A 72089-nucleotide genomic window follows, 5' to 3' on the forward strand; every position below is an offset into this window, starting at 1 on the left:
AAAATCCAATGCTCGTACTGGTAATGCTTCAAAAATCCAGTGCTCGTGCTAGTAATCTTTCAAAACCCAGTGCTCATACTGGTAATCATTCAAAATTCAGTGCTCATGCTGGTAATCTTTCAAAACTCAGTGCTCATGCAGGTAATCATTCGAAATCCAGTGCTCGTACTGGTAATCATTCAAAATCCAGTGCTCGTGCTGGTAATCATTCGAAATCCAGTGCTCGTACTGGTAATTTTTTAAAATCTGGTGCTTGTGCTGGTACTTTTTCAAAATCTTGTATTTATTGGTCAAACTATTCCAAAATTCATCAAGCCTCATACCAATTCTGTCAACCTGACCTTTGGGTCAATTAGTTATTGTCGAATTGACTTTTGGGTCAATAATTTTGTTAATTGGTTCTTCGGGTCACTCAAGTCTATCAATCATACCTTCAGGTCAGCAATTTTGTTAGTCAGACCTCCGGTCATCAATTTTTGTTAAGCAAAACCTTTTGGGTTATCAAATTCTATCAAAGTAATCATTATTTTTCGACCTTTGGGTTGCATCTAGCAATCATGGTCTTTCAAGATTCGACCTTTGTGTCAAACTCGTCTGCCAATTAGCTCAAAATCAATTATTGATCTTTTCTCTTGCGAGGGACCCTTTTTCCAGGGAACTCATTCTTTTCGCATGTCTTTATTGTTCGTTCGTTGAACTCCTTTTTAGGGAGAGTTTGAAGGGACTCGTGCTTCATGAACAGTTTGCAAAACAATCTTTATTGTCACACAAAGAACCCTTTTTTCAAGAAGAGTTTCAATAGAAGCTCGTCCTCCTTATAACCCTAAATGTCTTTTGTTAGGCCATCCCATCATCGAGAACCCTTTTTTCAGGAAGAGTGTGATAGACTCGCTCTTCTATGATATCCTTTCCAACCTTTGTTATTGACCCATTTCTATAAAAGAAGCCTAGAGATAGGGAGTTTTGATGAAAACTTTATTTCTCTTCGAAAGTTTGTTTTGCAAACACCTCCTCTTCAGGGAAGAGAGGAGTATCTTTTATTACCCGTTCAGATAAGGGTCAAGCCTGAGTCTCTCCTTTGGGGAAAGGAGAAGAGAATCTAGCCAAGGATGTGTCAATTAGACCTCAAGCGATTTTTTTCACCAAGGATTCCAAGAATGTTTTGCCAATTTATCATGAAAGATAGTTTTGATCTCAAAATTTTTATTGCACAAAAGTTTAGTAACTAAAATATGAGAACTAGAATACAAGAACTGAAAATCTATGGCTAATAGGGAGTGAGGTTAGCTCTTCATGCTGAAAACATTAGAACTAAACTCAATATGGTTCATCTTGCACACTACCATCCCATGATCTAATTGGTGTTTCTAGCCTTGTTCTATACACATTTTGGTTTAGATTTTTGGCTGCCATCTGAATGCTTTGAGGCAACTCGTCATGGGCCTTTACATTTCCCATTCTCTGATTGGGCCCTTCCATACTCCACGACCAGTAACAAATATCGGTCTTAGGCACAGATGAGAGGGTGGTGTGTGTTCTCCCCAGAACACAAATTCGCGTGTTCCTGTGTGTACGGAGGAATATCTTGGGACCCGCAATAATTCATATGCCAATGTTGCCCATGATGACTTTATAATAAAATAACATATAAAAAAGGTAGATATGCTTTTAACGAAAATGTCCTCCCGTAAGATAGATATGTGTTTGATGAAAATGTCTTCTCACCCCAGTAAATATATTTGCACGTTTCACTTTTGTTTTTAGCTTGTGTTACAACACATGGTCGCCTTCTCGTTCCCGCTTGATGAGTTGTGGAGCTTGATTCATAGTTTTTTCCCTTACAGAAGGGGGGGGGGGTATGTTTGAGACTCGGTTTCTTATGGATCAGACCATACTTGTTTAGGTTTAAGGTTGTTGTCATTGCCTTGTATAAATTCTTTCTTTTCTTTCTCTCTTATAACTGTTAAAAAGAGCAATAAAATTTCTCTTTGGGAGGTCATAGTTTTTTTTACTCTCTCACTGTTGAAAAGAGCGATTTACAGTAGAAATCATATAAGAGCGTAGCGATTTATAGTAGAAATCAAATTAGAGAGTAGCAATTTACAGTAGAAATCAGATCAAAGAGTAACGATTTATAGTAGAAATCAAATCAGAGAGTAGTGATTTATAGTAGAAATCAGATCAGAGAGTAGCGATTTACAGTAGAAATCAAATCAGAGAGTAGCGATTTATAGTAGAAATCAGAGAGTGACAATTTACAGTAGAAATCAGATCAGAGAGTAGCGATTTACAGTAGAAATCAGAGAGTAGCGATTTACAATCAAAATCAAATCAGAGAGTAGCGATTTACAGTAAAACTCAAATCAGAGAGTAGCAATTTATAGTAGAAATCAAATTAGAGAGTAGCGATTTACAATAGAAATTAGATAAGAGAGTAGCGATTTACAGTAGAAATTAGATCAGAGAGTAACAATTTACCGTAGAAATCTGATTTGTAGTGTAAATCGCTACTCTCTGATTTGATTTCTATTATAAATTGCTACTCTCTGATTTGATTTCTACTGTAAATCGCTACTCTCTGATATGATTTCTACTGTAAATCGCTATTCTCTGATTTAATTTCTACTGTAAATCGCTATTCTCTGATTTAATTTATACTGTAAATCGCTACTCTCTGATTTGATTTCTACTGTAAATCGCTACTCTCTGATATGATTTCTACTGTAAATCGCTATTCTCTGATTTAATTTCTACTGTAAATCGCTACTCTCTGATCTGATTTTTACTGTAAATTGTTACTCTCTGATTTGATTTATACTGTAAATCGTTACTCTCTTATCTGATTTCTATTATAAATCACTACTCTCTTATCTAATTTCTATTGTAAATCACTACTCTCTGATTTGATTTCTATTGTAAATCGCTACTCGCTTATTTGATTTCTATTGTAAATCGCTATTCTCTGATCTGATTTCTACTGTAAATCGCTACTCACTTATCTGATTTCTACTATAAATTGTTACTCTCTGATCTGATTTCTACTATAAATTGTTACTCTCTGATCTGATTTCTACTATAAATCGCTACTCCCTTATCCGATTTCTATTGTAAATCGCTACTCTACTCAATTCAACGTTTCCACCATTATCTTTGCTGTAAATCACTATTCTCTGTCTACTCAGTTCGATGCTTGCACCCTGGTATCATGATGAACAATAGACAGAATATTGATTTCTCTGGTAGTTCAACTATTTCTCATGAATAGACGACGACAAAGGGTTCTCCGACGATAATAGACGACAGCGACAACAAAGGGTAATCTGACGGCAGTAGACGACGGCAAAGGGTGCTCCAGCGACAGCAGACGACGACAAAGGGTGCTCCGATGGCAGCAGATGATGGCAAAGAGTGTGTTGTCAATCAAAACTCTTGTTACAGCAGATGATGCATTGTCAAAAGGCGATCTAAAACATTTGGGGCGACATATTGCGAGGAGCTCCTGTTAAAGCCGAGGAGTTTACTCCTTAGGGTGAAAACGATGATGATTTTAACCCTTTCTGATGGGAGGGCTTTTTTGTCCTTTACTTGAAACATCGTTTATGGTGCTAATAGCGGGAAAGGGTACTTAAGTCTTTGCAAATGCACCAGACTCTGATGCTAAGTGATGCCGACACACACGGGGAAATGAGCCCCATGTGCTTACATATGTGGCGCTCATTTGGACCCGAGAACATGCACCAGCGTGTCCGGGGGGCAACATATAACCTGCTTCGGGCACAGATAGGGGTTGTTTGAACCCTCCTGTCTTTACTCCAATCACCAACAGAAAAATGTTTTGTTCAAGGTCTTGGTGACTCCCTCTAAATCACAGTTGAGGCTCGACCTTACCCATGACAAACCTGTAATGGTCTTTTTTCAGCACCAAAGCTCGAGATCGCTCGATAGACATTGTTCGGTTGTAGACTAACTTCAGTGTAAATCTGCAGCATATGCTCATCATCTGCAAACTTCCTCAATAACAACAAATTCTTGCGCATACTAATGTCTCCAATTGCAGCAGTGAGTTGCCTTTGCACACAAGTGAATGTCGTGACTTGCAGTCTGTTATCAACATAAAATTCTGTCATATGTGCACTCTAACAAGGGAACACTAGATATTGTTTGTTGAACCTTCAATTCTTCTCCACTCAAAGGAAATAGATTAGCTAGCTACCCTTTCATCCTAGGGAACACTAGATATTGTTTGTAGAAGTGTGCATTAGCTGTTGCAGCGTCGATGATCTGATTTTCTGTTTCCCCAAAAAGGGTGGATGCAACGGCACTCTTGAACTGCAGATGAAAATGGCACTGTAAGGCATACTCCACTGAGGGCTTGTTGTAGCAGTTTACTCTCAGATGGAGTATGCATCATTGCTGGGGAAACGCAACGTTGAGCGAGGGCAATAGCAGGAACTTATTGTTTTGGTGTGCAACTGCAATTGCATGCTGCAGGCAGCGATGCACTTGTATGCAGCGCACAACTGATGGACTACATGTGGTTGTCAGATATGCATGTCGCCTCTTGTTGGGAATCGCTCTGACCAATAGGGTTAGCAAAGAATGAGTCAAGATTGGCATCTTCGAGAATCTGATCCATTCTCGCACATTCATCATGAATGGATCCTTGCACGTCCTTCCAATCATCACGCTCCTCGAGAAATCCACCACCTTCGTTAGTAGATTGTAACTGTTGGCGAGCACTTGGAGCTGCTACACCAAGTTCGCAATTTGTTGAAGGCTAGTCTTGAACCTAGCCATGTGAATACCATCAAATTTGGTGATGGCCCTCCCACTAAGCCATGACTAGTGGTTGGTCTTGGCTTCTCTTAGGTGGCATGAGGTTCTCTCAAGTTGGCTCTGATACCATTTGATGTGTGCCTGAGCCCTGGGTTCGGATTTAGGATCAAGCTGAGGTTGACTCGGGTAAAAGCAGGGTCAAGATCTATCTAATTCTGATAGAGTTTGAGAGAAAAATCAGATCTCTCAAACTACTGCACAAAAATTTATCAAATTTTAGGACACAGTTAGGTACACGTGGAAGGAGGTCCGATTAAATTTTTAGAGCCAAACTCCACTAGGTTCAAGAGATATGAGTTGAGGAACAGGCCGCAGGATTTTGGTTTTGAGTGGGTCAAGACTGGATTTTGACTCAGACAGGTTCGAATAAAAAATCTGATTCTCTCTACTGGTTTGGTTAAAAATTCTGGTTTTTAGGGTAGGTTGAGGACAAGTAGGGTTAAAATTTCAGCCCTAGATTCCCAATGATTTAAGATTTTTGACTGACACGAGTTTGATAGAAATCTGTTGTTAACAGCAAGTAAATTCTAGCCGGGTTAGAAAGCTACTTGCGTCAAGTGGGTTCAGATGTGGGTTTGGGCTAAGGTAACAATTAGGCCAACTTACTGAGACATAGGGGTCTCAGAGAGGGGCTTCTAAAGAAGGTTGGATTGACTGGTTGAGGTCGGTTCCACCAAGGATTGGCTCGGGTTGGCAGGGATCGTTGATTCTTCAAGGGCTACATCTTGGGCAGCAGCAGCCTAAGCTCCAATGGAGTTCACACGGCCTACTAGAGGTAGGCTCTCTAGTGACTTAGAGAACCTTGGGAGAAAAAAAGAAAGAGAGAGAGTGACTAGGATCACTAGAGAGACAATGAGAGAGAGAGGGAGAAACTAATTTGCGAGAAAGAGATTTAAGGAATTTTCAGATTTTCATTGCGGAATTACAAGACCTATATATAGGTCTATTTACAACCCTCCACAAATAACAAGCTAAAATGACATAAAACCTTCTATGACCAAAACTAAAAATCGCTAAAACTAGAACCCATTTTGACTTGGCCAGAATTAGCCAAGCTTCTTTTAGGCTCCTTATTAAACCAACTTCACGCCCTTCTAGTATCCAAAAATAGGAAGTCATCCCCTAGACCCACCTGGTCTTGGATTGGGTTGGAGGATCCGGTCTAGAAAGATCTGCATCATTAATCAACGCTGAAACTCTGGATTAAATGCCAAAGACTCCCTATAAATCAACTCCTTCATCTGCTCCTCCAGCATCCCATGTTGTTCAAAATTGAAAAGAAAGGGTTCAGAGCAAACTGGTTCATCCCCCAAATCATGCAATGTTGCCAGGTATGGATGAGCAATTGCTTCTTCAACTGAAAGTACAGATTAGAATTTTCAAGATATGATTACTAATTACACACATTCACAAATATCTAAATGATGAAAACGGGAGGCATTGAACTTCTTTCTCTCATCGTTCCTTTTCGGGCCAAGGGTTGCCCCATGTGGGTTTCGAACCATGGTCGTCTCACATTAGTCACAAACAACAGTTGCCACTACCTAAGAAGACGGAATAGGGATGTAAACGGTTCAGATTTAGATCAAATTTGACCAAATGCCATATTCAACTAATCCCTAGTTGGCTAAATGAGTTCTAATTTGAATTCGGATTCTGATAGTGAAAAGTTCATTCCAGATCAGCTTTTTTTTTACATGTGAACAGGTTTGAATACCCATCAAATTCAAATATTTGTCAGATTTGGTAGACCATATCTGCATCCGATTAGAATTGGATATGGTTTTGTCCTACCAAATGCAACTAAAAGGAATCGGATTCAGTCAGATATTTGGATAAAATCAGTTTCATTGACATCCCTAAGGCGGTGCGGTTCTGGGCAACTTCCTCATCCACACCAAGAGACAACCAGCATTATGCGAGTCCATGACCATGTACTTGAAAAATAGCATCAAGGACTAGCAGTTCTTCAGAAACACTTAGCTGGCCTGTAGATATGCAGAAGTTGTGTTGACGGGCAGGAATCAGAGATCAGTGAAGTGATCTAGGCAATAATCTAGCCAATGACCCACTGTGTGGAGGGCCCAACCTGGCTGCATACCCAATGAGATTGGCTTGATCACCCGCTAAGCAAGATCATTTAGCAGATCTCCAGATCCCATTTCAGTAAGTTTGGTGCACATAAGTAAACATCTGACTATCTGGGGATCATACAACCAAGCAGCTAGCAGTTGATTCTGAGGATAGCTAGTTAGCTAATCGATCTAATAGTGATATAATGACACAAGTACCTGTTATTAGTTGGGCAGGATTAAAAGTTAACATTCTCTCCACAAGATCGATTGCAGCAGGATGGACATGAGGAAACATTCTTGCAAATGATTGGGGAGGCTGTGGTGGAAGCTTTAGAAGATATCATCGCGCATCTTCACTCCGAACAAATCCAATTTCTGCCTCTGTAGGAGTTCCAAGTAGCTGCAAGACAGCCACACAAGTAAATACAGTAGTCTGGTTGAGAAGAAGGTATACCAGCTTTCAGAATCTGATCAACCGGTTCACAGATTTAATTTCTCGTGAAGGGCTCGCTTGAAGTCCAGAAGATAACACAGCATTGCATTACAGAGGACATAGTAATTGTCCAAAACAAGAATCGGTTTTAATGTCCCATGTTTGGATTTAGGTCTCATACATAACTCTAACATTGTGTTTGCATGGCAAGACAAATTCTACGAGGGTAGACCAGCGTGGCATTTGTCCTGAACTGGACACTCGCACCCCTAGGGGTGCGACTGGTATGTCCTGTGCAGATGAACACCATGCCTGCATATGAAACGCGGGACAACGCCAGTGGCGGAGCCAGAGGTGGGCATGGGTGGGCGGTTGCCCACCCCAGAATCAGTGGCGGAGCCACATAGTGGCCAGGGTAGGCAGGCACGTGCCCACCCTGACCTGAAAAATCCCCCAATATGGGGGGTTCATGGCAAGTAGTGCCCACCCTAACCAGACTACCTGACCTCTTTTACATCGTTTCCCCAACTCTTCTCTCTCTCAGGGCACGATTATAAAGAAAGACCATTATTTTCTCGCTATCCATTCTCAATGAAACCCCTTTTTCCCCTTCTAATTTTCAAAAATTCTGGTTGTTGGTGCCTAATTTTGGTTCTTCTAGGGTTTTCCTTTTATCATTATGCATAGATCAGTTCTTATCGTAATTGCAGAATCAACAACTTGAGTTAATTTGCTAGGGTTATGGTTTCCTGTGATGGTTGTGATAAAAATTATCCTGAAAATAGAAAAAAGGACTTTAAGGGTTCCTGTGAAATGTGCCTCTTGTGACATGATACCGATTTAAGAACCTGATAGGGCACAAGTATGAAATCGTGAGGAAACTGCAAGAAAGGAAGCATAAATGTGGAATGAGTGGAGATGGAGTGAATGTTGTTTCAGCTCTAAAGAAGGCAAATATTGGAATTGCCGTTGTTGATGCTACTGATGGAGCTAGGAGTGCATCTAACATTTTCCCCATAGAACCTGAATCAGTTTTGAATCAGCATAATGCATGATGTTTGTTAGGGTCTAGGTTTTTTATTTAGTTTATTTTTAAATAACATAAATGTTTAATTTAGGTTTTAAAGTTTTTTCTGTTTTTTTAATAAGCATTAGCCATTAAATGAATACTTTATTTTGGTTGGAATATTAGATTTTTTTTAATGAGCATAAATCTATGAATTTTTTAGGAATTAGGGTGTTTATTTGGATATTTTCAAATGATGTAAATGTTTAATTACGGTTTTTGAGTTTTTCGTGTTCTTTTCTCTTTTCAATTATCATTAAACATGATTTCATTAATGAATGTTTGATTTTGGTTATCGGTTGTATTTTTGTGTTATTTTGGTTTTTCATATGACATGATTATTTAATTAGGTATTTTTGTCAATCTTTTTTTTCAATCAACATTAAACAAGATTTCATGAATGCAAGCTTGGTTTTGGTTAGAATTTTAGTTTTTTTTTTTCAATTAGCCTATTTATGAATGATGTTTATTAGGATTTAGGGTTTTGACTTAGTTTCTTACCATGTGTTTGTGCCCACCCTAGTTTAGGTTCCTAGCTCCGCCACTGGACAACGCCCGGGCAAGGACCAGTCAGTCCCCGCACGGGTGTGTCCCGCGTATCAAACGCACGATAATGGTAAAAATGTGTTCCTTGGCATAAGAAGTTAAGACCACTCAGCCGGTAATGGGATGTCCAAACCATAGTGGTTGTTTCTCTCCGTTAAGGAAAAAAAATTACTTTCAGGATAAACAAATTCGACCTGGATGCCTTTGAACATTGTGTGTTGTAACTATGACCTTACCTCTGTAAGCAAGCGCAATTGATGCATCTGATCTCTTCCTGGAAATAGTGGTTGTCTATTCACTAACTCCATGAAAATACATCCCACAGACCAAACGTCAATGGCTGCAGTATACTCTGATGAGTTGAGCAGCAGCTCGGGCGCTCTGTACCATCTCGTAACTACATACTCATGAAGTCATTCTCTGCTGAAGGGCGGGCGAGCCCGAAATCGCAAATCTTCAGGTTGCCGTTTGCATTCACCAACAGATTACTTGGCTTCAAGTCTCTGTGAAGAACGTTTGCTGAATGGATGTACTTGAGCCCGCGAAGTATCTGGTACAAGAGGTACTGCATGCAGCACAAGTTGATAGTGAAGAACAATTCAGTTTTTTCAGAGAAAACTATTTGATTAACAATCACAGAATGCAAAACTAGTGGGGAGATCAATTACCTGAAAATGCTCCTCGGATAAAACTTGATTTGAACGAATTATATGATGAAGATCTGAGTCCATGAGCTCAGATGCAATATAAACATCGTTAAATGCTTCGGGCTGAGGTGGTGGGATCACATCCATGATGCCTATGACCTGTTCCACAGAACAGTTTGACATTATTTTGAGATCTAAATATTTCCTTCCTGGACATGAAGAAAATGTTAAAAGCTGAAAGGTAAGCTTACTGAAGAAAAGGATCAGGTCCCCCTTATTTCTGAGAGAGGATCAGGTTCAAGGGCCTTGGTCGGTCACACCCGAAACCCAACAAAAAATGGTGGTTTCCACTAGATGGGTCCTACAAGTTTTTTTTATGCCATCGTCTTTCTGGATGAATGGCATCAGTCGTTTGAAAATGAAATTCGTGCTAAGCGTGAAACACGCTGGTAGCTTTTGCCTAGACAGTTTTTTTCTGTCCAAGGCTCCATGGATCTGATCTGATCTCCTTAATTTCTAGAACCGACAACAAACAATAGGAACTTAATATCTTACAATGTGGATCAACTAAAAACAGCAAAGACTCTTAGTTCCCCATTCCCTCTACATTTTATCTAGTTTGTGTTGGCGTATTGACACAAATTAAAACTGGAATACAAAATAAGCACATACCAGTAGGCATCATGGTTGATGCGATGTGCGAGTGCTCGGCATTCTCCTCAGCTTATCGACGCCCATGATGAGCCCAAACCTTGAAGTCGATGGTGAGCAGGACCTTGAACCCAATGTGCAATAGGCTATAGGCTACGTTTATGATTGTTCTCATCATACAGTCCACTCCTTCATTTCTAATGAAAGATAAGGGGTGTTTGCATAATGTGAGCTCTTCACATTCACGTAACCTCCATCCCACTAAACACTCATTTAGTGCCCACTAACAGCCCCACTAACCCACTCATAGTGTCAAACCAAATTACACTATAGGTTGAACCCAAACCCAAATGTCCAACATTTTTTTGCTTGACCCATTCATATTAAAAGGGTATCAAATCAAGGTTTATATCGTTATCTCGACTTAATTTTTTATGTGGGTTCAGATGTTATCATATATCACAAGAATGAATCATATGAGTCATGGAGATGATCATCTCTTTATGAAATGTCATATTTCTATATACTACAATACAACTCATTTTCAGTGCTTTAGCATGTTAAGATTACTCTTATGAATAGGTTGGTCTCTTACCTATTCTATTGGTCATTTAATATTATTGTTTTGTTATTCTCTCTAACCAAATAAAAGATCTTTAATGCAAAATCAATAATATATAAAGCCATAGAGAATCAATTCATTTTCACAAATGTGATTATATAATGTATTGTCATACATCAGAAGGAATAAAAAAGACTCATGTCCTTTACATGTTGAAAATATAATCTCAATGCTAACCCTTTAGTAAGGGGATCCGTAATCATTTGCTTTGTACCATATGATTCTCAATTCATTCTTTAACAACAAAGTATTTTAACTCCATGTGTTAACACGAGGTTGAACTCTTGTTGTTATTTGAGAAGGACACGACTTCTTTATTATCACAAGAGATCTTTCAATAGAGTCAACAATCCCAAAACTCATAATGAAATTTCTTATCCAAATGGCCTGAGACGAAGTCTCGTATAGAGCAATAAATTCTACCTCCATGGTATGAGTAGCAGTTGTAGACTGCTTTCCACTTCTTCATGAAATGACATCACTTGTCAGTAAAAAAATGTATCTAGTAGTAGACTTTCTATTGTTGAGACATCCTCTTAAATCTGCATCAAAGTATCCAATTAACTCTAGGTAGTCAACCTTTTTATAAGTCAACATGTAGTTGTAAATAGCGTATGACCTTCTTCACTGCCTTTAAGTGCACATGCCTGAATTTGACTGATATCTACCAAGCATTCTCACAACAAATGCTATATCAGGTCGTGTGTAGGTTTGTGAGTACTGCAAACTCCCAACTGCTGAAGCATATGGGATAGTCTTTTCATTATCATCCCAAGGACAGTCTTTTAAGCTCAATTTATTCTCTTTTACAATGGGTGTCAAACCAAGAAAACATTATTCATCCCATGTCTTTTAAGAACCTTAAGGATATAAGATTTTTAAGAGATGCTAAGGACACCCTTAGTTCTATCATGATGGATCTCGATTCCAAGGACATATGTGGCTTCACCCATGTCCTTCATATTCAAATGGGAGAAAAGAAAATCTTGTCTCATGTAGTAGACTCAAATTATTAGTTATGAGAATAATGTCATCAATATATAAAACTACAATTATGAACTTACTCCTAGTAGTCTTAATGTATATGCATTAATCAACAATGTTTTCCGTGAATTCAAAGTTCCTAATTACCTGATTGAACTTTTTATACTATTGGCAGAAGGCTTTTTTAAGTCTATAAATTGACTTATTTAATTTATAAACTAAATTATTTGAGTTATCTATAGTGAAACCAGAAGATTATTGCATGTATACCTCTTCTTTCATATCCTCATTTAGGAAGACAGTTTTCATGTTCATTTGATATAGCTCTAAATCAAAATGAACTACGAGGGTAATGATTATCCTCAACGATTCCTTAATTGAGAAAAGAAAAAAAATCTCATTATAATCAATGTCATCTATCTGTATGAAACCTTTTTGCAACAAGCCTAGCCTTGCACCTCTCCACTTGACCTTTAAAGTCTGTTTTGGTCTTAAAGACTCATTTACAAACAAGAGTCTAACTCTATTAGGTCGAGGTACATGATCTCACACTTGGTTCTTTGCAATAGACTCAAGCTCTTCCTTCATGGCATTGATCCAATGTGTTGATATTTCATTTTCAATAGATTATGCAAAGGTGAATGGATCATCATCAATATCTATGAAATTATTAACTCTTGCAAATACACCACATAGTCTGGATGGATAGTAGATTTTTTAGTCCTCGTAGACCTCAATACAGGTGTTAAAAGTGATTCAAAATAAACTTTTGTATCCTGTTGTTGTACATCTTCATCAACAACTTACTCTATTTGGGATTGATGTTCATTGACTTGACTTTACCTGACATTATCCAAAGGAACAATGAAAGGAAAAACTGGGTATTTATCCTTTGCAGGTATGGAACCTGAATTCTGCATTTCTTTAATTAAATTCAATAATTTGAGATGCATTTGTCCCTATGGAACCATTTTCAAGAAATCTCGCTTTATCTGTTTCCACTATTGGTGGTGTATGAGATGAACAATAAAACCTAAATCCCTTTGATCTTTCTGGATAACCAATGAAAATCCACTAGTTGTCTAAGGATTAAAGATTTTTATATGTCGTTTATACAATTTAGCTTCAGCTGGACATCCCCATATACGCATATATGACAAAGAAGATTTTTTATCAGTCTATAACTCGTAAGGAATCTTTTGAATAGCCTTTATAGGAACCTTATTCAAAATATGCACTGTTATTCTAAAAGTTTCATCCCACAAGGTCAAGGAAATGTTTGAGTGATTCAACATCACTCGAACAATTTCTTTAAGTGTACGATTTCTTCTTTCAGCTACATCATTCTGGTAAGCATTACTAGGCATGGTATACTAAGGTACAATGCCTTCTTCTTTTAGAAACCGTACTAATGACCCTTCTTTTTTTTCATCTCAGTGAAACGACCATAATATTTGCCACCTCTATCAGACCTGACAACCTTAATAACTTTACCGATTTATTTCTCTATTTCTTTTTTGAAGTCCTTAAAAACCTGAAAGACTTCTGATTTTTCAAATAATAAGTAAAGATACATATACCGTGAGTAATTGTGTATAAAGGTGACAAAATACTTTTCACCTGTATGACACAATAAAAAAGGACCGCAAATATTTGTATGCACTATATCTGTGAAATTAAGGGATTCAAGGATTCCTTCTTTCACAAGTCTTTGGACTCTTTCTTTCAAGATGTGTCCTAACATTTGATGCCAAAGCAAATAGGATTAATCTTTCTTTATACCATGTTTATTGTCAATCATTGTGTTCTCAATAGAATGAGATTCTTGAATTTAGAATTCGGTTTTTAACTGATACAAACCATCACAAACATATGCAGAACCTACATTAATAAAAAAATTTATAATAACAAGCTTAGAATTTTCAAATTTAAAACTTTAACCAAACTTATCCAGTTTTGAAATTGAAATCAGGTTCTAACTATAGGATAAAATATAAAATGTATCAACCAAATCCAAAATAAATCTTGATTCCAACACAACTCTACAGGTCCCAACGTTCTTGATATGCAAACATATCTTATTTCCTAAAAATATGCTTCCTTCATGCTTTCTTGATTTCCTTTTGTTTAGAAATGCTTGCAAAAAATTGGCAATATGCACCGTGACACTAGAATCAATCCACCAACTATGCAATAAAACATGAATTAAATTGCACTCATGCCAAATAAATGACTTATTACCTTTATTTTTGAGTAATTTTTAATGTTTCAAGTAGTCTACATTCGTATATCTCTTCTTTTTGTAAAAAAAACACTTTATAGAAGAGCCTCCTGACTGGGATCTGGCTTTTACCTGAGAGTTTGAACTCTCCCCAGAGGTTTTCTTTTTGTTCTTCATTTTGAATGAACCTTTCTTTGGCCCTGGCCTATGTTTTTCCTTATGAGAGGTCATATGTGCACTCGTCACCCTCTCATCATTCAGTCTTTCTTCCTCTTCAACACACTTGGTCAAGAGGTCATTAAAAGACCACTCATCATTATGTGTTTTGTAGTAGATTTTAAAGGGTCCATATTCAACAAGCAATAAGGTCAAAATCAGATGAACCAAGAAAGAATAAAAAAATGATGAACTTTATGTCATTCAACTGAGATGCAATGTTCCTCATTTTTAAAATGTACTGTCGGATGTGACTATCACCAGTATATTTCATAGATACTAATTTGGATATTAGTGTATTAGCCCTTGCCTATTAGAACTGACAAATTGAGCCTCGATGGCTTCCAAAAATTGCTTCATTGTTCTGCAGTAAGAAATAGCACCTTGAATATTTTTAGCTACTCGAGATTGCAAAAACAACAAGCTAAGTGTGTTCGAGCGTTCACACTTCTTAGAGATAGCGTTTTGTTTGGTTGTACTTTGTTCTGTAAGAGCGGGAGGTTCGTCAGTCCTAAGGGTCAAATCTAAGTCCATGTATCTGATAGAAAACAACACTATTTCTTTTCAATCTCAGAAATTAGATCTATCTAATAGGAGAATATTATTAGAACCATCAATAAAGAAAGAACCTTATACAACAAGAAACGAAAAAGAAAACTTTATTATTGCTCAGACGAGACTTATAATGAAAAGGTAAACATTGAGACCCTTTATTATTCATCTTTTCTTAGACAAATATAATTAAGTCATTTTTGTTCAACTTTGGTGAAAACAATATTACTCATAGTTGTTATGTCTCCTCAATTCACAAGGAATTGACCTCACTTGGTGAAATTAACATATCATGTAACCAAAGGCAATTCAACATTGTACCTTTGGGTACGAACATGCTTCGTGAGCTGAAATACACATATATTATTACACCTGGTGTGAATTTAGAACACAATGACATATGTTTGTATAAAATCATTGTTTCATAAAGTCACACATAATCATAATATTGAATCTTAATATGGTCTAAAGAATCCTCAATCAACGTAACTCAGATCACTTTGGTGATTATATAAGTTAGTCAATCAAGATTTTTTACCAAAATCATATTCATATTATGGAGCATGCTCATGCATACATATTAATGCATGTATATTCATGACTAAATATGCATTATATCGTCAAAATACAAGTTCATGCTTCAACATATATGTATAAACTAATTTTTTATAATAATACATTAAAAAATATCATGAATTGAGTTATAATCATGCTTAAAGACTTTCTGCATAACTTAACCAACATAAAACACATGTATTAACAAGCATAAGTCATGCTTTCTTAATATTAAACAATTATAAAGCATGAAAAATAACAAAAACAAACTCATATGGGTAAAACACAGGGTCCTCAAGCTGGAACCAATCTAAAAATACCCTAAATCGGTCTAAAATGGCTCTGAACCGGTCATCTAAGGGTCTAAACTGGTTCTAGACCTAATGAACCGATCCAAAATATGAAACAAAAGCTCATAAAAGCCTAAAATCGAATGCAAAAAATCATGTTCTTTCATTAATTCACGGAAATAGGGTCTCTACATCTCGAAACTGATGAAAATTGATATAAACCGATCAAAAATGGCTCTGAACCGATCTCGAAAAGGGTCATATCAGTCATTGATATGGTTCAGGTGTAAATAGTATATAGACTTATTTTGGATCTGATCTGATTAAATTTGGATCAAGATCCCGTTAAAATGGATCTCAGACTGAATACCCCTGCTCTGGATCCAGACTCATAATAGGAACCGGGTCGGGTCTAGAAGTCAGACCCAGTACAGGCCTGGATCCAGTTGGGTCTAACCAGATCAATACAGATCCGGTCCATGCCCGGATCGGGTTGAAGCCAAATTGAGACCCGATCCAAATGGATCAAATCATACCCAAACCATACCTAGTTTGGTTGGTTCCGAATCATGACCCGGTACAGCCAGATCAGACCAGACCTAAAATCCAAATGGGTTTGGTTTTGAGCCAATCGGGTCGGATCCGACTCACTGTTCGGATCAAACCTAGGCCCTGAACCATAATGGGTCTGGTCCGAACCCACACCATGGATCCAATACTAGGATCGGGCCCGGTCCAAGAAGGTGAGGCAGACCCGATCCACTAAAAGTGGGTCTTGATTGGGCCAGCCACCGGGTCGATACACCCGATCCGACCCGGTACCTAGCATAAAAATAAAAACCCGATGGCTTTCGGTTTTTGAGAAAATGGAAAGCCATCAGGTTTTCTCAGAAACCTAATGGCGACCCACGTCGCCCCTCGGCGACCGGCTGAAAGGCCTGCCGGCTATGGCGGCCACCACCGTGCCCGACGGTCTCCAGTGACAACCCTGGCAAAAACCGCCCTGATCCGATCGTCACCAAAGAGGGCAAATGCCCTTCGACCTCCCGGTTGCAGGAAAAATCATCGACGATGATCTCGATGAAACAGCGACGCCCGATGACAGAAGACATCGTCTGCTCCCCAGCGACGACCCATGGTCAAAACCCCTCTGAAAGAGACCCATCCAAAAAGGGATTTGGGGTTTCGGCCAACACGGCAGTCCGGTGACGGCAGAAATCTGACGAAGGCTTAATGCAGCCAGCGGCACCGGTGAGGCCACCGGCTATTTTCAGCCCCCTCACCTCCCCAGCGAAATCCATCAGCAGGTAATAGTTTTTGACCTTTTTTTTTTTAATATACAGACATGTCGTCGGTGGCAACACCTGCCGCCGGGGTTGGTTGTCGCCACCAGAGACCAACCGGCAAGGTCGCCGACAACGGGGATCCGGTGCCGGCCTCGCCGGCAACAGGGATCGGCCGAAAAAAAAATGAAAAGAGTCTTCTGACGCCAGGCAACCACCGACAGCAGTGATTCCACCGACGAAGGCTACGGCGAACGCGTCAACCGTCTCCCCCTTCCTTCTCGGCTGAAATCGTTTATGCAGAGGAAGATAGGATCACCTTTTGTTTTTAGAAAAGCTTTAGCAGAGGAGTAGCGGGACGCTTACTGCCGGCGAATCACATCCAGAACGTCGCCGGTCACCTGTAGCAGAGCGGTCATACACACATCCCTGCCCCGAATTTGCTACCCTCCGTCTTCGACTGCTACCCTTCGTCGGCGAGGGAATGAGACAGCATGCCCGAGTTTGCGTTAGCAGGCCTGAGTGAGTCGGAAGCAGATCAGGTCATGCTGAAAATGAGCGTTTTTGCTCATTCGGACATCATCGTGGCCGTCTGTTTGCATTTTGGATGAATGCCACGTGGTTTTGTTGACTTTTGAGCTTTTTAAAATGCAAATCGGATGGCCACGATGTCAGCATGAGCAAAAACGCTCATGTTCAGCATGACCTGATCTGCTTCCATCGTTTATTAATGTTCTCATTATATAGTCCAGTCATCCATTTATAATGAAAGATAGGAGGTGGTTAGAATGTGAGCTCTTTACATTCACCTAGCCTCTAGGTGTGACTAAACACCTATTTAGTGCCACTGTCAATCCCACTAACCCACTGATGATGTCAAATCGGGTCACATTAAGAGTTAGACCCAAACCCAAATGTCCAACAATTTACCACAAGGAATGGTGCATTTATGTAAGATAAGATTTAACCCCTACTTGGGGAATAGTATTAAATCTTTTTTTCATAAGACTACCCTAAGTTTCTTATGCAAATCGAGTTCACGCTTCGCAAAGAAAAGCTACGTTAATTATGTTACTCTTATGCACGTGAATAGAAAGAAAATAGAGAAAATATGAGAAAATTACATAAAATTCAAAAAAATAACAAATTTAATCATCCAAACCTGTTCTCTCAAAAATCCCTATAATGAGTATTTATAAGAAAACAATATAAACCCTAAGTCTGCTTTCCATCCAAGATGAATCCATTACTTAAAAAAAATCCAATTGTAAATAAGGAATCCAAATAAAAACCTTAAATTAAATTGAATCCAAATGAATCAGTATGAACCTGAGTCTTCTAATCCACTCCTACATCAGTTACCCATGAATATATAGTTTTCCATTGTCCATAGGGGTGGCAAAACCTGACACGACCCGCCAACCCGCCTCTTAGGCAGGTTCGGGTTGGGCTTAAGCCAACCCGTTTAATAAACGGGTCGACCCGCCTAACCCGTTTATTAAACGGGTCGGGTTCGGGTTGGGGGTATGCCAACCCGCTAACCCGGCTCACCCGTTTAATAAACGGGTTAGGCGGGTGGGCCAACCCGCTAACCCGACTCGCCGACCTACCCGCCAACCACTTTTCCCGACCCAACACATTTATTAAACGGGTTGGCGGGTCATGTCGGATTACCCGTTTATTAAATGGGTCGGGTTAGTGTTTGCCACAACCGACCCGTTTAATAAACTGGTTGGGTTTGGGTCAGTGGCGGAGCCAGGGGTGGGCCGTCGCCCACCCTAGAATTCGAAACCGAGTTGACTCGCGACTCGAGAAACCGAGTCGACTCGGGACCCGTGAAACCGAGTCGACTCGGGACCCGGGCTCTTGATGAGTCTAGAGCCTGCCGAAAGGGGGCGAGGGGTAAACCCTCGCCACTTTTTCTCTTTCCTATGTGCTTTGCCCTTCTGTTCCGGTGTTCCGTCACCGGCAACCCCATTCGCCGGCTCTCCTCCCCTGTCCTCTGCAGCCACCGACGATTGTCGCCGACCTCCCTTCGGTGAACCCGCGGTGCCCCCCAAGCTCCGACGACACGAGGCACCGGTGTAGCAGTCGGACCGTCCTCCTTGTTCGCCGACGACCGTCGCAGGTAACCTCCCCTCTCTCTTGCTTTTCTAGTCGATCGGCAGACACGATAACCCTGCTTTTGAAAACATGATAACCCTGTTTGCGGTTTCTGAGAAACCAAAGCCTTCGGTTTCTCAGAAACCGCAAAGCGTCAGATGACCCATGTCGCCGACCAAAAGACCTGCCAGCGACGACTGCCACCACGACGCCCAACGGACTTTGGCGAACATCTGATCCCCTGTACTTTCCGGCGATGGCAGCTGGATGGCCGACCAGAGCTTAAAAGTTAAAACCCCCTTGACATTACAGAGAAGCCGTTAAATCTCCGATGAAAACGGCGACGCTCAGCGATAGAAACCATTGTTGGCTCCCCGATGACGATCCATGGTCGAAATCCCTTTGAAAGAAACTCATCCAACGATGGTTTCAGGATTTCGACCAACTTGGTGGTCTGGTGATGGTTGTGAGCCTGTGATGTCGACGATGAAACAGGGATGTCGACGGCGCCGGAGAGGCCGTTGGTGATCGAAGCCCCTCAGGGCCTCAACTCCTCGGCGAGCATCAGCAGGTAATCAGAAAATCGACAGCTGATCATGGTTATTGATCACTGACCGAGGTAGTTGACCCTCATCGGTGGAAGCAAAAAGGGGAAAAACCTTGCTGACGTAAAACAGAGTCTATCTGCCAAAATATTTCTTTATACTAAAAAATCTGAAACATTTCCCGCATCGAATGAGAACAGATTTTGTCATGGTTTGAAATTCATCACAAATTTGACTTTTATCAAGAGTTTAATTTTCTTTGACTTTTGAGTTTGCTTGATTTTGGTAAGCTGAGATATATTTCAGTATCTTTGCTTTTACATGTAATACATCTTTTGAAGTTTTATGTCTAGCCGATTTGTTCAGAATGCATGCATGTCTTCTAGTTAATCAATTAAAACAGATTTTCTGTTTTCATTATTATAGGATGTTAAGGGCATCTGAATATGGGTATGTAGAATGGTTGTTTCCTTTGCATGTTGATTCTTCGCTCTAATGCTTTGCTTTAGTTATATATACTTGCAGACCAGACAATAAAGCATATCTTTTCATTTATTTGTTGTTGTTTATGATTTCTTTCCCCATGTGTTTTATCATGAATTTATTGTTACCACTTGACCTCTCTTTCCATTCTAGTTCTTGGCCATCTACTTAGATGGTCTATTATTTTGGATGCAAAATCCACAATGGATCAGTTCTTTTGGCTTTTGTAGATCAACTGGACCCTTTTATAGTTCACACTTCTGGTGCAGTTTCTATGCTCATAAAGTATAGGACTACAATTCTCTGAGACTTCTGCTAGGTACTATTTGTGGTGTCAATGTTTTGCTTGGAGCTTAGGTTGGCCAGTGTAAATGCTTTCTGCTTGGTTGTGCTATCTGAGTAGGAAGATGTATAAGATTTATCCTGTCAAGTCATTGAATGGAAATGGTAGTTCATACATCATCTAGGTCACTTGACTTTCCCAACTTGTGTTTTTCTGGTGGGGGGCTTCACTCCCTTGCCTCTGCGAGCCCTTCTCGACAGGGGGCTTTGCCCTCTGTCCCTCGATTATCGGTTGGGGCTTTGCTTCTGATTGCCAACAGGGGGCTTCGCCCCCTGCCTTGTTGTCATTTCATTTTACTCAATCCTTTTTTGCAATGAGATTTGGCTTATATAATATTGTCATTTTTTTTTCGTTGCGTAGGAAGGGATAAGTTTATAACGAAAAGGTCAATCTTTGATAAATCTTCTGTAACTCGAGAAGGAGAACCAAGTCAGAAAATATGCAAAACAGAAAATGATGAATCAGAGTTACCTGCAGACCCTGCACTTCGTCCTTCTATTTCTAGTTATCATCCTAATATCCAAGATAATGTTCGTAGAGCATATATGATCTGAGGTCCTTGTCAACTTCGAGATTGTATGTTTCAACTAAACCATAAAAAATGAAGGTTCATTCTAGCTTGGTATGATGAGTATAAGGATTGGTTGGAGTATAGTACAAGTAAGCATAAAGCATATTGTTTGCAGTGTTATCTTTTCAGGCCAAAAAGCACAGAGAAGATTAGTTTAAAGGCATTCGTATCTGAAGGATTTGATAACTGGAAAGACAAGAAGAGGTTTGATAAACATGTTGGAAGCTGTGACAGTTTTCACAATTCAACACAAATGAAGTGTCAAAATTTGATGCAACAAAAACAACATATTGATTCTATACTCTATCAACAAAGTGTATGACATAAAGATGAATATAGACTTCGCCTTTGGGCAACTGTTAATGCAATCAGATACTTGTTAAGTCAAGGATTGACATTTCGAGGGCATGATGAAGCTAAAAAATCTCTTAATAGAGGAAATTTTATTGAGTTGTTGAAGATATTTGCAAAGATTAATGATGACATAAATAAAGTTGTATTGAAAAGTGCTCCAGAAAATAACAAATTGATATCTCCTGATATACAAAAGGATATTGTCAAGGTTGCTTCTATACAAACCACAAATGCTATTATCATGGAACTTGGAGATACTTTTTTTTCTATTTTACTTGATGATTCTCGTGATGTATCAACTAAAGAACAAATGGCTATTGTTTTATGGTTTGTTAATGAAAAAGGTCGAGTGGTTGAGCGATTTCTTACTCTTGTGCATGTTATTAAAACAAGTTCTATGTCACTCAAAAAAGCAGTTGAAGAAGCATTCTGTAAAAATAAATTAAGCATATCAAGTTTGCGTGGACAGGGTTATGATGGAGCAAGTAATATGAGATGGGAGTTTAATGGATTGAAAAATCTTATATTACATGAAAATGCATCTGCATATTATATTCATTGTTTTGCACATCAACTTCAATTGGCATTAGTTGGTGTTGCTAAAAAAATTTCATTGCTTGATGTGTTTTTCAATATATTAGGCAGGTTGTCAACTTTTTTCTCCATTTCATGCAAGAGATCTGAGCTTATTCGAGAAGCAGAATTTATGTGAATTGCTGAAGCACTTGCATTGGGTGAACTTGAAACAGGACGAGGATTAAATCAAGAAATAAGTTCCAAACGACCTGATGATACTCGGTGGGGTTCTCATTACGATGCTTTGGTTAATTTACTCAGTATGTATTCTTTTGTTATTCAAGTGTTAGATTTCATTGCAGAAGATACATATTCAGGAAAAAGTTCAGATGCAATTATTTTAAATCATCAGTTGCAAGATTTTGAATTTGTGTTTTGCTTACATTTGATGTGTAAAGTTTTGGGAATAACTGATGATCTTTCACAAGCACTTCAGCGAAAAGATCAAGACATTGTGAATGCTATGAGTTTAGTCACTATATCAAAACAGTGCCTTCAAGGTCTGAGAGACAATGGATGGGACTCTCTCATAAACAAAGTGTTCATATTTTGTAAGAGATTTGATATTCTGATTCCTGATCTAGGGGACTCATATACACCTCAAGGATGACCAAGATGTAAGGTTGAAAAGATCACCACATTGCATCATTATCGTATTGATGTGTTTTATGTTATTATTGATTTGCAACTTCAAGAGTTGAATGATCGTTTCACTGAAGCAAATACAGAGCTCCTCCTTTCAATGGCATGCTTGAGTCCAAAGAAATCTTTTTCTGCTTTTGATAAAGATAAGTTGATTCATCTTGCTGAGCTTTACCCTAAGGACTTTTCTAACGTAAACATAATTAGACTGGAAAATCAATTGGATATATATATTGCAGACATGCGAAACAGTGATCAGTTTTCAAATTTAAAATCTTTAGCAGAGCTAGCAGAGATGATGGTAGCAACTCAAAAGCACATTGTATTTTTTCATGTGTATCTATTGATTAAGTTGGCATTAACTTTGCCAGTTGCAATAACAAGTGTTGAAAGCGCATTTTCAGCTATGAACAATATCAAAAGTCGTCTACGTAATAGAATGGGAGATGAATGGATCAATGATGCTTTGGTTACTTACATAGAGAAGGAGACATTTGATACCATCAGTGATGATGCAATTATGAATTGCTTTCAAAATATGAAAAATAGAAGATGCCAATTGTAAAATTTTCATGAATTTAGTTGTTTGTATTTCTTAAGTGAACAATTTTTATTTTAGTTTAAAAGTACAATTTAAGGTTTTATCTTATTATGTTCATAAATTTAGTTGTTTGTGTTTGTAACAATTGTTATTTTAATTCAAAGGCTTATTTAAGTTTTATCTCTCCACGAATGACTGTTCCTCCAGCGATTTTTTTTTTGGCTCCACCACTGGTCCAAATAAATGGATCGTCCTTCAAGACCATAGCATTGTCTCTGAGACCCGAAGTCTGCCCACCCAAGGAAAAACTTCTGGCTCCGCCACTGGTTCGGGTTGAGGTATGCTGACACGCCAACTCGACCCGATTGCCACCCCTAATTGTCCCTTTTTGTTTCTCTCTTTCATAAAGGAGTGCCACGTTGACTGTGGCAAGTGTATGCAGTTAGGGGTGTGAATGGGTTCAGTCTGGTTTGGACTCAGGTGGAACCAGACCTAGCCCTGATTTTTTGGTATGATATTGGGTTCAGACTCAGGTTTAATCAGACTCATCATAAGAGAAACCATACCTGAACCTGATAAGAACTACATGAACCAGATTCAGGCCATCCGGACCCGATAAGAACTACGTGAACCAGACTTGGGTCATACCCGGTAAATTATTTTTTTTTATCATTTTTACATTAAAAAATTGTGGGTCTTAATGAAACCTTTGGATCCGGAACCGAATCTTGATCGGGTCTTCTTATTTATCACCATACCCTGGCCATAGGGTTTGGTACAATTCAGGTCCGGGTAAACCCCACCCGTAGTAAAACTCTACAAATTAATACAGCCACACAGAGTTTCAAGCCTAGATTTCACCGTCAGTGTGGCTGAGAATCGTGACCCTTATCCGGTGGCATATCCAAACATTTTACAACATGTGCATAGGAGTAAGTTTCTGATCAGACAACCAGATATTTTGTTTTTTGATCTCCTCTCTTGTACAGTCCAGGAGGATGTGGAAAGACATTACCCCTGATTGGGGGATACAGATGTAAACAATTGATACACGTAAACACAGCAGGGGCCTTAATCCCTCAGTAGGTGAATAATAATAATAAAAAAAAGCAACGGTGCGCACACACACGTATAGGAAGCTGAAACAAACAAAATAAATTGGAGAAAAAATACATACATTTTCATGGTCCAAATGGCGAAGGAGCTTGATCTCCCGAAGGGTTCTCTTCGCATCGGTTTGGTTATCAAATGCATTCGCGATCTTCTTAATGGCAACGTGCTGATTGGTCTCCAAATTGTACAGCGAACTAAAACCGAACAACAGACACAAAGGAAAAAATTAAAGGAAGAGAAATAACAGCAGCATTGGTAATTGCTTATATCACAACTGATTACTACAAAATAAAACATACTTTGTTGACCAGTGATTTGATAACCATACTTATCAAAAATCAAAACCATGTTCTCCAAGATTGGACTGAACGAACAGACAACTCATGTACTACAGACAACTCATGTACTGTCTGTTCTGTAACAACTGTACTAAGGCCAATATTTGTTTAGATTGTACAAGTTGTAATCTTTGTGTCCAACATTTGTTTTATGCTATGTGCTGACAATATGAATCCGGTAACTTTGTTTTAGATCGTACCACGATCCGGCCAACCATATGAGTGTTTTAAGAAACACATTATGGGTGTTAGCCCCAGATATTGATATCGGATTGGATATAAAATCTAAAAAAATATTTAAAATTTGAGTAATTTAAGAAAGAACAAGAATTGATATTTTTTTAATATATAAATGATTTAATCAATGATATTTTTTAAAACGGGGGTGGGAGTTGAACAAAAAAACTTGGTAAAAAGGATAACTGTTGGTCAATCCTTTGACTGGGTGGTCTTGTGTTGGATATCCATTAGCGACTATTCACCCAAGCCAGACAATCGAAAACTTAAACAGAGAGAAAGATCAACAGAGTTTTGAGGCTTTAGATTAGTGGACAGATCGATCGAGAGTAGGCTTTCTTCTAACTTCGGTTTGCATAGAGTAATAGGTTGCTTGGTCTGGTCCATGTGCTTTATGGTAAAAGATATAATAGAAAAAAAAAACCATTGAGAGAGAACTCAAACTCATGCTAACATAAGGGGTTGTCCGCGTCCTTTGTTTGCTATATATGGGAGATATCCAACACAAGACCACCCAGTGAAAGGATTGACAGACACTGATCTCTACACGTAAAAAACAATCAGAAGTGGGGTCGAGGATCTGGTCATTAACCTGATCAGCCTGATAAATAAGCCTATCAAACCCACTTAGGTGTATCCAAAGCTGGAGGGACCCAGTGTGAACCATGTCATGTGCTCAAGTGATGATGACTCATGATGGACTGGGTCCACTTCTTTATAGAGGTAATTAAGGTAATGTATTAACCTATTTGTACGGCAAAAAAAAAAAATTGACGTCCAAGACGCTAAATATAGAAATGAAGACCAAACAGAGACTTTATGTTGTGAACACGAAAGAGAGAAGACCAGTTTCGTGTGGGCGAGTTTAGATGCCTAGTAAAGTGCAACAAGTTTTACAAACTCTGAACGTGCTTCAAATTGTGGGGTTTTATGGATCAGCCTTTTCTTTATTGTATCTTACGTAGCTCTTTATGATCTTTCTTTTACCTTTTATCCCTGTATACAAGGTATGCTTGGCTTCATGTGAAACATGACAATGGTCATAAAAATTTCCATGTTCCACAAACTAGTGGAGGCATTTAAGATCATGATCACAAGCATATTGGAGATGTGACCATCCAACATAAATTGCAACAGTGGATGATCTCTTTTAGGCCGTCCATCATTTTTGACCTTGATGTATCTTCAACCATCATCAAAAGTATGTTTGGCATCACATGGAAAGTAACAAAGTTCATGAACTCCAAAGTTTCCACAATTACATAAAGTTGAGGCCGGCTGCTTAACCTTTCTAGGAACCTGATACTGGTCTGCGAAGGGGCGCCCCAGCCAGGTACTGGTCCAACCACACAGAGTTTCAAGCCTAGATTTCACCGTCAGTGTGGCTCTTGTTTTCGCTTGGCTTTGAGGTGCAAAATTTAGTTTTTTAAAATGGTATCAACTAGGGCTAATTGAACAAAACATATAATCAAATATGCAGATATATAATTCAATTTTGTGTCTTGTTCTTTGTTATCTTCAAAGTTAAACCTTAATTAATAGCGTTCGACCAATTAGCATGCTAAGCTCCACAAAAGAATGAAATCAACGATGCAAGTTCACTAAATTTTGGTCCCATAACCAAAACAGCAAAGCTCTTGGCTAAAAAAATCTGTCCAAACCAATTCGATCGGCTTAATTACTTTCAATTAAAGCATGCATGTCTCCAATCACGAATTCCTTACAAGCAAAAATGCAAATAACATCTTCAAGAAAAAATTACTGTTTGATATCATGATCAAGCAAACACGCGATCTTATATTTTTTTTAAAATTGACTTAATCACATCAGAAAAAACAACAATCGAATAAATAAATAAACAAACACTACAAGAAAATTGTTAATTAGCGACGGAAATTAGCGACGGATTTTTCCCGTCGCTACTTAGCGACAGATTAGCTAGAGATAGAATCTGTCGCTAATTTGCGACGGATTAGCGAGGAAACGACTTTTATCGCTAATCTGTCGCTACTTAGCGACGGATTAGCGACTGCATGTTTTTGTCGCTACTTTTGATTACAAGAACACCATTTTAGCGACGGATTTAGAGAGGGAACTCTGTCGTCGCTAATCCGTCGCTAATTAGCGACGGCTTAGCGACAGAATATATTCCGTCGCTTTTTTGGTATTTGGGTTTCGCGACGGCTTAGCGACGGAATTTTTCCGTCGCTAGGCCGTCGCTAAATGTCGCGTAAATCCCTAATCCCATCCCTCTTTCTCTTTTCCCTGTTTCGCTGTATTGCTCCCTCCCGCCGCCCGTCGGCTCTCGCCACCGTCCGGCCACCGCCGCTCGCCAGCCGCCGCTCCCCGTCCACCGCTCGCCAGCCGGCGCTCGCCAGCTGCCGCTCCCCGTCAACCTCCCGCCACCGTCCGGCGAAGTGCAGGTAATATTCTTCTTCTTCTTCTTCTTCTTCTTCTTCTTCTTCTTCTTCTTCTTCTTCTTCTTCTTCTTCTTCTTCTTCTTCTTCTTCTTCTTCTTCTTCTTCTTCTTCTAAACGCAGGGGGTACGCCCCTTCCCTGCCGGAAACGGAGGGGGTTTAACCCCCTGCCGTGCTTTCCGGCAGGGGGGGTCGACCCCCTGCGTTTCCGGCAAGGGGGGTCGACCCCCTGTCGGAAAGGCATGGGGGGTCGACCCCCTGCCGGAAACGCATGGGGGGTCGACCCCCTGCCGGAAACGCATGGGGGGTCGACCCCCCTGCCGTAAAGGCACGGCAGGGGGTCAACCCCCCATGCCGGAACTGCCTTTCCGGCAGGGGGTTTAACCCCCTTCCCTGCCGGAAAGGCAGGGGGTTTAACCCCCTGCCGTGCTTTCCGGCAGGGGGGGTCGACCCCCTGCGTTATGCTGCCTAAGTGACTTGTCAAAAAAAAAAATCTGTTTTTGAATGCCTATGCTGCCTATATGAATCGTTTGAAAAATAAAATCTGTAGTAGGAATAACATGCTGCCGATGTGTATTGCTTTTGAAAAAAACAATCTGTTATGAGATATATTATGCTGTCTATGTGAATTGATTTCAAAAAAATCTGTTTTTTAATGCATATGCTGCCTATGTAAATCAGTTTGAAAAAAAAATCTTTAGTAGGAATACTATGTTGCCTATGTGTTTGTTTTTAGAAAAAAAATTTGTTATGAGATACCTACGTTGCCTATGTGATCTGTTTTGAAAAGAATTTTTGTTATGGATACCTATGCTGCCCATGTGATCTCTTTTTAAAAAAAAAAAAAGTTATTATGTGATCCCTATGTTGTCCATGTGATTAGCTTGAAAAAAAATTTGTAATATGTGTATATAAGATGTCCATATGGTTTTAAGTGTAGTTTGCATATATGTTGTCCATATGGATTTTAAGTTAAATTTTTTTTTGTAATGTATATATACAAGTTGTCCATGTTGTTCAATTTATTAGTTTGTTAATGTCTACTGGTAGTTAGTTTTACTTCAATTTGTTTTCTTGAAATCTGGTTAGTTAGAGTATTTCAATCTATTAGTCTTTTATAATTATATTTTTCTTAGATAGATTGGTATTTAATGTTCTCACAATCAGTTAGTTAGATTAGGGCTATTTGAATTCTTTATGATAGTGGTGGTTAAACGGAGTTCACATCTTTTCTAGTAAACTAATTGATTGATTTACTATTCCTTTGCTAAGTAGTTCAGATTAGAAATTGTCTATGACTTTATGTTAGTCGACTGGTTCAACATGTTATAGCTGGTTTGTTAAATTAGCATCTTCTAGTTAGATTTGGCTTAACATATATACTATTTTTCTTTTCTCTTCTTTCAATTAGTTAGAGTTGTTTTAATTTGTTTTAATTTTTTTAGTTAGTGTTTCATCTTGTTTCATGATTAGTTAGTTTGTTACTTAATTTGTTTTGTTTTTGTGCAGATTTTTCAACGGAACCAACTCGTGCTCGGCCACCTGTGGTAAGTAAATGACAAAAACAATGCAAATCGGGTAAATACCCGTGGTGAGTAAGTGATGCAAACGTATCACATGTTATTTAATTTATTGAATGCAGCACTTTATTGTTCACACACTCACTTAGTTGTTGATATCTAGGACTGCTTTGTTGGAGTTCGGAGATCATGCTGAGCATGATTTTAATGTAGAAATATGGAAGTGTTCTTATTTTTGGAGTACGGAGTCCATGCTAAGCATGGTAGTAGTTAGTGAGATATTGAAGTGTGTTTGCTGCAGGTACATGTTTGCCATTTATTTGATATGAATGATTATGATGTATTGCAATGTTTGATGTAATTGTATCAATGTTTGCATGTAGTTACTTTCAATTTGATTTTGACTTCCATGTGAAATTTTATAATAAAAGCATGCTTCAAATGATTGTATCATGTCATTAATAGTTTGCACATGAAAATATTAAGTTATCAATGCATGCATCAAAATTCTTGTTATTGTTTGACATAGTATATTGCATGATAAATTTGATATTTTCTTCATCGTCGCATTCTGATTCTTTTTTTCTTAATTCGTTAGGATACTATTCGTAACATCATACGACAGAATGACTGCAAACCGTGAATGGATGTACCGTAGGATAGTGGACAATGAGTTATCGCATGAATATATGGATGGTGTCGATAGTTTTATTGAATTTGCAACGGCGAGTGTCAGTACGGTAGATCCCACAGGTCGGATTAGGTGTCCCTGCAAGATTTGTAAGAATAATCGATTTGTAGAACCTCATGGCGTTAGACATCACCTATACAGGAAGGGTTTTGTGAGTGATTATCAGAACTGGGCGTTTCATGGAGAAGAATTTAGAAACGATTTTGATGCACGGGTGAATGTGGTGCACGATAATCCATATACGAATTTGGTATTTGATGCTGCAGGAACAGAACTGGGTTCTGCTATGAGTTCTAGTGATGTAAGAACTGGCGTAGATGAAGAATCACCAAACGATGCAGCTAGTAGATTTTATGATTTACTTAAAGATGCTGATGAGCCACTTTGGAACGGTTGTGAGAGTCACACTATCTTGTCTGCAGTTCTTCAACTAATGAATTTGAAGTCCGAGTATAATTTGAGTCAATCATGTTTTGACCGTTTGTGCATGATTGTGAAGAGTATGTTGCCTAAAGATGAGAAATTGCCACAAAATTTCTATCGTGCGAAAGTTATGGTCAACGCTCTAGGTATGGGTTACAAAAAGATTGATGCTTGTCCAAATCACTGCATGTTGTATTTCAAGGAGCAGGAAAACGACATATCATGCCCGTCATATGGGCATCCTCGGTTCAAGCCAAAGACAAGAGGCAATGGTAGCACGAGATCAAAGGAAGTTTCATACAAGTCGCTCCGCTACTTTCCTATCACTCCTAGATTGCAGCGATTGTATATGTCTTCAAAGACAGCTAAACACATGAGATGGCATGCAAATAAAGTTCGACACGATGAAAACAAGATCACGCATCCTGTTGACGCTGAAGCTTGGAAGCACTTTGATCGTACTCATCAGAACTTCGCAATGGAAGTGCGAAATGTTAGACTCGGTCTATGTACAGATGGATTTAATCCATTTGGGGGTAGATCAACTCCATACTCATGCTGGCCAGTATTTGTAACTCCATACAACCTTCCACCAAGCTTGTGTATGAAACGTCCAAATCTTTTCTTGTCTCTGTTGATCCCTGGTCCGACCTCACCTGGCCAAAATCTTGATGTATATCTAAGGCCATTGATTGATGAATTAAAAGTACTGTGGGATGACGGTGTTACCACGTATGATGCCCACAAAAAACAAAATTTCAACATGAAGGCCGTTGTTCTATGGACAATCAGTGACTTCCCTGCATATGGTATGTTATCTGGTTGGAGCACACATGGGAGGTTGGCTTGTCCGTACTGCATGGAGGATTCCAAAGCTCGTAAATGGTTATCGATTCCATACAAAAGACTACGGTATAAACAAATCAATGATAAATAGTGGCGTGTGTGTCAAGGGTAGCAGCTACGGTGAAAATGAACATGATTACTACGGTGTTATAGAGGAAATAATGGAGTTGACTTACTTAGGCATGAATAACAGGGTTACGGTATTCAAGTGTCATTGGTTTGATCCAACTGCAACAAGACTCGACAAAGCTTCAGGCATTGTGGAGGTGAATCATAAATCCAGGTTTGGAACATATGAACCATTCATATTAGCCTCGCAAGCTCAACAAGTTTATTATACTTCATATCCGAGTATAAAAAAGTCAGATAGAAATGAATGGTGGGCAGTTTGCAAGGTGAAATCCAAACTATACCCCGAGTATGATCAGTTACAAGAAGATGAGTTAGCTGAAGACAGTGATTACTATCAATCAGATGATGTCTGTGACTTCGCTTATGGTCACGATATTGCGCATGATATGCATGTCATATCTCCATTGGCTGATGAAACATTCATAGAGGAATGTGATCCAAATGATGTACCAAGTGGATGGGCAAACAATGAAGAAGAAGAAGAAGAAGAAGAAGAAGAAGAAAGTCAAACTAGTGACGAGGAAGAATTCTCAAGCTAGTGAGCAAAATCTTATACTAGAAACCTCTATTTAAATGCATTGTAATACTTGATGTGAGTTGTATTGCAATACTTGGTGTGAATGATTAAAAATTTTATTTCAATGTATTGTAATACTTGATACGAATGATTTGAATGCATTGTAATACTTGATGTGAATGATTTCAATTATCTGAATGTATTATAATTTATGCAATTAACGAATGATTTGAATTAGTGCAATACTTGATGTCAATGATTTGAATTATTTGAATGCATTGCAATGCTTGATGTGAATGACTTGAATGCATTGTAATACTTGATGTGAATTATTTGAATGTATTGTATGACATATGTTATTTGTTAGAATATGGTTCGTGGAGGTTATAGTGGTCGCTCATCCAGTAGTAGCCAGGCTCAACCTTCATCTTCACGGGCTCCTGTGATAGGTATATCATATAACTAATTAGATGCTTGATTAGTTCAAATGCATATTCTGAGAACTTGGTGTGTATTTTTTTACAGATGATGTTGCGCCTGTACATGACCCACCTACACCAGTTGATCGCACAAGTCAACAGCCAACACAGGAAACATGGTCTTCACAGGCTGGCACAAGAAGACTCATTCGAATAGTGTATATCGATAATCGACCGTAAGTATTTTGTTTTCAATTATTGCATATCTTTTAAATATTTTATATTGATATTTACTGTGTAACAATTCATGTGCAGCACGAGGTTTGAGCCACAAGAAGTAGTACGGGAGATTAGGAATTCACTTCTTCAACATCTACCAGGACCAGTTGCTCAATGGAAAGAGTACCCAAAGGAGGTATTAGACAGATTGTGGTCCTCATTCATGGTATACAGTTGTTCCTCATAGTTAATGTGTTTCATATTTAATTTATTTAAGCAATGTCTACTAACTTTCTGAAAATATTTGTAGGCTTCGAATCGCTTTGCAACTACGGTGGAAGAAAATGATGCAAGGAAGGTGTGGCAGAAGGTGGCTGCCAATCGATTTGCAGACATGCTGCACACTATGAAGACTGCAGCAAAAAAAGCATCTGGCGTAGTAGATGATCCATTATTGTGGAAGGGCCATGGTCCTATTACTATCAGGAGAGATTACTGGGATGAAATGTGCGATATGTGGGCGGGAGATGCATTTAAAAATCGCTCTGCGAAGGCTTCACAAAATCGATCGAAGATGCCCGAAGCCCATCTACACACAGGTGGATCTAAGACATTTGGGAGCCACCTAAAGAAAATGGTAACTCATTAATATATAATATTAATTTTATAAGTATAGTTGCAAATTTGTGTACTAAATCTTTTGTCATTTAACTTCGTAGGAAGCAGAAAAAGGAGGCAGTGTACCATATAAGGATGTGTTTGTAGAAACACATAAACGGAAGACCACGGGAGTCTTCGTATCAGAGAAGGCGAGAACGACAATGGTATGTATTAATTCTATTAATAATCATTGCAATATATATGCAAGTCATCATAATGTTATCATTAATTATTAATGAATACTTTAAACATTATTTTGTAGGAGGCATATGAGCAACAAATGGTAGAGCGATATGGTGAAGACGCTACTCAGCATCCATCATTTGATCCTACAGCATGGGTGACTGCAGCAGGTGAACCCAAAAAAGGTCGCGTGTTCGGGTTTGGGAGTAATATGAACACTTCACCAGTTATTGGTTCTTCCAGTTACGGCTCACCAACTTCTTGCGCCGACATAAGCTCCAAGCAGCCGACTATTCTTTCCGGTGATGATGTACGCGAGATCATTAATGAATCGCTGAATAACTACTTCCAATACACCGTCGCCCCCTTTCTCCGAAATGAGATCAAGGCCGCTGTTCAGGATAGGGGATCTTCGATTCCAGGTCCCTCTCAGGTATAATCACATATATAGTTTTTTTGACTATCTTAAAGCACATCTGAGCATGGTAGAATCACATATAGAGTTTTTCTAGATGCCTTAGAACACATATGAACATGCTATAATCACATATTCAATTTTTTTACTGCCTTAGCACACATATGAGCATGATAGAATCACATATAAAGTTGCTTTGCCTGCCTTAGAGCACATATGAGCATGCTATATTCACATATTCAATTTTTTTACTGCCTTAGCACACATACGAGCATGATCGAATCACATATATAGTTTTTTGCCTGCCTTAAAGCACATCTGAGCATGGTAGAATCACATATAGAGTTTTTTTATATGCCTTAGAACACATATGAACATGCTATAATCACATATTCAATTTTTTGACTGCCTTAGCACACATATGAGCATGATAGAATCACATATATATATATATTTAACTTTTTGTCTGTCTTAGAGCACATATGAGCATGATAGAATCACATATAAAGTTTTTTTGATTGCATTAGAACACATATGAGCATGCTATAATCACATATTCAGTTTTTTGACTGCCTAAGAACACATATGAGCATATTATAATCACATATTCTGTTTTTTGACTGCCTTAGCACACATATGAGCATGCTATAATAACATATAGAGTTTTTTAACTGCCTTAGAACACATATGAACATGTTATATATCATTTATGATAGAATCACATATAAAATTTTTGGCTTTGCCTGCCTTAGAGCACATATGAGCATGCTATATTCACATATTCAATTTTTTTACTGCCTTAGCACACATACGAGCATGATCGAATCACATATATAGTTTTTTGCCTGCCTTAAAGCACATCTGAGCATGGTAGAATCACATATAGAGTTTTTTTAGATGCCTTAGAACACATATGAACATGCTATAATCACATATTCAATTTTTTGACTGCCTTAGCACACATATGAGCATGATAGAATCACATATAGAGTTTTTTTATTGCCTTAGATCACACATGAGCACATGATAGAATCACATATAGTGTGTAATTTATTTCATTATATTTTGTTTATCAATACTGACTGTTCTTTTCTTGTGTAGGCTGCTAGCGATAATCAGGGTAGTGGAGCTGAAGGGACAGATAAAGACAATGAACAAGAAGACGCACAAAATCTTGGCGATGATTAGAGGACTTTGTTGAAGAAGTTCTATTTTTTTTATTTTTCCTAATTGTAATTGTTGAATTGTAAATAATTAAACTTCTTAGTTTTAAGGTGGAACGATTAATTATTATAGATACTTGTTATATGAATTTTTTTGTGTGGTTTGTTTTTTATTTACAGGAAATATAAATTGTACAGGAAATATAAATTGTACAGTTCTCCGTAATTAATTTTTAAATAAATTTTTTTTGATTTTTTTTGTTTTTGCGACGGATTAGCGACGGATGATTCCGTCGCTATTCATATTAATCTAGCGACGGCTTAGCGACGGAATTAAATCCGTCGCCACGCCGTGGTCGCCGTTTAGTACCAGCGGATTGGCGACGGAATATAGCGCTCGTTATTCCGTCGCAATTAGCGACGGACTTGGCGACGGAATTATTCCGTCGCCAGTTAGCGTCGAAATATTCGCGACGTAAGCATACTGTTGCCGCGTTGTCGCTAATCCGTCGCTAACATGGTTAGCGACGGATTAGCGACGGAAGGTGGTCGTCGCTAATCTACTGCTTTGTTGTAGTGAAAACTGAAAGAAACAGAAGAAACTCACCACACAATTCCATACGCTCCACGGCCGATGGGCACGATCGGAGGCTTGTATTTGGAGGTGATCTCGAAGAGATTGCCGAAGATGCTGTACTGGACGTAGCGGCCGCCATGGGTGAAGACGGTCGGGAACTCCTGCAAGCCAGGCATCAGGCCACCGTTCCCCGGCTGAGGAGCCTCCCTTGCCATTTTTTATTTTCTTTTTCCGGCCACGGGAAGAAGATCTCGATTGGTGTTCTTCGCGGATGGAGTAGCCTCTCCTTTTTATGCATGATTCGCCGAGTGAGGGAAGAAACGGGAGCAAGCCAACGAGGACGGACGAAAAAGCTTCTATCTCGAGATCGAAGGTCGAAGTTCTGGCCTCCTTCAGATGGTCAGCCAGCATTTAGACGTTTCGTTAACGCCAAGGCAGCTTCCTTCAGTTTGCTCCTTTGTCTGTTTGCGAGGTTTTTATAGAGAGGGTGGTGTATGTTCCCCCCCCCCCCCGATGATTCACTGAATCCCACGTCTGTGTTCGGGGCTTTGAATGAGCACCACGTATACAGGCACATGGGGCTCGTATTCCCGTGTATGTTGACATAACTTTGCATCAGACTCTGGTGTTGTTGCAAAGACTTAAGTACCCTTTCTTGCTATTCTTCTCATAAAGTGATGGTTTGAGAAAATAACAAAAATGCCCTTTATTCAAAAAAGAAAAAACAAACAGTTCAAAAAAAGGACAAACATGCCCTTCATCCAGAAAGTCGAGGATGATGTTGACTCTTCAAAGTCTTCTTCTTCTTTCTCCGTTCAAAAAAAGGACAAACATGTCCTTCATCCAGAAAGTCGAGGATGATGTTGACTCTTCAAAGTCTTCTTCTTCTTTCTTCGTAAAACACTGTAAAACCCCCCCTCTCTCTCTTTAGAGAAGAAATCAACTTCTTCTCTCCGTAAAACACTGTAAAACCCTTCTCTCTCTACTTTTGTGCGCATCCAACAGACGATCCTACATTGCTCCATCAAACACTGACTGACCTGCATACTGACTGTAGCATCGTTCAACTTGAAGAGTTGTGGAGTCTGATTCAGAGTTTTTACCCTTACAGAAAGGGGGGTCTGAGGGCTCCTCCCAGCGTGGGTAGCATCATTCAACTTGATTCGTTGTGGAGCTTGATTTAGAGTTTTTGCCCTTACAGGAGGGGGGTCCGGGGGCTCCCCCCCGGCGCGGATCCCAGACCAAATTTTTTTGGGGCCTTCCAACAGCGATTTGTAGTGTTATCGGGCTTTCATACAACAATTTGTAGTATTTTCGGGTCTCCAACGAGCCCCACAATGATTTATAGTGTTATCCGGCTTTTCAACAGCGATTTGTAGTGTCTTCCGCAAATCGTTATAGCGATTTATAGTGTTTTGGATCTCACTATAGCGATTTGTAGTGTCTTCCGCAAATCGCTATAGCGATTTATAGTGTTTTTGGATATCACTATAGCGATTTGTAGTGTCTTCCGCAAATCGCTATAGCGATTTATAGTGTTATTCAGTAAGCAAATCGCTGTAAATCGCTACCCGAATTAGGACCAACTTGTCAGGACCATATCTCCCTAACCAGAGGTCATATTCCAAATCCGTAAAAAGTGGTGTCTTCGTTATTGAGTCTAGTTTATTCCTATAAATTTTAAGTAATTTTTATTGTCATTTCATTCATCATTTTAACTTTAACAATACATTACAACCACAATCATCAAAAGAAAGATTGCCCAAGCTAAGAGTCTTGAGAGAGTAGAGGAGGGCCTCACCACCCACCGAACAACAAAAAATACAACGACTCAACTTCAAGTGCAGTAAGGACCCAGAGCAATGCAGGATCTTTTGATGGATGTGCACAGAAGCAGAAATAGAAGGGAGAGAGAGAGTGAGAGGGTTGATGAGCCCCCGGACCCCCCTTTTGTAAGGGCAAAAGGCCATGAATACGCTAGGAGGAGCCCTCATACCCCCCTTCTGTAAGGGTAAAAACTCTGAATCAGACTACATAACTCTTCAAGTTGAATGATGCTACCTACGCTGGGAGGAGCTCTCAGACCCCCCTTTCTGTAAGGGTAAAAACTCTAAATCAGACTCCACAACTATTCAAGTTGAATGATGCTACCCACGCTGGGAAGAGCCCCCAGACCCCTCTCCTGTAAGGGTAAAAACTCTGAATCAGGATCTATAACTCATTTAGTTGAATGATGCTACCCACGCTGGGATGAGCCCCCAAACCCTCCTTCTGTAAGGGTAAAAACTCTGAATCAGGCTCAACAACAATCAATGTGCAGGTCAGTCGGTGCTTGATGGAGATGGATGTGCACAGAAGCAGAAATAGAAGGGAGAGAGAGAGAGTGAGAGGGTTGATGTTCATGGCCTCCTCCAGGGGAGATTTCTTTCTCGGATAATCTTGCAGTGCAGAGACTGGGTCTTAAATAATCATCTTCGGGGCACTTAAGTCTTTACAACCACTCCTTTTCAAGAATCGTCAATTTTTTTTGCACCAATGGAAGAGCGGGTACTTAAGTCTTTGCAATCGCATCAAACTCCAACGCTAATTAATGCTGACAAACATGGGGATATGAGACGCACATGCTTACATACGTGGTGCTCTTTGGGACCCCCGAACATGAGATGTAGCTAACTGCCCTGTTCGGGGGGGGGGGAACATATAACCTGCTTTGGTTTTTATACTACGAAACCGGAGTTTTCATCTCTATCGCCTAACTTAAATTATTATAATGCCCCTACATCATGCATTCTTATTACGAAGGCTACGCTTTACTTAGGAAGGATAATTCAGTCAAATCATTGGATAAAAACTTGTGGGAAATATCTGGTCAAGAGACTTCCGGAAGCAACTAAGAATTTTAGGTGCTGGTACCCGATCCAGTGTGAGTCTAAAAGGATCTGACCTTGGTAGAACCAGATCATGGATCGGTTTCGGATCTTAGGTCAGATTCAGGTCTCCTTTATAAACTTTCAAACCACACCCAAGTCCAACTACTGCTCGGATGTTGTGGGTCCGACCTGATTGGTTAATCGGACTTGCCAACGCTGTTGGGTAGTATCGGATCAGGCCAGGTGAGACCCAACCCGTTTCTAGGCCTAGAAGAAGGTCATAAACTCATAATCAGTGAGCAGTCTAAAGCCGTTTGGATCATGGTGTAATGGGTCCAACCTAGCATAACTTTAGCTTGATCAAATCTGATTTTTTCTTATTTTTAATATATAACAAGATCAACTTGGCTTGTTCTGCATGAGAGTAGGGATGCCAGTCCCGTTTGGGCCAGGGATGGAGGACATGAAATGGAGAATGGACCGGGGATGGAGATTAAAATCAAAACCTGTGCGGGGATGGAGGTGGGAATGGATTTACTCTTGCCCTCGCCCCACCCCGTCCTCGATCCCGTTAAGAAAATTACTATTATACTTATATATATATATATATATATATATATATATATATATATATATATATATATATATATATATTCCAAACGTAAAAGCCTTTCTCGAATCTTTTCTCTCTCCTTCCTCTAACATGTCGTGTGAACTCCTATTTCTCTCCTCCCCTTTCTCTCTTTCCTCTAATGGCAAAAGATGATAGCGGTGGAAGAACCAGGGAATCAGGCCTTTGTCCCGTTTGGACCGGGGATGGAGGACATGAAAAAGGGAATGGATTGGGGATAGAAGTTAAAATTAAAACCCATGCGGCGCTGAAAGGCAAAATTTTGAGACGAGGCGAGGGTAGAGACCTTGTCTTCTGCCCCCGCCCCGGTCCATTGTCACCCGTACATGAGAGTGGCAAATGTTTGAGGTCATGTTTGAACATATTAGGCACATTTTTCTCGTTCCGCCCCGTTAAGTCGCATAGTTTGAAGTGTTTTATAATAGATGTGAACCATTAGATGTGTTTAGCATGCTCAATTTAGTGAGAATTGACTCCTGGATCATGTTTTTCAGCAAAAAAAACTATTATTATGATCCAAAAAAATTGATTCCTTCATAGCTATTGATGTTGGATCACCGAAAAACCTGCGAGATTCCGGTTTTCCAAAGGCCAGTTCCCACTAAACAAAACTTATAGATCACATTTACGGTGTTAGATGTGAGAAAAAATATCAAAAACTATGATTTTTAAAGGAGCCTAACAGGGCAAAACCAGCTCATTACTATATATATATATATATATATATATATATATATATATATATATATATATATATATATATATATATATGAGAATCTAGTGGACTCCATCCATGCCTGACCCGTACAAGATGGGGTTTTTTCAAAGATTTCGATGTTTTTTCAAAATTCTAACCTTCCAGATGTGTTCTACGTTCTTGTTTTCATAGGAATCAGATCTTGGATATATATATATATATAATTTGCTACCCTCGTGGGTAAGGAACCCCTAGTTGAAATTTATAGGGGAGGTTGTTTTGAGCAAATCTGACCTCAGGGATGTGTTCAATATAGTCAAAATAGTAGAAATAACTCTTGAATCATAGTTTTTGAACATAAAGCCATATTTTTTTTAGGTTTGAAAATTTAGTACATTTTAAGCCATTGATTTTTTAACCCTTGTATAAAAACCTGACATACGTGTCAGAAAAACATGATCGTTTCAAATAAACTTAACACGTAGATCACATTTGGAAGGACAAATGTGTTAAAAAAAGCTTTAAAAAATAAAAAATACTATAGTTTTTTCAATAGCGGGTTCATTGCTTATGAGTGTAGCCAATATATATATATATATATATATATATATATATATATATATATATATATATATATATATATATATATATATATATATATATATATATATATATATAAAGGAGGTAGTTGCTTACCCCTGTAAAGCCAACCCTGGCCAATGCACCAAGGTCATCTGATTTCATTGAAATGTGATAGTCAACATTAGCATTGTTCCCTTGGGGTATGTTTGATGGCTTGTCCAGGATTGAACAAAATGAAAAAAAAAGACAGAACATAACACTAATTCTATTCCTTCAATAACAATTATACCAAGTTCAAGGTTTGTTTAGATGGTACTATGATGTTGTGTTCCAAATGCCTCTTGTTTGATGATGATGTACAGACAACTTTGACGGTGATGGATAGCTGGGATTCAAACCTGCAAGCCTTCAATTAATCGAATCTTCCCCTCCAGCTACAATAACCAGGCTTTTTTGCATTCGTTGTCAAAATGATCTACCATCACAAAAAAAAAAAAAACACTTTTCCTCAAATTTCTCCGTTGACATTCACATAAATCGAACAAATTAGAAATCGCCAAAACTTTGAATAACTCTATGACCAATCACCAACAGGTTCCTTTGATCGTATAAATTTTGCTGCGTGACAAACTTCAATGCATCAAAAATGCAATTTAAACCCCAAAATCTTAAAATAAAGAGAAAAAAAGAGGAAGTTCCCACAAACCACTTCATTTTGATGACAGGAGGGCTGATGTATTGAGCTCAGATCATCATGATCATGATCATTATGCAATGATATGTTCATCAGACCCATTGAATCAATCTGTACATCTTCACGCTCCAGATAAATGGTCCCCACGAAAATCCATCTTTTTTTTTCTCTTTAAGTTCAGGGTTGGGAATCGGCGAGGGCGGAGGACTTGGCTATCATGGATGCAAACTCTTGGAAGCTAATGACATCGTTGCCGTTGGAGTCGGCCTCCCATATCATCTCGATGAGCTTCGACAGGTGAGCATGTGGATCATCTTGGCCATCAATCAAGCCAACTCGGCGATGATGATGTAGACGTTGTGATCTTAGTTGAAGGCCCTGAAGAGGGAAGCAGATCAGTTCATGCTGAAAATGAGCGTTTTTGCTCATGCGGACATCGTGGCCCTCTGTTTGCATTTTGGATGAATGCCACGTGGTTTTGTTGACTTTTGACCTTCTTAAAATGCAAATCGGATGGCCACGATGTCAGCATGAGCAAAAACGCTCATTTTCAGCATGACCTGATCTGCTTCCCCGAGTCCATGTCAAACCTAGCGAAGATCTCCCTCCCTCCGCTGGCCGTTGGCCTCCCTCCCTCTGTCGGCCGCTTGCCTCCCCCCTCTATCAGCCTTGCCTACCCCCCTCCGTTGGTAGCTACACAAGAGAGAGAGAGAGAGAGAGGTGTCCATCGAGGCAACTTCGTTCTCCCATCCTTGTTCTTTTTATAACAGGGGGTGGAACAAAAATAACATATGTATACGGATGCAGTAGACAGCGTTCTACGCATCCACAACATCCAACTTTTGTTAAAAAATGTGTAATTTTGAGGCTTTTGCACATGGCACACCTCTCTCTCTCTCAATCATCTCCCACACTTCCCCTCATCAGAGCTTGACTAAGCCGGAGATCGTCCCCTCACCGAAGATTGTGATCTTGCCCGAGCTCCAAGAAACAACTACTTTGCAAATTAAGATCATCCAATGCAGAAAAACAAAGCTTCAACAAAAACCATTTTGATAATTTGATGTCATTCCTGAAACCTGTAGATTTAATACTCAAATGTTGAAGCTACAACTAATTTTCTAAAAATATCTAGAAAAAGAAGAAGATTAAATAAAAATGCAGAATAACCAAAAATTCAATGATACTAGAAATTATCTTATATTTCAACTTTGAATTAAATCTCGTAAATCTTCTATCTACTTATAGTGAAAGTTTCTTAATTCTAACCAAATATCTAATTTTGTTAACCTTCTAAAATGATAAAACTTATTCTAAAAATTTGGATCAAACACAATGATTCGATATCCAAACAAAAATATTCAAATATCCAAATAACAAGTTCTCTCAACGAGTGGCTCCAGCATGAGGGTGAGCTCCAGCTGGTTTTGTTATGAGGGTGATGAGGCTGCAGATCTTGCCATATCTCATATCTCGATATGATAGCCTGACATTGCCTTTGATGTTGCAATGATGTTATTTGTAATTTTGGCATTTTTTTGATATTGCCATCTTTAGCTTAGCCTATTTTTTGGCAGCTTTGCAGTTTCCTTTTACTTTTTCTACTGTGTATATATTGTAATCTCTTGGCATCAATACATAATGAGAAAAGTATTCTTACTTTACATGGTATCAGAGCCATTGGTATGCAACCCTAAAATGCTGCTACCTTTCTTTTCCCAACCTAAACATTATTTTTATCCATGTCTTATTCAGGGAAAGAGATTGCTAACAACGATGCTAACTCGTCCTATTTGTTAGCCTCAGTATAATCCAGGCACACCATTGGTGTCATGCCTTCTCAAAGGTGGGAATTACCCCACATGGCGACGAGCCATGCTTAATGCGCTTTGTGCCAAGAACAAACAAGGTTTTGTTGATGGAACCATTCCTCAACCTATTGCTAAGTCAACGAAACTGCCATCTTGAAAAAAATGCAATGCTATGGTCACGGCTTGGATCTTCAACGTGTTGGCCCCTGAGCTCCATGACAATGTTGCCTACCTAGAATCTTCTACGGCTTTATGATGAGATCTAGAAGAACGGTTCTCTCAAGGCAATGCTCTGCGCATCCAAGAGTTAAAATGTGATCTGGTGAACCTTCGTCAAGGAGACACCGCAATTGCTGATTATTTTACTCACTTTCGTGCCCTCTGGGATGAATTGATCACGTATACTCTACAACCGCAATGTACTTGTGGTGCTAGTAAATCATTGATGGAGCAACGTGAGACAGAGAAGATTCATCAGTTCCTGCTTGGACTTAACAGCAACCTCAATGCCATTCGATCACAAATTCTGAGTAGAGAACCACTGCCATCCTTGAGCAAGATATACTCCCACGTCACCCAAGAAGAAAAGCAGCAAAGCATGGTGGTGAGACGAGCAACTTTGGAGTCTGTAGCATTGCTATCCAAGGGAGAGCAGATGCAGGGATGGTTACGCACAAAGGGAGACAACACAACCAAGCAATATGTCCAGTGACCTAATGCACAACACAATGGTCACTAATCTGATCTCAATGGTGGAAGAACTGGCAATAGTAGGTACTACTGTGATCATTGCCATAAACAAGGCCATAGTCAAGAACGATGTTATGAGCTTGTGGGATATCCGGCAGATTGGGAAGAAAGAAGCAAGTCTGGAAGAAAGGGCGCAAATCAATGAACTGGGAGAGCCAATAATGCTACCAACGAATCCACATCGCAAGGCATCATTATCTTGACCCCTGCGGAATATGAGCAGTTCAAAACCTTGCTGAGACCCACATCTCATGACAATGTAGCCAATTACTCTGGTAAGGCCATTGCTTCCAATGATCACCTCTTTTGGGTTGTGGATTTGGGTGCTTCCGATCACATGACTTCCCATGAGACCATCTTATCTAACCTTGCACCACATAAAATGCCCCATCATGTCACTTTGCCCAATGGCATGCTCGTCATGGTATACAAACAAGGCGACATGACACTTGCACCAAACCTTGGCATCAAAGATGTTTTTGTTCTCCCTGCCTTCAAATGCAATTTATTATATGTCCATAAACTAACCACTCAATTAAATTGCTCAGTTACCTTTTACTCTGATCGATGTATCTTGTAGGACCGTGCCACGAGGATGGAGATTAGGAAGGGTGAACAACGAAATGACATCTATTACTTTCAAGGCAATTCTACAATAAAGGCGCACATGGCATCTCATCCTGGTGACTCCTTTTTATGGCATTATCGTTTTGGACAGGTTCCATACAATCGTCTTTCTTTTATTATTTCTGTCAAGAACCCAAAACAAATTTGTGACGCTTGTCATCGTGCAAGACAAGTTCGTTTACCTTTTTCTTCTAGTGAAACTTTCGTTGCATTTCCTTTTTCATTATTTCATTGTGATATTTGGGGGCCATATCGGACAACTAGTTTTTCTGGTGTTCATTACTTCTTAACCATTGTTGACGACAAAACTCGATGTACCTGGACATATCTTATGAGAAACAAATTTGAGGTTCAAACTCTTGTCAAACAATTTTGTCAACTGGTAAAAACACAATTCAATCGCCAAGTTCAAACTATCCGCTCCGATAATGGCCAAAAATTCATTACTTTAAGGGGATTTTTTGGGGAGCATGGAATCAATCACCAAACAAGTTGCCCCAATACGCCTCAGCAAAACGGAGTGGTGGAGCAGAAACATAGACACCTTCTTGAAGTCGCTCGCGCCCTTCGTTTTCATGCCAATCTTCCTATCCATTTTTGTGGGGACTGCATCCTAACGGCCACATATCTCATCAATCGAACCCCACTTGCTGTCTTACATAATTTGATGCCATATGAGGCGCTCTATGGGACTCGTCCTGAGTTTGCCCATTTACGCACTTTTGGTTGCCTCTGCTATGTTCATCAACATTCATCCGACAAATTTGCCTCTCGCTTCATAAAAGGAGTTTTTGTTGGATATCCTCAGGGACAGAAAAGGTATCGCGTTTATTCTCTTGAAAATCACAAGATCGCGATGTCCTGAGATGTCAAGTTCTATGAAGAACAATTCCCTTTTCGTTCACCCATAAACACAAACTCCATGCATGCTCCAATTCTTCCAAATTCAGTGGCAGCGCTACCCTTGAAAAATGATTCACCTCTCATGCTTACCACTGTGCCTGAAAATTCTGTTTCATCGCTGCCCAGCCAACTTCCTGTTGTAGATCCTTCACCTCCACCACCACCTGAGATGTTACCCCCGCCAGTCCACATGCCATCTCCCCCGACTCACCACTTCCATCTACTCACTCACCAGGCGTTGAGTCTCTTGCAGGATCACATCCTCCATCACCTCTCCCCGCTCCTAGTCCACAAACATGTCCCAGTCACACCACTCGCAAACTAGCCTACTTGGATGACTTTATTTGTAATATTGCCTCGATGCCTTTTTCTGATTGTTCACTCGGACCACCAATGTCCTTAGGTATGGTTACTTCTCCTTCTCCTTCCTACACTGCTTCCCACAAAGCCTTTGTTGTTGCTTTAACCAATGGACAGGAAGCTCAATATTTTAGCCAAGCTGTTTAGGATTTTCAGTGGCGCAGTGCTATGGATAAGGAGATAAAGGCTCTTAAAGAGAACGACACTTGGTCCTTGGTGCCTCTGCCCCCATGTAAGCGCCCCATCAGTTGCAAATGGGTTTATCGCATCAAGTACAAGTCTAACAACATAATAGAGTGATATAAGGCTCGCTTGGTGGCTAAGGGCCTCACCCAAGTTGAAGGGGTGGATTACCATAAGACTCTTGCGCCAGTTGCCAAACTTGTCACCGTTCGATGCTTATTGGCAATTGCTGCCATCCGGGGTTGAGAACTTCATCAACTGGATGTGGACAATGCCTTTCTTCATGGGGACCTTCATGAGGAGGTTTACATGTCTCCGCCGCCTGGCTATGTGGGAAAGGGGGACACTCGAGTATGCTGCTTACATAAATCCTTATATGGCCTTAAGCAAGCTTCACGTCAATGGTTTAGCAAGTTCACGACATGTTTGAAGCTTTTTGGCTTTCAACGGTCTCAGGCAGATTATTCACTCTTCACTTATGCCAAGAATGGCTCCTTTGCAACAGTTTTAGTTTATGTTGATGATGTAATTTTGGCAAGCTCATCCCACTCTCTACTTCTGGCAGTAAAAAGATTTATTGCATCCAAATTTTTGGTCAAGGATTTGGGCACATTGAAATATTTCTTGGGCATAGAGGTTGCACACCACAGATCTGACATTTTTATTAATCAACGCAAATATGTGCCTGATTTGATTCACGAGATGGACATGCAGAATGCCAAGTTAGTCGCTTTTCCTATGGAGCAAAATCATCATCTCAACATTGAAGTCGTTGATCCACTTCCTAATCCACGACAATACCGCAGAGTTGTTGGGCGCTTAATCTACTTGACCATAACGAGACCTGATATTGCTTACTCAGTTCATATACTGAGTCAATTCATGTAGCGGCCATGCCAATCACACTTGCAAGCTCTTCAGCGATTACTTAAATATCTCGTTGGCACCCTAGCACATGGACTTTGGTCCTCTGCCAATTCATCTCTGCATATACATGGGTTTAGTGACTTCGATTGGGAAGCTTGTCCTACAACATGAAGATCGGTTACGGGTTACCTCACAACCTTGGGGACCTCACCATTATCATGGAAATCAAAGAAGCAGGCTACAATAGCCCGATCTTCAACTGAGACTGAATACAAAGCCCTCTCATCAGCCACTTCAGAATTGTTATGGTTGAAAGCCTTACAGATTTTTGGGTTCCTCATTCCCATCCTATGTTGCTCCATTGTGATAGTCAAGCAGCACTACACATAGCTAGCAATTATGTTTTTCACGAACAAACCAAGCATATAGAAATTGACTGCCACTTTGTTCGCGATCATTTGCTAGCGGGAACAATTGCCATGACACATCTGTCCACACACAGCCAGCCGACCAACATTTTTACAAAAGCCTTGAGACGAGCAACGTTCCATCGATTAAAAGGAAAGCTTGGCCTTTGCAACTCTCTGACTTCAGCTTGAGGGAGGGTCTTGCCATATCTCATATCTCGATATGATAGCCTGGCATTGCCTTTGATGTTGCAATGATGTTATTTGTAATTTTGGCATTTTTTTGATATTGCCATCTTTAGCTTAGCCTATTTTTTGGCAGCTTTGCAGTTTCCTTTTATTGCTTCTATTGTGTATATATTGTAATCTCTTGGCATCAATACACAATGAGAAAAGTATTCTTACTTTACAGCAGAGAAGGCGTGTGAAAGGAAAAAATCAGGAGCTCCAATGGGCAAGGGCAATCTCTGATGATGGTTGAGCTTTGGCGATGGTTGGCTCTAGTGGGGGATCTTCGACAGAGAGAGAGATGTTTGTCAAAGAGAAGCATGAGAAGGGTTTTGGAGTTTTTTTTTTTATAAAGAAAGCTGGGGTTAGGCAGACCCCTACCAGTTATACAATGATACCGTTTGGGGTTTGACCTTGCAACATCCCAACACAAGGTGACGTGCACTAATTGCTCCTACCAAACAAGTGGAGCCCCAGTTGGTAGGGTTTTTGGAGTTATAAATAGCCAGCTTGGGCTACATTTAGCTATACCAAGAAAATACCAAGATTACTCTTGAAATGATGAGAAAGTTTCTTGGTGACCCAAGTACCCTATAAGGGTGGATGAATCAAGCAGAGTTGAGAATGAGAAAAAGGCGATTAAAAGAAGACCAAGATATGAAGACATCTCTCTAGAGTCAAAGAAACCCCAAAGCCCAGAAGAAGGGTTGAGACCCGAAAAGCGGAAGAACCTTAAAAAAGAAACAAAATGAGGGAAGAAAAGGAAAGAGAAGAAATCTCTACGAACTAAAAGAAAAATGGCAAGAAAAGAGAGTCGAGATCGCTGAAAAGAAAAAATTTGGGAAAGATGAGTCAACTACCATTTCAAAACAGAGCCTATAAATTCAATAACTAACCCTTCAAATAAAAAACCAAGATGCCAAAAAGTATGATCCAAAAGATTTCCTACTTTAAGGAGAAGACAATCTAGCTGGGGCTCCTAAGAAATTTCTAAAATTCAATGGAACTTACAATCCTTACTCCCATATGAAAGTGTTTGTGAATGTATGCTCCAAATACTATGAGAATGACCAACTTATGATAAGTTGGTTCATGAGAAGCTTAGAAGGTGATGCGTTAACCTAGTTCTCCACAATAGACTTTCAGAGGATTAAGGCATTCAAAGAGATAACAAATGCTTTCCTCGAAAGGTTTCACTATAATGTAGAAACACTCTCGATCATCAACCATATATATGAGACTAAATAGGTGAAAGTTGAGAGTGCAATTGAGATTATATATAGATGAAGAGTGAATTACAATAAGATGGCTTCAGAAAAGAGTGCTTTTACTGTTTTTTTTTATAACTTTGCTCAACCATTAAAAATCCTTATAAGCACAGTCCAAGTAAATAGTTTTGAGGAGCAAATCAAACATGTTGAGTGGATCGAGGGGTCTCTATAAGGGATAATCATCAAATCAGAGTCTAGTAAAAAGGAAATTCTAACAAAGGAGATTATAAAAAAACTAGGTCAATGTTGTCTAATACAATAACAAAAACAATTATCATAAAAAGGATAACTGAAAGCCCAAGTGTTAAAGAAGGGATCAAGGATAAAACCAGATTCAATTAAAACAAACCAATAAGAAGCCTCCCAAGTAACACATGCAATCAGGACAAAAATAGTATAAAACTCAATGGGCAAGAAATCAAAAGTTTATAAAAATCTGTCAAAGTTATAAAGAATTAATGAATATTATAATTCAGATAGGATGTTGAGAAACTCTGTTTTGATGTCACATAATATGATACACTGTCGGATTTGATTTTATATGATATGATAATATGTCCTCTTGAAAAATGTTATATTATGACTGGATATGTTTTGCCATAAATCTAACAAGTATTTGATGCAAGGATATCTCACCCAAAAAGGATGGAGACTTCCTATTCAAGTACAACTATGGTGCAATCATACTCCTTGAAGAAAAAGCTTGATGAGCCATGCTTTCCTAAAGATCAACTGAAGAGATCGGCTACCTCAAGATGAAGATTTTTTTCTTCTTTAGAGTCATATGTAACAGAACCTTCAGGAACATGCATATTGCATATTACATACTCATTCATAAAAGTTATATCATAAAAGTATACGATAGTTTCAAAAAGCTCCTTTTTGAAAACTAATAATTGTACCTTCTTACAACCATTTATGAAAAATGTATTTTGACATGATTTCAAAATGTAATAATTGTACCTTATTTCATATACAAGACAACTTGAAAAGTAATGTTTTTAAAAGTAGGAAAAAGACAAAACATGAAATCGGCTACACAAAGAAAAACAAATATAATATGTTTTGAAAAGACTCTAGTTACCTTCTTTAAAGAAATGATTTCAAATATAAGAAAAAGACAAAACATGAAAATCGGCTACACAAAGAAAACAAATATAATAAAGGTTTTGAAAAGACTCTAGTTACCTTTTTACAAACCCATAGAATGTCGACTTACTTGAAGTCATCATTCTCTTTGTATAGCATTAAATACCTCATGTAAGAAATCCTTGTTAAATATCCTTCTCAAGAATGTCGACTTTCTTGTAGTCTTCATTCTCTCTGAAGACTTTGAAAAACACAACATAAAGAAAACACTTGATATGACTGTGTACAAATAAATATCTCAAAGCACTCATTGTACTTACACTCATTTAAAGTAAAGAAGTACTTATGTACCTCAAATCATTAATTAGAATAAAGACAAAACTACATAATAGCCTACAATCCAACGTTCAATGTACTATTGTAAGAAATAGACTTTTTACATAAAATATGTATTACCTAAAATATTACAACGACTAGTGTACCCTACATTTTACTTTTATGGAAAGAAGACTTTCTCGAATTTCTCTAAAGATGTTTTTAAAATGACATAACATTTCACATCTCAAAAAGGCTACAATTTCAAAAAGTAACGACTACTTTTTTAAAGCTATATAAACACACTCAAATAAACTATTCAACATGGAATGGACATGTGAGCTTACAACGAGAAAAATTCTTATTCGATATTTGAAAAGAGAGCCTTGAAAAAGAAAGAGAAAAAGAAAAGAAAGAAAAGAGAAAAAGTCAAGTATAGCTCTTTGACAAAGAGTATCCTCTGAGTGAAAAGAACAGAACATTCTGAGAATCCTTCATTCATGCATTCATATCATTCTGAAGGTTCTATAGGAAGTATTGTAACTTTCTGTTATTCACTGTTTTCCTTCTTTGTTGAAAGAAGTAGACCTCTGTGAAAGAGGGTGTACCCTTCTCTGTTGAGAGAAGAAGACCTCTGTGAAAGAGGGTGTTGTCCTTCTCTGTTGAGAGAAGAAGACCTCTGTGGAAGAGGGTGTGCCCCTTCTCTGTTGAGAGAAGAAGACCTCTGAGGAAGAGGGTGTTGTACTATTTATCCGGTGACTCGGATGTTATAGTGGAAAGCTCAAGTGGTTTGCTTGGGGACTGGATGTAGGTCAGGGTTTTGACCGAACCAGTATAAATCTTGTGTTTACTGTGTTGTGCCTTATTGCTTTATTTTTTATTATATCAACTTGCATCGTATTTCACTATTCACCCCCCCTCTAGTGGAATTTCATTTGGTATCAGAGCAGGTTTGCTGGTTTCGACATAACAAGTCTTCCAACACATATGGCATTTACCTCTTATACTCGTGATATTGAAGGTCAACACGCATCTCGTCCTCCTTTCTTCAACGGCTCCAACTATGGATACTGAAAGTGCAGAATGACTATATTTCTCAAATCCATAGATTTTGCTGTATGAAAAATTGTTGAGCATCCATACACATCTCCTTCCGCAGACTATAACTTATGGTCTGATGAAGAAAAGAAAATGGCAAACCTAAATGCAAAGGCTATGAATGCCTTATATTGTGCCATCGATCAGAATGAATTCAATAGAATATCTATATGTGAATCTGCATATGATATTTGGCATTCTTTGGAGGTTATTCATGAAGGAACCAACAAAGTGAAAGAAGCCAAAATCTCATCTCTTGTTAGAAAATATGAGTTGTTTAAAATGAACAAAGATGAACTCATCACAGAGATGTTCACCAGATTCACCAACATCACCAATGATCTGAAATCTCTGGGTGTAACCCACTCTCAGACAGAAAAGGTGAAGAAAATCTTGAGATCTCTCACAACTGATTGGGAGAAAAAGACTACTGCTATTGAAGAAGCTCAAGATTTATCCAAACTTTCCCTGGACGATCTAATAGGAAATCTTATGGCATATGAAGTCCACATGAAGGAAAGAAGGGAAGAAGAACAACCTTTGAAGAAAACTCTAGCCTTCCCAGCCCTTTCTTAGGATGAAGACTCAGAAAAAGAAACTGAGATTGCGCTACTCACCAGAAAATTTCAGCGCTTTATGAGAAGGAACCGGCTTCCAAATAAGCACAAAGAAAGAAAAGACCCAAAAGAAGATTTTATGTGCTACCAGTGTAATAAGCCAGGTCACCTGAGACGTGATTGTCCTCTTCTCAAAAGAAAATCCAAGACTGAGGAACCAAAGAAAAGGTCCTTCAAGAAAAAGGCTTTGCATGCTCAATGGGATGATTCAGAACCATCCACCAGTGAAGAGTCAAATGATGATGAAGCAGAAACCGTCAACATGTGCTTCATGGCAGAAAGCTTTGTAAGTGAATCTCTTGATTTCTCCTTTAAAGATCTTCAAAATGCTTTTCAGGAACTTTTTGAAGAATCAAGGGAAAACGATTCTAAAAAATAAACAGTTGAAAATTGAGAATCTAGAGCTCCTTTTGAAAAATGAAAAACTCAGTATTAAAAATTCTGAGTTACAAAAGAAAAATCTTCTTATTACTTCTGAAATCTCATCTACTAGCTTCAAGACTAAAAATCTGCAAGTAGAAATTTCAGAATTAAAAAGTAAAACTGAGAACCTTATGAATACGGTTTTCAAGTTTACTAAAGAAAAAGAGAACTTGGATAAACTCCTATCCTCTTAAAAAGTCTCTTTCTACAAGAATGGTATTGGCTACTCTCATTTCAACAAGCCTTCTTGTATGAATCAAAAGACCACTTTTGTGAAAAGTTCGTCTGAACCAAATAAGGAGTATTATAATTTTAATTTTTTTAACTCCTCTAAGGCTGTAGACAAACCCAAATCCAAATGGATATGGGTTCCAAAGTCTAACAAAAAGGGACCCGATTGGGTACCAAAAAGAAATTTTACTTAATGATTTGCAGGCTCCAATCAAGAAGAACAGATGGATTCTAGACAGTGGATGTTCAAAACACATGACTGGACATTCAGACCTCTTTGTTGTTCTTCATAAAAAGGAAGGAGGAACCGTCACCTTTGGAGATAACAACAAAGGTTTGATAATAGGTATTGGTAATATTGGAAGTATAGATAAACCTCTTATCAAAGACGTTCTCCTGGTTAAAGGCTTAAAACATAACCTTCTAAGTATTAGTCAAATGTGTGATACAGGTTATAATGTTAGCTTTAATCATAATGAATGTCTTATAGTAGACACCAACGAAAATATTATCTTAAAAGGTATAAGAAAAAATAATATATATGAACTATACCTAGAAAACATCACAGAACATTGTCTCATAGCTAATAATGACTCACAACATTTATGGCACATAAGAATGGGTCATGTCAACTCTAAGTACATGTCTAAATTAGCTAAAAATAAGTTAGTATGTGGGTTACCCAAAATATCTTTTAAAAAGGATTACTTTTGTGATGCATGTCAATTAGGAAAACTGTCTAAATCATCCTTTAAATCAAAAAATATCATTTCAAGCAAAAGACCTCTAGAGCTTCTCCACCTGGATCTCTTTGGTCCTTCTAGAGTAGCTAGTCATAATCACAATAAATACGTTTTTGTCATTGTAGATGACTACTCAAGATTTACTTGGGTAATATTTTTGAAAAACAAAAGTGATACGTTTTGTCAATTTGAAATTTTATGTAAAAAATTACAAAATGAAAAATCTTGTTCTATTGTTAAAATCCGTAGTGACCATGGAGGAGAATTTGAAAATGAACTCTTTGAAAATTTTTGTAACTTGCATGGTATTTCTCATAACTTTGCCTTTCCTAGAGCTGCACCTCAAAATGGTGTAGTAGAAAGAAAGAATAGAACCCTTCAGGAATCTGCTAGAACTATGCTCCAACACAATAATCTTGCTAAATCTTTTTGGGCAGAAGCTGTTAATACTGCATGCTACATAACAAATAGAGTTCTCATTAGACCCTTATTAAATAAAACTCCCTATGAACTATTCTATGAGAGAACTCCAAGAATAGACTATTTCAAAGTCTTTGGTTGTAAATGCTTTATCCTAAACACAAAAGATAGCCTAGATAAATTTGATGCTAAATCTATTGAAGGCATATTTTTAGGATATTCAAGTCATAGTAAAGCATACAGGGTTTTCAATAAGAGTTCTAAGTCTATTGAAGAATCTATGCATGTTAGTTTCTGTGAATCTATTAATCAATCTGTTCATAAGCAAACTAACGATGATGATGTTGAAAGTACAAATTTATTTTTAGATAACACAGCTAAGTCTAATGAAGATGATCATCAAAAAACATTTGTCGATATCAAAGATCATCCTCAAAAGCAGATTTTGGGAGAACTGACAAAGGGGGTTCAGACTAGAGCTCAGCTAGAACGGATTGCAAATATGGCATTCATTTCTTAACTTGAACCAAAGAAGATTGATGAAGCCATCATCGATGAGTTATGGATGCTAGCCATGACTGGAGAACTGAATCAATTCCAAAGGAATGAAGTTTGGGATCTTGTACCAAGACCAAAGGATCACCCGATCATTGGGACAAGATGGATCTTCAGAAACAAGCTAGATAAAACAGGTAATGTTATAAGAAACAAGGCCAGACTAGTAGCTCAAGGATACAACCAGGAGGAAGGTATTGATTTTGATGAAACTTTTGCTCCTGTTGCTAGACTTGAATCTACTAGAATGTTTTTAGCATATGCAAGCTATATGGATTTCAAATTATATCAAATGGATGTTAAAAGTGCCTTTTTAAATGGTTTTATAAATGAAGAAGTTTATGTAAAACAACCTCCAGGATTTGAAAATGAACAATATCCAGATCATGTTTTCAAACTCAAACGTGCTTTGTATGGATTAAAACAAGCACCTCGTGCTTGGTATGATAGACTTAAAACCTTTTTATTAAAAACTGGTTTTTCTGTAGGCAAAGCAGACTCTACTTTATTTGTGAAAATAGTGAATAATCATACCCTAATTGTTCAAATATATGTGGACGATATCGTCTTTGGATCTTCTAACAACACTCTTTGTGAAGAATTTTCTAAGTCCATGCAGAAAGAATTTGAAATGAGTATGATGGGAGAACTCACCTACTTTCTTGGACTGCATATTAAGCAAACCAAGGATGGAGTTTTCATCAATCAGTCTAAGTATGCTCGTGAACTTCTGAAGAGGTTCAACATGAACTCAACTGCTTCAAAATCTACTCCTATGAGCACTACTACTGTTTTGGACAAAAATGAAGATGGTAAGTCTGTTGATACAAAGGTATACAGAGGTATGATAGGATCACTTCTCTATTTAACTGCTAGCCGTCCAGATATTATGTTCAGTGTTTGCTTGTGTGCTAGATTTCAGTCAAATCCAAAAGAATCACATCTTAAAGCTGTAAAAAGAATAATGAGATATTTAAAAGACACAGTTGATTTTGGATTATTCTATTCAAAATCCTCTACATTGATTTAATCTCATACAGCGATGCTGACTTTGCTGGAAGTAAATCTGACAGAAAAAGCACAAGTGGAACATGTCATATGCTAGGACACTCACTTGTATCATGGTTCAGTAAGAAACAAAACTGTGTATCCTTATCAACTACTGAAGCCGAATACATTGTTGCTAGCCTAGCCTGTACACAAGTTATCTGGATGAAACAAACCTTAAAAGATTTTGGTTTAAATTTTGAAAATACAACTATTTTCTGTGATAATACTAGTGCTATAAACTTATCTAAGAATCCAATTTTACACTCACGAACTAAGCACATTCAAATAAGACACCACTTCTTAAGAGAACAAGTCTTAAACAACATAATTAAACTCGAATTCATACCCACTAATCAACAGTTAGCAGACATATTCACTAAACCATTGAAACTTGAAGACTTTACACGAATTAGAAGAGAACTAGGAATATGCAAACTAAGTGACTTATAAATTAATCACACTTATTATAATACTTCGTATAAGTTTTGTTAAAATCTTATTTTAAAAGTTTTTTTTTCTCTTATTGATTTTTTGTTAGTCAAACTAAGTTTCCATATTCACGTATACTCTAAACTCTTATAAGTCACATTCTTTATGTCTTTCAACTTGTCATCTTTCAAGTACACATCCATAATAACTCCTTGTCCTATCTCCTTTCACTCATATCCATAAGAACTAATTATATTAAAAGCTATCATGACATTGTTCACATCACTCATCTCATAACTCCTTTATTATTTTTGTCCTTTTGTGAAAACTTCTCTTACGATAAGTTGATTCACCTTCAACATGATAACATATTATTTTATGAGAAATCTTGCTTTTCAAATTTTAGTGAAAATCGAATGATTATTTTTTTTAGTTCGGTTTACCTTCTTCTAAAGATCTAGTTGTTATGTTTTACGTAAAATTTTTACTATATCATCTGTTATATCATATCCTAAGTATAATCTATTATCGTCCTTTCATCCTTCACACCTTTTATGAAAAATTATTCGAAAGACTTGTCCATTTTTTTTTATTCTCATTAGTACCTTTAGTACTTTCTCTCTCTCATATGAATTGAGCCTCCATTCTTTTCAATCCGTGATTTTGACTCCTTTACTAGTTTAAAACTTAACTTTATTCTCTAAAAACTATGAACTTCCTCCAATCGAGTTTCTTTAAAAATATGTTTATCAAATAAACATTAATTCATGTCAATCATAACTTTATTTTATGTCTTTTATCTCATATCAATCATAAAGTTTTTTGTTTTTTATTCCTATCCTACTCGAAAATCCATATATGTCATCTCACTTTTCTCTATGACTACTCTTACTCCTTCCACGCATATCCACAAAAATATTTCTTATATAAGCAATTATTACTCTTCACTCATGAATATCTTTTGTCTCATCATCTCTCTCACCACTATTCAAAGTCAAAGTGTGTCCTTCTCATATTTACGTATACTCATAAAAATTACAAATGTGAAAACACATTAATCATGACACATTTTTTAAGTCATTCTTTTCTTTCAAAAAATGTCATATCTTTCAAAGTACACATCACATGACCATCCTATGACCTATTTCCTTTCACGTATATCAAAATATACACTTCTTAAATAAGAAATTATTGCATTTCCTTATACTCTCATGTTTGTCCTATTCCAAACTCCCTCTTCACGATTTTAGAATGCTTTCACATAAAGTGAATCTTTGAAAAAGTTGTTTGTTCTTATTAGGCCATTATTCACTCTCTATAATCTTCACGAAAATCTTTAAAACTCTTGAATCATTCTTTCTCTTATGTTTAATATAACACTCCATACTCAATTCATGACTCTTCTCACTATCCAACAAGATTGCCCATAGTAAATTTGTTACATATATAGAAAAATTATTTCGAAACTATGTCCTTCTTAATATCTATACTAATATAATACACTTTCTTCCAAAATTGATTTGATTTGTCATTCACAAGTCTCTTATTTTATAACTCACGCATTTCCTCTTTCCACTAAAATCTAAAAATCATTCACTTCCATTGTCATTTAATTCTTATCACAATTATTTTCTCTCTTCTATTTAATCGATTGGTTCATTCCTCACCAATACCACTCGTATCCCACTATCTTCATACATACTTTCAAACTCGTTCCTTCTCTCTCAACTCCCTTTTGCAATGACTTCCTCCTCAAACAAGGTAATCACTACCGCCGATCTAAGGTATCCAGATCTTTTTCACAACTACAACTTACTTTGCTCTCGCCCAATTCATGAAGGTAAGTTGGTTCACTATGAAGATTTCATGTTATTTGACCTAGACAGATCTCTCCCCGAACTCAAACATCTACTAGGATCTTCATCCCAAGCTGCCTACTATCCTGAACTCGTTCGACTATTCTACACAAATTTTTCCTCTGATCATGAGCAAACTACCATCACCACCAAAGTACGCGGACGCCTGATGTCCTTTCATGCTTCCTCATTAGGCAAAATTCTTAATCTTCCTTCCACTGGCATAAACCTAGACAACATAGTACCTCTCGAACGGTCGGTACTTCAAAAAATTCTTCTCTGCACCAACTGCTCACAACTTCCCTGGCACATGAGGAATCTCCAACCTCATGCTAAACTTCTTGCCCAGATTCTTCTCCACAATATCTATCCCAAGCCTCCACGCATAGGATTAGTACCAAGAAAAATCTCTCTCCTTCTCTACGCAATTTTTTCTTCTACTCCGATAAACTGGTCCAACATTCTTTTCGATCTTTTTATTCATTATCAAAAATTTTAGCCTCTTCTTTTCGGGTGTTTTATAACTCCCATTTTAAAATACTTCAAAGTACCCCTTCAAAACGAAGTTATCCTCCATCCCTCTCAGGTCCTTGATGCTACTTCCTTCAATCTCAGGTCCCTGCACCTGCCCGGCTCTGATGAAGCTGATCCAACATCCAACTTTGATTACTTCTCTACACTGATGGATGTCCAGCGTTCTCAGAATCGTATTCTTCGCCGTCAAGCCTCGTTGCAGCAAACTCTACAGACCCTCCAGCCGGATCAAGTCAACCGAACACATCAACCTACTCCACCTTCAGAATAAACTTATTTTTTTTTTACTGTAATATTTATTATTGGTCTGTAATAACTCTCTTACTCTGATCCCTTCCTTTTTGTCTATGACAAAGGGGGAGAAAACCTGTCTCCATTATTGGAGAAATACTCTCTTTAAACATTTTTCAATATTTTATAATATTATTATTTCTATGCATAATATCTTTTTGACAGGGGGAGCATATTTTGTCATCATCAAAAAGGGGGAGAATGTTGAGAAACTCTGTTTTGATGTCACATAATATGATACACTGTTGGATTTGATTTTATATGATATGATAATATGTCCTCTTGAAAAATGTTATATTATGACTGGATATGTTTTGCCATAAATCTAACGAGTATTTGATGCAAGGATATCTCACCCAAAAAGGATTGAGACTTCCTGTTCAAGTACAACTATGGTGCAATCATACTCCTTGAAGAAAAAGCTTGATAAGTCATGCTTTCCTAAAGATCAACTGAAGAGATCGGCTACCTCAAGATGAAGATTTTTTTCTTCTTTAGAGTCATATGTAACAAAACCTTCAGGAACATGCATATTGCATATTACATACTCATTCATAAAAGTATACGATAGTTTCAAAAAGCTCCTTTTTGAAAACTAATAATTGTACCTTCTTACAACCATTTATGAAAAAGGTATTTTGACATGATTTCAAAATGTAATAATTGTACCTTATTTCATATACAAGACAACTTGAAAAGTAATGTTTTTAAAAGTAGGAAAAAGACAAAACATGAAATCGGCTACACAAAGAAAAACAAATATAATATGTTTTGAAAAGACTCTAGTTACCTTCTTTAAATAAATGATTTCAAATATAAGAAAAAGACAAAACATGAAAATCGGCTACACAAAGAAAACAAATATAATAAAGGTTTTGAAAAGACTCTAGTTACCTTTTTACAAACCCATAGAATGTCGACTTACTTGAAGTCATCATTCTCTTTGTATAGCATTAAATACCTCATGTAAGAACTCCTTGTTAAATATCCTTCTCAAGAATGTCGACTTTCTTGTAGTCTTCATTCTCTCTGAAGACTTTGAAAAACACAACATAAAGAAAACACTTGACATGACTGTATACAAATAAATATCTCAAAGCACTCATTGTACTTACACTCATTTAAAGTAAAGAAGTACTTATGTACCTCAAATCATTAATTAGAATAAAGACAAAACTACATAATAGCCTACAATCCAACGTTCAATGTACTATTGTAAGAAATAGACTTTTTACATAAAATATGTATTACCTAAAATATTACAACGACTAGTGTACCCTACATTTTACTTTTATGAAAAGAAGACTTTCTCGAATTTCTCTAAAGATGTTTTTGAAATGACATAATATTTCACATCTCAAAAAGGCTACGATTTCAAAAAGTAACGACTACTTTTTTAAAGCTATATAAACACACTCAAATAAACTATTCAACATGGAATGGACATGTGAGCTTACAACGAGAAAAATTCCTATTCGATATTTGAAAAGAGAGCTTTGAAAAAGAAAAGAAAGAAAAGAGAAAAAGTCAAGTATAGCTCTTTGACAAAGAGTATCCTCTGAGTGAAAAGAACAGAACATTCTGAGAATCCTTCATTCGTGCATTCATATCATTCTGAAGGTTCTATAGGAAGTATTGTAACTTTCTGTTATTCACTGTTTTCCTTCTTTGTTAAAAGAAGTAGACCTCTGTGAAAGAGGGTGTGCCCTTCTCTGTTGAGAGAAGAAGACCTCTGTGAAAGAGGGTGTTGTCCTTCTCTGTTGAGAGAAGAAGACCTCTGAGGAAGAGGGTGTTGTACTATTTATCCGGTGACTCGAATGTTATAGTGGAAAGCTCAAGTGGTTTGCTTGGGGACTGGATGTAGGTCAGGGTTTTGATCGAACCAGTATAATTCTTGTGTTTACTGTGTTGTGCCTTATTGTTTTATTTTTTATTATATCAACTTGCATCGTATTTCACTATTCACCCCCTCTCTAGTGGAATTTCATTGGAGTCTTGCAACTTTCATTGGTCTCGAACCTATTAGTTATTAAAGGAAGAGACAACTAAATTTTGCATGTTTCATCATCTGGCAGGATACAATACTGAAGAATGCCTTTTCCTAAAACATATAGTCCAAGACAACTTGGATAAAGGGGAACTGGTCCTAACAGGGGGGAGGGATAAACCTTATACTTCTAATCAAGATTTGGGCATTTACTAGAATCCATTTTCTGAACACCAAGTCCAAGAGGTAGATGTAGGGCATTTAAAAAAATTGAACATTAGCCCCAACCCTAAAACTTCAAAGAAATATTTTGGGTCTCATCCTCCCATGATGTATCCCTCCAACCAATTTCAATATCCTCTAGAATGGTGAAAATCTTTGACCAGACCCTCTCAGTCACACTTCTATAAGAAATCCAGCCAACCTCCTTGGAAGAAGAAGAAAACTTTTTCGTAGACAACTTATTTTATGGGAAAAAATCTAACATGTCATGTCCTTCTAATTATCCATTCAATACATCACCACCTTCACCAAGAAAAGTCCAAACTCACCTTGTCAACCAAAACCAGTCAAAATCTTGTGGATCCAATGATATAAGGGAAAACTTATAATCAGAAGAAGAAATAACCTATGAGAGAAAGGTCTAGATAGAGGTCCCTTTACCCCCAAGTACCTATTCAGGTAATATTCTAGTAATCCTGAAAGTTCTAGTAGACCTGAAGGATGGAGTGAAAGTTATCCCAAGATGGACCCAAATCCCAATGGTAAAAGCTAGGTCTAGATCAAATAGAAACTTAGAAAAGGTTTTGAATCCAAAATCAATGTTGTTTACCTAGATGAAGACACTGGAAAGATTACCATGGGCTTACCATCAAACAATCCACAAAAACTGTTCACCAAAATTCTCCCAATAGTATCCCATAAATCTCACCCAAAGAGGGTAGACAATATAACTTGAACAGGGAGAGTTGACCAACTAAAAAATATCCACAGAAGGGTCCCTCTTCCACCTTGTCTAAATTCACCACCAAATGATATGATATTGAAATCCAACTTTAAAACACTTTTGTTCACATATCCATTCATGACTTAATTAAGTCATCTCTAAAACATAACAAAGCACTTAAGAAAATCCTGCATAAAATAAAAGTTCCTAGATCCATTGAATTAGAAAACCTTTCTTATTTGGTTTCACAAGTAATGACAAACCTGCCTCTAACCTTTTCCAGAAAAGATGCACCCAAGGTAGTCTTGCCTCATAATGCTTTATACATAATTGTCCAAGTTAGAAGCATTTTTGTGCCTAATTATTTGGTTGATGGAAGGGGAGGAATGAATATTTGTCCAAGCCTGATTGCCAAGAGAAAGGTACCAAAGTCAAAAATTTAGAACGCAGTGCATCCAGATAGGTGGGTATGACAGAAACACCACAACCACAAAAGGGACAAGCATGTTAGAAGTGACTATCGGTCTAATAACCCAATGTGGATCCCCAAATTTAAAAAAAATGGGTAGTTTGAAAAAGATTTTAGATTCTAAAACAGATCCAAACTTGAGACACAAGAAAATGTCGGGTTCACTATTCAAGTAGTGCACCTTTCCTCCTCCGATGAGCAGGGATTAATCGCTCCAGGAACTTTAGAATCTTTAATGATTGAGCTTTAACTTGCAAGTAATCCGTACCTCGTACGTGATTCATAGATGAAGGTGAGGTTGATGGTGTAGAGCACCACCAACACTCAAAAATATGGGGACAAACAAAAATATAAAAATTAGAAATAAACACACTCTAATAAATAAAATAAAATAACTAAATAAAATAAGATAAAGAATCTTACCATGGGCTTAGGTAGCCCTTCTAAGACATTAACTTCGATGGGCGACGAATTTGACAATACCTCCACAGTGCACAGGCACAAGAAGGTTCAAATCTAGCAAAATGGATCCAAGGACAACTAATCTAGACTTAGATTTGGCAAGTAAGTTCAACAGAGTGAGGGTTTCTGTGATAGGCTAAGTTAGTGATGTGGACTCGGTGAACATTGATCCACGATCTAAGATCCAAACAAATCTTAACACGCGCGGAAGCTTTCATGAAGATGAGTCCAAAAAGGACTCAGGAAAATAAGATTTTCGAGACATGTGCGCTTTGTTTCAATAGAGACGATCCGAAGGAAAGTTGTGTGTGACTCGTATGCCTTTTCAACGAATCTGAAATCACTAGATTCAGATCAAAGATGTATGTTCCACGGGCTCGATACTAGGATGGACAGACACGTCTATGACAAACTTCTAGACTTTGTGGATAGTCTGTTTGAAGAGGTTTTTGACCCTTCAGATAGTAGAGTTTACAGAAACCTCCAACAGAGAAAACGTAGATCAGATTCAGCCCTTTCCAACGAACTAATATTTGGATTTTTTTGAGTTTTCTATGAGCCTCTACGAATTTTTGAACTCTGGAAAAAATGGTATGAGATATTGATTAATGAATTAAATTCCAATTATTCCATAGCAGCAGAAAGATTGATATTTTTGAGACACCTAAACGAAGATTCAGCTATGACTTTGAACACAAAAGTTTTAGATCTAGGTTCTAGATTTCCATAGAATCAAACAAATTGATTTTTCACATAGAAAATCTCAAGATAATTAAAAAATACCGAACACCACCAAGTGTGTTCTAAACCAAACAGGTGACAGTGGAATCCTGTCAAACTGAGACATTGTCAGCACTTTTCAAGAATACAGAAGGCCAATTCATGCAATGGTTTCAACTAGAAAGTTGTAGATGTTCGTCTTAGCTTTTCAAGAAGCTAAATAATTTCAAAAACCGACCAGTATCGAGGCCGATAAGATCATTTCTTTGGAGTCATCCCTGACAACTCAAAATTCAAAAATTCGGGTTTTTGACAAGAAACCGAGTTATGAGATAACAAATCGAACTGGATATTTTTGTGAATAGTAGAATCACTTAATAACATACATATTTCAAACATTCATTCTAATAAAATTCAACGGGAAAACACATATGAAAAAAAAAATTGAAATGAAGGAACAAGTGAACCAACGATTTTTTTATCCGAATGACTGCAATGGGATGTTGTTGGGAAGCAGCCGACACCAATGGATATTTTTTTGACAGCAGGTTGAACAATCACTTTGAGGGCCAGCAACCATGAACCTCAAGCTTTTACAACACGTTAAGGTCAATCTTCACCAAAGAGATTCTTAAAAAAAAAACTCACAAACTCGAGCTTTCCACCAGCCAAAGGGCTTGGTGGTGCCAGCAGGAAACTTTCTAGGGATTTTAGCAGCTTACTCGAGTCAAATCAAGCAAAATGGTAAACATCAAACTTGTAGGACAAAATCTTAGCTTTTTAACAAGCTAAAGATCATGCAATTTGGACCGATATCTAGAGAGATACAGTCAAAATATTGAGATTGTCTTCACCCTTTAAACACTTCTTCTCCATCAAGAAAATTTTGAAATTTCCAGAACAAAAGTCACATTTCCTTGGTCGACCTCCCTTGATTAGTAAGCTTTGGGAAGAGCCACATTAAAGAGGAAAATGACCTTCCCAAGCATAGCACAACCCACAATTTTGACTAAGTTAATTTTGGCTAAGGACCATTAAGAGGTCCAACAACCATATTGATTTGGAATAGTCAAGGCTGAATTTGAATTAACGCTAAGATGGTCTACTCCCAATGGCGCCAACTAGGGCTCCATTGAAATGGATCGAGATCCGGATCCAGATCGAGTAGCGAATTGGATCCTACACAAAAACACATTAGAAAAATATAATTATGAAAAATAAAAAACTACTTGCATTCCACATACACCCTCTAGTGCCACAAAAGAATCATACAGGGCACCAGAACTATCCGGATCCATAGAATCTGGCACTTAAAAAATAAAAATAAATTTAATGTGAATCCGTAACATGACAAAATAGAATCAAAACATAAAATTATAATCTCTGAGAAAGATACAAAATATCTCAGATATTGTAGCACGATATTAAAAATGGATCTAGGTACGCGGAGTTCCAATTGAACCCAGATGATTATGCTCTATTAGATCTGCCATGGATCGTATCCTGGATCGGATCTTGAGAATTGGATTTGGATCTAATTCATCTTCAAAACTTAGATCTTCAGGATGCTCTACATCAATTAGACTCTCATGGTAGCAATACTCCTATACTTGGGATCTAGATTTAGAAGTTGGGTTAGGGTGCCTAGGCCACTATTTAAAGTTTTTGAAGTGGATATGAATCTCAATCCTATGAATTTAAGATCTGAAGATCTAGATTTGGTCTGGGTGACATGGGAACATCTTATTGCCAGTAGGGATTTAGATCACTTTCTAATTGGTTAGAGTGGCCTAGCTTAAAGGCTAGGGCTTCTAGGATGAGGATAGACCTATAGGATTCTTTAATTAAGTCTAGGTTCATTAGATAGAATTTTCAAGAACTTAGGATAGGAAGGGCTAGTTTCTAGAGGATTATCTCTAATTCATGCATGAATCTAGACCAAATGGCGGCAAAAACCATAACGACAAGTCATGGTGATGACAAGTGGCATCCTAACGACAAGTGCATCTCTGAGGTTTGTTCTCGATGACAATTGGGTCATTTCCAATGACAAGTATACCATTTGGTACTATTGATGACATTTCATTAGTTCTTGATGACAATTCAAGGATTGTTAACGATGAGCATATAGTCATTTGCAAATGACCTTATATTTATTCCATACAAGTGTACACCAATTCATGAAACATTACATAATCATTTATTGCCATCTCATTCTTTTGCAAAGATAAAAAACAACACAATATTCTTTCTCATATGCATGAAATAAATTTTGCAATTTGCGCAACCATGTTCATGTATGTTCATTTTACTGACAAGATGAGCAAAACATGAAACAACCAATCCGTTATACAACTATACCATTTGAGTTTTGAACCTGCAACTTCCCAACACAAGGTGACGTGCACTAGCTGCTCCTACCAGACAAGGTGACGAGAAATTGCCGATAAAAATGTTTGTCACTATGCTCCTCACAAAGTAACTCCATTAGTGAAATTTTAAACCTTTGAAGTCCGGCAAGCATATTTGCCAGAAGAACGTGGCATAAGATATTAGCATTGCGCCATAAGAACTAATAGTCATGACACAATAAACATGCACATTGCAACAGCTAGAACCCCCTTCTGAACTAAAACAAATAGGTCACTGAAAAGTAGTCTTATCTTCAAGTAAGGCATTAGTGACTACTACTGTCTTTTTTACCGCATCATAATTTCTGCTAGCACCTCAGAATCAGACTGAGATAAAGCATAATTCCTTCTCAAACAATTGTCCAATGTGCATATATGCTAACTAATTAATCAGCCCACCCTCATGTTCAACAAATAATGAATATGGTGCTGCTCAGATGTGTAATTTAAAGCCCACCAAGGCCCAAAGCAAGCTACAGCCTACTCTCAGGCACTAGCTAGATCAGACACACTACTATTAAAAGTCACCAAATTCTCATGTGAGGACAGGATGAATCTGGTCAGATCCTTAAATGATTGAAACTAATTGGTTCTAATCAAGTCTGACAGCTTGCTTAGGTTCAAATAACAGTTTTATATGACCATGAGCAATCACAAATAAAAAAGAAAACAGATGAAGCATGGCATTCAAAATCACTTCTGTGAGGAAATCAAAAGTGAGGCTTCCAGGAAATGCAGTGTTTCAGAGACACTAACCACACAAACTTTGTCCAGATTAAACTAATAAATTTAAACTAATGCATTGGCTATAACTTGAGGAAATTATCCATTACAAGGCAATAACAAGAAAGATACAGATACAAAAACACGCTGCAGAAACAAGAACACATGCACAGACACGCAATCAGTGTGATGGTTACAAATTACAACTTGGATAAGGAACATCTCAAGGACCAGCCAAAAGAGTTATGTAGCCAGAAAACACTGCTTACAGACAAACACTCGAGTTATCGGACGAATTACAAGTTTTATCTCAACAGAGCATTGGGAAAGTAAAATTTATGAATGCTTACAGAAAGTATATCATTTTGAATCTTCATATTTGCAGATCATTTTAAAAGTAGATCATTAGAATAAGGTTCTTGGCTAAAAAAAATGAATTTTGAAAGGCTAAAAAAGCAACCACTGTTATTGAAATCTTAGGGTACCCATTTTATCTATAAGAAATTCATCAACTATCATCAGATTAGAGGTTTTTGTAAATCTGACCAGTGACCAAAAGTGGAGAGCGCCAAAAACATACTCGAAAAGCTGGATGAGGGATTGGAATTCCCTTACAGGCTACGCTGCAACCAAAGATGAGAGCAACCACCCACCACATTTTCTAGCATTTCTCAAACATAACAACCGAATGTTCACTAAACCAAAGATACGAAATAACGCTTCGAAAGTCTTCCAAAATATTAATATGCATATTAAGTCAAATATGAAAATCGATCACTGAAGAAAGTGCGCCAAATCAATGTGGCGTTGAGGGCTCTACCAGATTTGAGCTAAGGACATTTTTTAACTAGCATGAGCATGATCCGACGACGTTCATTATGCTATCGGCCTCACCATTTCAATGGACCGATACACATACTGACGTGTGCCCCAGCATGGTCATACATGTTTCCCTTTGCTCAAAGGCAATGGTCACATGAACCTACATTAACTCAAAGACCGTTGAGTTGAATCAAAATGCCTCCCTCCACGCTCAGCTAAACTACCAATACCAGCAAGCTCTTACAAGGGAGTCTCCTCCCCTAAAACGTGTGGATCAAGGAAGAAGAGAAGAGAAAGATTAAATAGAAAAAGGGGGGGGAGGGGGGGGGGGGCGCAGGTAAGGAAACCTTCTTATAAATTTTTTATTAATGTTAAAGAGAATAGGAAATCTTGATTTTTTCCTAACTATTTAGACTCCCTACCTAAAAGGTCTCTCCATAACGTGTGGGAGAGGAAGAGAGGTAAGTTCCAAAACTTACCTTCTCAGTTGCCTTTGTTTTGAATCCCTTTCCCAAAAGGACTCTCCAAAACGTGAGAGTGAGGTGAGTTTTCCCAAACTTACCTTTTCACTACCCATTTAATTAGCATCCCAATTTCAGGTGACTCTTCAAAACGTGTGAGGAGAGATGGCCAATTCTAAACTTACCATAGTCAAGTCCTAATCTAATTAGGGCTTTCCAATTTAAATGTAGGTTTACCCTTGGTAACCCTACTTAATTAGGATCTTAATTACACATCATTTTAACTTAGAAAATCCTAGTCAATTAGGACTCCATGTTAATTGGTTAAATCAATTAAGTTAATTTAATTCATTATTTTAGTGGATATAGCAAGTAGGTGGAGACGTCCCACCCTACTTGGGTTTTGACTTAATTTAGTTGGATCTATCTAATATTAGGATCATATTTCTAAGTGTGAGCGTCCCACCCTATGGGCTGATTGACCAAATTTAAATCCAATTTAATTCCAAATCAAATCCAATTAGATCCAAATTAAAATTCAAACCAATTTAATTGTACATTTAACCACTTTTCAAATGCATGTTCATGCAAATTCAAATGCATATTTATTTTGAATTAAATTTAATGACAATTTATTGTAGATGAAATTAAATTCTAAAGTCCATTTAAACGAAATCCATTATTAGAATATCTAAGATCTAGACTCTATATGAATTTAGAGATGTCAATTGGGTCAGATATTTTTTGACATCCGACTCGGATCCCAATTCAATTCTAATATAAAAATTAAATTACTAATAAGAATTCAGACCACATTTAAAACATAATCCTAATATATGAATCCATTTATTTGATTTACTAATTGACTTTACGCTCAAATTGGGTTATAGTTGTATTACGAAATTCCATCATTTTGAGGGTCAAAATTACACTCAAATTGGGTTATAGTTGAAAAACACAGTTTTGACTTTATGATATATCATGATTTATCGTGATATTTTCAAAGGCTGATATAGTACAAAAAGTGCAATATTTGCAAAATAATTTTATTTTAAAAATATTGCATTTTATTATCATACTAATTTGACAAAAACAATTTTGAGCTTTTTCTTATTTTATTTATATTTTTAAATATATGTTTTATGTTGTATATATTTTTTATTTACATATGTTGATATCTTCTCCTTATTTCTTCAAGAAAAACAAAAAATTTCAAAATGATATGAGATTAAAACTAACACATCTTTATTTATTTATAAGACAAAAGGAGTAAATATGTTCATACTTGTATATGCCGATGATATAATTGTCACAAAAAGTTCTTCATATCATATAGAAAGGTTGATCTCAAAACTGGGAACATAATTTGCCTTAAAAGATTTTGGGTCAGTCCACTAATTTTTGGGTATTAAAACCACTTGGTTGAATGATACATTGATTTTATCTCAACAAAAATATATTATAAATCTAATTCAACAAGTATCTTTGTAGGGAGCGAGACAAGTTTCAACCCCCATGGCCACTTCTCGTCCACTCTTTACAGAAATAGGATCAACATTCAAAGATCCATCTCTATATAGAAGTGTTGTAGGAGCCTTCCAGTATGCCACTATAACTCATCCAAATATTTCATGTGATGTTAACCGAGTTTGTCAATACATGATACTACCAACATTCATTGGAGTGCAGTAAAGTGAATCCTCTGATACTTGAAAGGAATTCCAGATTATGGAATAGTTCTCTCATTAGCAAAAAAAAGTCTGAATATTTCTGCCTTTTCATATGCAGACTGGGGTAGGATGTCCAGATGACAGAAAATCTATAGGTGGCTACTCTGTCATGGTTCGTCAAAACTTAGTTTCATGGAGCTCTAAAAAGCAAGCCACAATTTCAAGGTCAAGTATCGAGTCAAAATAAGAGCTCTTGCCAATGCCTCGACAGAAATAATGTAAATACAAAACTTGCTTCAAGAATTAGGAGTACATTCTAAGGCTCCACCTACCTTGTGGTGTGAAAATATTGGAGCCTCATATCTTACTGCCCATCCAATGTTTCACAGCCAGAGTAAACATATCAAAATTGATATACATTTTGTTCGAGAAAGAATAACAAAAGTGCAACAAGTGAAATACATCGCTTCCAAAGATCAAGTAGTAGGCATTTTGTTAGAAAAGGTAACTGTCCAGGGGCTATTCTGGACATGATCCTCGGATGGAATGATTCTAGGAGTTGATTTCAGTTACTGCCATCCTTGAGAATCCAAGATTATCGCAAATCTGCGTTTTGAATTTTCATCCTTATCATTCTATTGTTGTTTACTTATATATTGTAACTGAATAGTGTATATAAGCATATAGCTACACGCTGAATAAAACCAAAACATTCACGTGTATTCTTTCTCTATTCACTGCTTCTTCAGATCTTTTAACATGGTATCAGAGCCTTGGGTTTTCTGAGGTTTTCTTTTCTGTTGTTGTCATGGTGGACCTTATGAGTGTTGCAAAACTTATCAATGTTTGCCCCATCTAACTTATTTGTTGCTTTAATCTAGATTAGTTTTACAATCTGCACATTGGTTGTCTAGATCACGTTCATAGTCTGTGCATCATCTTATTTGCAGTACCTTCAGTGTTGCATTTTTCATCTGTCGCCCAAATCGTCTCTGATCCACCACCATTTCTGCTGCTTTTGCATGGAACACAACAACAACCCTAAACGGTTCCCGTTGGGGTGCCATGTTGCTTCTGTTACTGAGCAGACTACACATCTGCTTATTTCCTCCAGATCTACTGCATCTCCCATTGGCCTGTGAGATCAGGCTTCTGCACACTTCCTTCCCTACTGGAGCAAGTTTAACGTGAGCATCTCCTCACCATACTCCAAGATCACATTATAAGATCTCAGCTACGTACTGCACAAAGGAAGTTGTGCACCTTCATCCCAAGGGCACCATGGCAGGAGAAGACGTCAAAACATACCTTCAACCTCAAAACAAAGAAACTACGGAAGATAGCCTATATTACATCCATCACTCGAACAACCCAAGTACCATGCTTGTTTCTCATTCTTTAACGAGAGATAACTAACCCACATGGCAGATTGCCATGATCATGGCATTAAATGCCAAAAACAAAATGGGATTTGTCGATGAATCAATCCTGAAACCAGATTCGCTAGGCCCTTTAGTTGCAGCCTAGAATCGGTGCAACAACCTCATTCGGCCTTGGATTTTAAACACCATACACATGGATCTTGCTGCAACTGTCATCTATGCACAATCTGCGGTCGAAGTGTGGGTCAAATTGAGTGAACAATTCACTCAAGTTGATGCACCACGAGTGTACCAGATTCAACATCAAATTTTGAATTGTAAAAAAGGGCAACAGTCCTTTTGCCATATATTAGAGCAAGATCAAAGCATTATGGGATGAACTCGCTTCCTACATATCCTTGCCCGTATGTACTTACGGTGCTATGAAGAAAGTGTATGAATTGCAACAACATGATCAACTAATTTAATTCCTAATGGGGTTGAATGAAAGTTACAATCAAGTCTGAAGCCAAATTCTATTGATAGAGCCATTGCCTACCACGGCCAAAGCCTATTCTCTCCTAATGCAGGAAGAAAGACATAAAGAACTGAGCGTGGTAATATCAGTAACCGACTCTATTGCTGCCAATATCTCTTTACCAAACAATTACAGAGAGCATCAAGGACGAGGACGAGGGAAACCTCGAATGAAATACGAACATTGTGGTAAATTGGGACATCTAAAGGCAAAATGTTATTTTTTGGTGGGGTTCCCAAGTAGGATGAATTCTTCTAATGCTCATTCAAGGCCCAAGGTAAATGCCACTACATCGGCAAACACAAACCAGCCCATAAGAGAGCCTAACACAAATCAAGTGAGTCTCGAACTACTCAAACAAATTGTTGAACTCATGACCAAGGCCAACCAAGGTAAAACTGAACCACTTCCGAATGTATCAGGTGTGAACCTAAACTTATCTTGTTGTCTTGTTTCAAACAAATTTTGGACACTGGAGCCACTGACCACATATGCAACAACTTGACAATGATAGAGTCACCAAAAAAATTTCTCCATCCATCCGTCGGCCTCCCTAATAGAACTCGTGCTAATGTCACCTACATAGGTACCATAACTATCACTCCCAGTCTCATCCTCAAAGATGTCCTATGCGTACCAGAATTCCAATTCAACCATATTTTCATGCCCAAGTTTTGTGTTGACTCCAAATGTGATGCAATATTTAATGATATTTTGTGTATCATGCAGGACCAACACTCAACGATTACTATTGGAACGGGTAAATTGCAAGGTGACCTATATGTCCTTGAGCAATCCGATCAAGTCATCAACTCTTCCATCATCGATAAGTCAAATTTATGGCATTGTCACCTCGAACATCCATCAAATTCTAGAACCACTTCTCTACTTGGTACTAATTTCATTGAGCATTTTAAGCACATAGACAATTGTCATATTTGCCATCTAGCTAAAGACTCTAGACTTTCATTTCCCAGCAGTGGAGTTTCTACCTCTAAAATGCTTGATTTGATTCATTATAAAGTATGGGGAGGATCATATAAAACTGCATCCCTTAATGGTGCCTATTATTTTCTAACAATTGTTGACAATTTTTCAAGAGCCATTTGGGTTTATTTAATGAAGTACAAAGACGAAACCTCTTCCATCATTAAAAATTTTGTGAACCTTATTGAAAACTAATTTGGAATACGAATCAAGAAAATACGAAGTGACAATGGGACTGAGTTTTTTTCACAAGAAATGTAGTTGTTTTTAAATGAAATGGGGATAGAACGTCAACATAGTTGCGTTGCCACACCCCAACAAAATGGAGTAGTAGAATGCAAACATCGTGACCTTTTGAACACTGCATGTGCTCTTCTTTTTCAAAGTGGCCTATCCATTAAATTTTGGGGAGAAAGTATCATGACTGCAGCTTTTTTTCTCAACTGATTACCAACTAATGCGATTTTAAACAAGGTTCCTTATGAAATTTTATATAATCGTCCTCCAAAATATGAACATCTTTGTGTTTTTGGTTGCCTTTGCTATGCCTACAACATCCATAAAACCAATAAGTTTGATAAAAGAGCCCGAAAATGCATATTCATAGGTTACGCATTTGGCCCAAATGCATACAAATTATATGACTTAGAAAACCACATCGTTTTTACCAGTTGAGATGTTCGTTTTTATGAAAATAATTTTCCATACCAAGAAAATAATGGCCCCCAAATGGGTGAATATCACATTGTTCTCCCTTTACCTTTCGATGAACAAATTGCTTTCAATCCATATCCAGGCGCAGGCATCAATACCAACCACAGCCATATACCCACCGAACCTCCAACCCAACCTACAAATTTTGAGTCTACGCCTGAACCTACCCATTCTCCAACCCCGGTTCAACCCATTCGCCGATCTACACGACACCATTATCCACCTACTCATCTCAAGGATTACCACTGCCATGCTCTCTTACCCGAAGCCAACACCAATCA

The 72089-nt window shown here is 37.9% G+C and overlaps 1 pseudogene; it reads right to left on the reverse strand.

Moving 5' to 3' along the window:
• Window positions 1-6020: 6020 nt before the first annotated feature.
• Window positions 6021-35181, reverse strand: LOC149837559 (mitogen-activated protein kinase homolog MMK1-like; annotated as a pseudogene).
• Between the last annotated feature and the right edge of the window lie 36908 nt (window positions 35182-72089).

Source organism: Nuphar pumila, chromosome 5 (assembly GCF_984573655.1).
Source record: "Nuphar pumila chromosome 5, dmNupPumi1.hap1.1, whole genome shotgun sequence".
Lineage (NCBI taxonomy): Eukaryota > Viridiplantae > Streptophyta > Magnoliopsida > Nymphaeales > Nymphaeaceae > Nuphar > Nuphar pumila.